Source organism: Uloborus diversus, chromosome 3 (genome assembly GCF_026930045.1).
Source record: "Uloborus diversus isolate 005 chromosome 3, Udiv.v.3.1, whole genome shotgun sequence".
NCBI lineage: Eukaryota > Metazoa > Arthropoda > Arachnida > Araneae > Uloboridae > Uloborus > Uloborus diversus.
This window is the reverse complement of record NC_072733.1, coordinates 65962747-66034835: the sequence shown is the minus strand read 5'-3', so window position 1 is coordinate 66034835 and position 72089 is coordinate 65962747. Positions and strand designations below refer to the sequence as shown.

The following is a 72089-nucleotide window of genomic DNA, read 5'->3' as shown; positions in this document are numbered from 1 at the left end:
GGAAGTGGACCGCCGATACCCGTCGTTCTCCGTAGTGTCGCCACTGATATATATATATATATATATATATATATATATATATATATATATATATATATATATATATATATATATATATTCATGAGTAAACATTCAAAATAAATTGGAAAATGCAAAAAGCAAGAACTCAGAAAGAACACCAAAATGAAAAAAGGTGAACCAGGGACCGATACTTTCTCAAGGGAAGGACCGGTCCCTAAGTTCACAAGGCGTTTTCTGTTCAGCTAGAGAGAAGGTCCCAATAACTTGCTACCTTCTGTACACTTTAGTATTTTTTCTTACATTTCTCTTTTAATGTCTTTGAATTTATAAATAAATATGTTCTTAAAATTTATCTCATGTTGTATATATATATATATATATATATATATATATATATATATATATATATATATATATATATATATATATATATATATGTATATATATATATAGAGAGAGAGAGAGAGAGAAAGATAAAATTGTATCAGCGTGTCCATGTTTAACTTAGAAGGAAAGACTTTATAATAATTGGGAGTTGGTCAGTACTTGGTCTTGGTATCACAAAGAACAATTGAAACCAGCAGTAACATTCATTGCAGTTATTTGAGCAGCAATTGAAATTCACAAGAAGATTGGTCCTACCAGGTTAAAACTACACATTTACTCTGAAAAGTGTAGGTGTAGAATGTAAGAAAATTCTTTTCAAGTAGTATTTTGTTTGATTCCAGTAACTGGCAAAAAATCATTAGTGGATGTGCTAAATAAGGCGATAAAAAACAATGAATTCAACCTCCAATTTTTTAAGTAGTTTATCGAAATTTCGTTCAATCGTGATTTCATCATCATCAGAGAACAAAACTGATAATGAAGCGTTATCAACAAGTAGTTCGTTGTTAGGCAAATGTGTAGTAAACGTACTGCAGAGGAGACTTGTCAAACTTTTTTTATTTTTTTATTACAGAAGATTTTGTTTTTTAGCGGTTCCATGCAGTTTAATAGTATAATCAAATGTTAACTGATCTATTGATTTAGAAAGCCTAATTTAAGTAGTTGATGAATTAAAAAAAAATTCGTTTGGTACCGGCATGTTTTCCAGTGATTTTATAACCTTGTAAATGTAGACTGTAGCACAATAAAGTCATGATTGGCATTACTAACACTCGGTGTCCTTATTAACACACCAAAGGATATGATGGAGGACATGAATTTGAGCAGCATATGCTGTACAGCTACAATAAAACATCGCCTCAGAGCTTCAGTAAAAAACTACTACCTTTAATATCAATAAGATGTCCTACTGTTGCTTTGATGCAGCAATATGGGCACAGGAGGACCAAAAGCAGAAATTATCGATTTAACATTGCCCCGATGGATCTTTTTCCTTTGCATTGAAGTAATATTTAAAAAAAAATAGATAGATAAATAGATAGATAGATAGAGAGATAGACAGATAGACAGACAGATAGATAGATAGATAGAGAGATAGATAGATAGAGAGAGAGATAGACAGATAGATAGATAGATAGATAATTTTGATTTTATCAGTTGTAGTTTAACATGTTTGTATATTGACAAGAAATATGTTTTTTTTAGTACTTTTGGCATAGTTATCTTTATTAGGGACTCGTGTTACTAATAGGGCCCAATTGCCTTTCTTTGTAACAACTACGGAAAAGCAGAAAGTAATCTTAAATTTTCACATGAATTTCTTTTATTTTTAAATCATGAGATAAATGTGCAAAATTTGGTGCCATTATTATCATTAATAATGGAGATACTAGGCCACAAAATCTTAGGGTGGACTTATTTGGCGCACCTACCTAAATCATAAAGGGAAAAAAAACATAACATTTAACATACACATTAAGCACACATTATTAGCTTAATGCATTTTATAACTTCGAAATGAAATTTCTTTAATTTTTATTTTGTGTGGAGATGACTGTGTGTGTTCTCACTTTCTTCTGGAATCTGGGGCCCTACAACGTAAGTAACGTTCCATTCTGGTGACGACGTTTTCTCCCTCACGAAAACCGAGAACAACCGAGAAAATAGTCGGTTCCTCCCGTTTGCTCTTACCACCATTGTATCGAGTGAGTATTTTGTCTCTGTTTCCAGCGTTCCGAGAACTACTCGTGACGCGGGAAAGAAATCTCTTCAGTCGGACTGGAGTTCTTTTTTCCTACGGCAAAAGAGGCTTGCAACTCCGTTTCCCACGGCATTTGCGGTTTCCCGTACTTATTGAGTTTTTTCAACCACAGCAACGGGGATCCGCAACTTTTAATTCCACGGCGTTTCGGGATCCGAGGAGTTATCTCATGGTCAAACAAATTGGCAAATACGTTTCTTGATATGTCATAACCAACTTTTTTTTTTTCATTTGTGTTTACGCATTTTATTAATTTTATTTTTGGCTTATTTTTTTCTTTTAAAAATATTCTTTCGAAAGAATACTTTAAAATGCAAAGTGCCTTTTTGTTTGCCTTTTGTTTATGATACAACAGCTTTCAAAATCTTTTCACGGTAAATAAGCGAATAAAATTTGACAATGGTCTAGTTTTAAGATTATTCCCCCCCCCCTAAATCGTTGATAATGACTCACCCTTACGGTTATGTTTCGTAAAATTAGAAATGCAGATTTGCGAAGCACGGTTGCTTTAGTTTGAAACTAGTGATTTTAATCTTCGTTTACACCAAAGAATTCTCTTTTGGCATGAACTTTCATGCGCCACATATTTAGGTGGAATCTGTTTAATAATTTTTTTAAAAAAAGAAAAAACCCCTAAGCAATTGTTATATTTTTCAAAAAAATAAACGATGGACTCGCTCTTGATTATCTTTGAAAAGCAAAACAAAGGGCTTTTAAGAACCATTTGACAGAATTTTTTGGTCCATAATTACCCTACTAGAAACCGTGAAAACATTATACCTATTAACGCAAAAACAAATCTATTGTTTAATGGCATTAACTCTTACGGACCAAGATTGTGGACACCTTACCCAATTTTTTAAAAGCCATTAATAATCGAAATTTGTTTAAGAAAAGGCTAAAAATTTTTATACTCAATTCTACTGCAGTCAATTTAGGATATAGTAGCATATTTGTAATATAGTATAACTGGGTTCTGTTATAAAATTAGACGTACTTTATTGCATTGCTTGTGTTTATGTGTTCTTTGTATGATTATGCATTTATTTTCTTTTAATTCTATCTTATGTTATAAACAGGCTCTAAATTAATTTCTTTTCTGAGTGGTGGGAGCTACTGGCTGGGAGCTATTCAGGCTACTGTCATAACCTTTACTCCCATCTACTCAATCAGGGATTTTCAAATAGACAGAGTGAAATATATTTAAAAGAAAAAAAATTATTTAATGCAAATTTGAAGAATAATAGATAAATAATAAAGCTGGGGAATTCAAAAACGATCGTTTTGAATTGACTACAATGCCCTTTCTCATTACTTCTAATGAAAAAACAGTGGTCCAGCAAATCAATTTTGCTAGAATAGTGTATAACTTAACATGAAAAGTGCTGTGGGTTTTAAAGTTTATTTCTTTAAATTAATTACATGGAAAGTGTTTCGCGTTGATTTTGTACTGAGGTTACAACAAAACAATGTGTAAACATACTGCGGGAAAAAAACTGAATGCAATTTGATTCGAAAAATAAAGATTGATATTTTATGAAATGTAAAATTAAAAGACATTTGGTTGGTGAAAAATTTCTAAGGATCTTGAGGTTCTATTAACCAAAGTCTACTGACCAAATGTCATACCCTTCTATTTATTAAGGCAAAATTATGTGTACAAAAATAAAGGGGGGGGGGACTGTAAAAATATTCTCAGTTATTTGAAAACGCCTACCTGTAGAGCAACGTTGCTTAACGTCGCAAAATTGAATCCAGCAACATGCATGTCAAAACTATCAAAACATGTAATTTAAAGGCCGAAACACCAATATGTAAACCAAGAAATGAGTCATTTCTCGCGATCGAAATTGTTAAAAAGTGTATCTATTTGCCCTCATCATAATTAATGTTCATTTAAAAACATCCATATTCGGGGAATGAGCCTAAGAAAAATATGTTCATACCACTCTATAACGAAAATATGTTCATAATATTTTGAAACCGAAGATATTTAATTTAAATTACTAACCGATTTAAACAATGCGTCAGTGTTTAATGAAAACCATGTTCCTATAATAATATTACTATTATTAAAAGTAACTTGGCTGTAATAATTCCTAGACTTCTCCTCTTGCAAAATTACGAGCATTAAATCCCACAATTGCAAAATTTCCATCACTACGCAAGTGTAAACAGTCACACCGCTTCTCTGGCCACCGCCATCTTGACGAGGAAGCACTTCTCACCTCCCGAGAAAGCCATCTCACCACCTGCCAGCCGGGTGAAAACGAGAATGGTCCTTCTCGGCAGCTAAAGTCGGCAGCAAGACGTTTAGGATAGCTTCATGGTAGGGAGAAATGGTGCGTCACGGAAAGTGACGTCACGCACGGCGAAAAACTGGTTTTCTGATCGGTTTCTCGTTAACGACTCCCTTCTAGATACAATCATTGTAAGGCCCCTGAACCTTGAATCCGTACTGAGAAGGATTTGTCTAAAAAAAAAACCTTTTACCTGGATTCCGTGAAAACCCAGGTTTCCCTGGAACTTAACATTGGTTCCGTAAGTGTTCGCTGTTTGCCTAATGAATGCGCCAAAATCTTGGGAAAAATTCAACTTTTATAAAGTATAGATATTTTAGATTTAAGACAGTGTGCTTGTAAAATTAAACATAAAGAAATATCTTATGGGCAAAATAAATTGTTCTTTACGTGAAAACAGTTCGTAATAAATAACAATCACAAACAAATTCTTTTTTCGTATTGTGTGATTATTTTATGAAAACTGTTGATTGTTAAATAAAAGCAATGTTCTGAACAAAAATGTTTTCATTTAGAATATTGTTGGTTTTGGTTATTATTTGCTGAATATACTTTATTTCCCAATAAAAATAATAATGAAATAAAATTAAAATAATATATAACTACCATACAATTTATTATGTTATTAGCGGTACCTGTGGGTACCTTACGGTGTTTTGCCGGTAATAGAAAATTAAAAGGTCATTTGTTTCGCCTGTATATTTACAAATAATGGATGATGCATTTCCTGCCAATTTGCTGTGTTAAATGATTCGCCCATGTTACGGTCCCAAGTTATGACAATTTTGTAAGTTACCCTTTTCCGTTGTGATAATTTGATTGGTAAAAAGTTCTTAAAATTGGAATAAAAAAAGAAGAAATCGAATTTTTGAAAAATCGCTTCGAGGTGCTCACCCCCATACTACAAACTAATTTTGTGCCAAATTTCAAGAAAATCGGCCGAACCGTGTAGACGCTATGCGCGTCACAGAGCTCCAGACAGAGATCCGGACAGAAATCCAGACAAAGAGACTTTCAGCTTTATTATTAGTAGAGATTAAGATATTTTCCTCAAGAAGGATAAGAGTTTCATTTGAGAATATAGTAAGCTCAAAAGTTTTCTTTTAAGTATAAAAAGTTGACTCTGTCAAAGTGATAATTTTCCTATTATTCTTAAAGATGTGTATAAAGAAGAATTAATTACTGTTTGTAATAAACAAATAAAAAAGGCAGAACATGTAACATTTTTTTTTAAATCTTAAGCAAAAGTTTTTAACTGAGTTATTTGCAAGTTTTGACATCATTTTATTGCCAGGAATGTAAGAAAAAAAATAAATCTTAAAATATTTAATGAGATTCCTTCGCATCCTTGAAATGTTTACTACTTTTCACATCCTACATTTTCATATTGGGTTTAGGAACGGCGACTTCAGCAGAATGAAAGCATTTCAATGCTGCGGCAAGCAAATAACAAATTCTAAATATGAGATTTCAGATATCAATCTGAAAAGTGTTGGAAGCGTCAAAAATTTATGCCAGAAACGAACGATAGATAGATAGATAGCAAAATAATGACGAGCAAAACGTTTGAAATTTTTGTTCCTCTTTCTGAAAATGTTTGAAATTTTACTAAGAAATATTCCGTTGGGTGTACCACATTATAACGTATGCCAACTAAATAATCAGTACGGTATTATTAAATCTCAAAATATCCAACTGGAAAGGATAAAATAAAAAAGGAGAATTGAATCGAAGTGAATTGATCAAAATATGTTTTTTTTTTTTTTTTAAACACTCTGAGTTGCTTAATTTCATAATGAATAAAAACTAACCCTTTGAAAAGAGCGTTAACGTAGTTTTCTGTTAGAGATAAATATACGTATTGTAAAAGTGAATGATATTCGAGTTGACATCTTCCAGAAAATGAATCAGTCAAAAGGGCCCAATCAAATACTGACATTGCATTTTTTTTTATAATTATCTGTTTTAATCCACTCATGTTCGAAAAAATCTTAAGTATAAGCGCAGAGAAAACACATATGTCCTGCATAAAAGCGAAATAAGTATAAAGGATACACGACACGGATGACAACGATTATAAGGCATACGATTGGACTCAGTGAAGTAAAAGTGGGTATTCAAATGTGTGACATTTACGGCTTCAGTAGATGTACTAGCTCGTTGATTTAAAAAAATAATTAACATAGCAGTAATGTAATTCAACATTGGTTAGTTAATCAATCATTTTACTTCGTCAAGTTATGTTTCTTCAATGGATAAATATTATTCTGAGATATTTTTATTTGTTAAATTGTTTTTTCTGACTCATTTGTACAAAGCATACGTCAAATTTTGAAGCTGTTCAAAATGAATGATTATTCATGTTTCTGAAAGTAAATATAAAAGAAAAAAATTACAATATAATTTATCATTTATTTTATAAACCTTTTAAACATAAACCAAACTTAATTGTGTATGTACTGAGTTTTGCATTAAAAATATATTCATTTAAAAACTAATCATTCGCTCTTTTTCTGTTTTGGAGTTAAAATGTTTGCACATAAATAATGCCATCAGCATCGCTTTTCACAACAACTGCATTATTGCAATATGTCAAACTGAAAATTGGTATGATTTTTTTAACTTGTTTATTGCTCAAAAGCATATCTAATAATGTAACAATATCAAAAACGTGATTAAAACAACGTCAAATCATTAAACACTAATTTAAAACACAATAGTAATTAATATCAACCAACATATTTGTATTTAGTAAATTACCGCCCATTAGCCAGGCCTAAGGCAGAAATACGTGAAATACACCGCCAGTTCAGTCATTTAAAGCCGAGGACTGCAGTTTCGTGCTTATTAGCACTCATCAGCCCGGCATAGGAAAGTGACTGAACTGGAGATGGAAAACCTCTTAAGGAAGCCAAGAGTGCGAAACAAACTGCTAGCTAATATAGAATTAGCAGACCAAGTAACCAAGTTAGTGACCGAAGCAAGTTGAACCGAACCATTGCTTCGGTCACTCGTCTGGTCTGCTAATTCTATATTAGCTACCAGTTTATTTCTCACTCTTGGCTTCCTTAAGAGGTTTTCCATCTCCAGTTCAGTCACTTTCCTATGCAGGGCTGATGAGTGCTAATTAGCACGAAACTACAGTCCTCGGCTGGAAACGACTGAACTGGCGGTGTATTTCACGTATAATTGTATTATAATTGCTTCTCGGTTGTTAAAATTCCTGATGTACTCTCTCTTGAAATATAGCTATGCCAAAGCTAATAACCACCAAAAAATACGTATTTTTTTCATCAGCTCCTTGTCACAATATAAAATTGTGCGAATCATATACATTAGACCCTCATTTTATGCGGTTTTTTAACTCGAATTTGATTATTCATGGTTTAATATTTGACTTCTTTATTTTATTTTACGTGGATGAGTTCTGATTTTATGCAGAAGCGACATTGAAATCACATAATTTTTTCTTCTGTTTCAAATTCCATCCTCCTGAAATTGCTAACAATATGCAATGAAATGTTTTTTGGCTTGCTAATAAGGGAGCTTGGATCACTGAAGATATGTTTTTTGTGATTACTTCTAAAATTTGGGCTTATAATGAATGCAGCCAGGGCATAGTTCCTAACAAATTAAATAGGAGAGCCCTACAGTCTTCAAGACTACTCTTCCTTTTTAAATATCCTGAATTCGGTCATAGCTGTAAAACTTCTCTTAAAATTTGAAATAAGTACAGGAGCTGAGCTCTCGTGAGCTCCCTTGGAAATTAAACCCCAAATGAAGCGGAAACCTATATACAACACACATTTTTATTAAAATAGTGATTAATAAAACTCCTTGCTATCACAATCGTTTACATCTAACAATGTAATGACATTTCCAATATAAGAAATTGCTGTTATATACCCGCTAGCAACAGGCGTTTGTACATATTTCCAAATAAAATTTATGAATGCAAAAAAAAAAAAAAAAACACGTTACTCTTTTTGTTTTCATATTCTTGCTAGCCTCGCGCTGTTTTCCTTATATTCCCCAAACGCAAATGATATTCATGACTCCCGTAATGCAACGAAGCAAGAACGACAGTAAAATGCATTTACGCAGCAAAAGTAAGATAAAAATCTATTGAAGATATGTGCCTACTGCTTTGCCCAGCGGAGTAAACCTAAGACATATTTAAAAATTGAACTATCTCTAGACAAAATCGAATCCCATTCGGCTCTCAACTCACGTGCCGCTGTTGACAATGCGTCCGCTTCAGGCTGGTTTTAGAGCTTTTATTTGGCCGATAAAATATGAATTCTAAATTGACGGTCGTGAAGGCTAATTTGAATATCGCTGCTGTTTAGAACGCATTTCGAGCGGGATCTATATGTATGTAGATACCAAGAGAGCGATTCGTGAAATTGGGAGCACCAAAATGGCCGAAGCAGAGCTTGTCATTTCGTTGCACATAGTTTTTGTTAAGATTGGTATCGTTTCAGCTTTTCGCAGCATTTAATATGATCTATAAGGAAGAAAACATGCGGCTTTTTTATGGCATTGGATGTGAAGAACCAACGCTATTAAGAAGAATATTTATGCGGAAAGTTCGAAGAAAAGTTAAATCAGAAACTTGCAGGAATATTTTCTTCAAGATTTTTCTTCTTACACTTTCACTTGACGGTTTTGAATATATTTCGTAATCTAAATTGAATTTTTGGACGATTATTAAAATTTTAAAGTTCGATTCGATTCGCTTTTTAAATTTAATCCGGTTCTGAATCCTGAATTACACATTCAACTAAAAGGAACTTTGCCTCTCATTGCAAAAAGAGAGTATATATATATATATGGGGGTGGGGGTATTTATATGTCTCAACTCTCCGCAGTGGTTAACATTTAGATGTTTCGTAGTGATAAAAATACTTCTTTAATATATCCAAGCTAAATATACAAGGTGACTGTAGTTACAGATCCAAACTTCATAACGCTGTAATTTAAAAACTACTGCTCAGAATTGACTTGGTATTTTACAGTTGTGAGCTATGGGAATTCGTTTGGCAAAGGAAAAAATAGTTTAAAAGTTTCCTAATGCAATGCACGCCAGGTACTCAGCTGTTGACACAATCATTGTTTTTCAGTAACACTTAGTTTTGCCTACTGGACAATCAAGTTTGCTGAAAACCTAAAAACGCATTGTTTGCTATCGTCGCCTGAGAACATTTCCCTATTAACGATCTCTTTATAAGGTTTTTCCCCTTGAGTTACCCTGACAGTGCAATTTTTCAGCACAATTCGGAATATTTTCCTCCTTCCCAAATTAAATTCTCATTTCCTTATGACTGTTCTTGTAAAATATCAACTCAATCTGACTATAGTAACTTTTAAATTAGAGCGTTTTAAAATTGGAATTGAATTATAGTCACCCTGTATATTGTTATGTTTATCAATTTTAAGTTTTAAGCACTATTAGGGAATGTGGGGAAAAGTGAAATAGCGGGACAAATAGTTATCTGCTTTTAGCTCCATCTATCTGGTAATATTTTATTTATGTAGTAGCATATGTAGTCTATCACTGTCAGGGAAAAGCACTGCTACAGATTAAAACGTATGATGATATTAGCAGTTTTCAAAAATTGATAGTCATATTATAATACTTTGCTGTAAGTCAAAAAATATTTCTTTTTATTATAAAGTGATAAAGTTCTTGCCATTAACATTTCAAATATGAATTGCGACCTTATAATATTCGACGTAGTATTTATTTAGTTAACATTAATATTGCTTGTATTTCAAAAATTTTGTACAATTAGTCACGTACATTCGAGGCAAAGTGGATGCTGCAAGGTTAAATAGTTTATTTTGTTTACTTACTCAAGAATTTACTAAATCACTTGCGGATTCCTTTATTAATTAATTCATTTACATTTCTTTATTTGGTAATTCACTCATTTATTCAGTCATTTACTTGTTTTCTTATTCATTCACTCGTTTACTCACTCATTTATTTTTCTTCGAGAATTTATTTATTTAATTATTCGTTTATATTTTCATTGTCATTCATACATTTAATGGTTCAATATTTCATTTAATGATTCATTTGATCAAACATATTTTTAAAAATCAAATAGAACCCATTTCTTTAGAAAAATATTTAATTTTTCACTTGGCCCCATTAACAAAGGCGGGAACCCCTCCCCTTTTTTGAAAGCGCAAATTTATTGCCAAAAAAAAAATGTTTCGATGCAAGTTTCACAGTAAAATTATAATGTTTTTACTTTATATACTGTAACTATCAAACCAAATTTCTTCTTCTTTTTTTTTTTTTTTTCATTTTGAAAATGCTTAGTCATCTTAACTATTTCACTTAGCCACACACCCCTACTTGATACAGATTCCAGATTAAGATTGAAAAAAATATTAATTTTTTTCATACGGAATGTGTTGTGAAGATGTGTTTAAATATTTGAGTTGTATGATGGTAATAAAATATGCGTTTAATGATACTACATATCGACGCCTCAGAGTAACAGTAGAATATTTTAGTGTTATTTCTGGGATTGCTTTAGTGTTGCTCTACGGCGACAATATATTGCATAAAAAGAGTAATTCCGCTGAAATATATATGTGTGTACACGTGATGCAATGGAAATATTTTTAAGGAAAAACCTGAAGTTAAATAGTTTAAAGTAAGATTTAGTGAAAAATATGTACTTACTACAGTGCCGTTGATCTAGATCTTTAAAGACAACGAATCATTATCGAAAAAGTATTCTATTAATTTATATTTTTACTATTCTTTTCTGGAATTAATTAAAATATGGATTATTCTTTAGAATCTGAATATTTACCATGTTCAGACAATTGAGAAGCCGATAGTTCTTCTTCATCAGCATTGTACATATTTTCGAGCTCCATGCTTATCAGCGACAATTCATCACAAATTGACGAAAAAAGATGGATCGTAAGAGAGTTATTTGAACTCAATAGTTTGTTTGCGTAAGAAGTTCAAAGGTTATGGACTTAAAGGAAAATTGTCTTAATATGTTGTACCCATATTTTTATACATGCTTCCGACATCTACGGAGAATGTCGAAATGAGTTGACTAAGAGTTAATGATTTGGGTTGTGATCAGCAACACTGGTCGGAGCTGCAAAGGTGGAGCTTACTTAGTGTTTGCTTGTTTCACACTTTCATTTGTTTTTACCTTGCCACGGTAATCACGTTGCAACCTTCTTATCCGTTAAAATTTAAAATTTTATATGTTTTTTTTTTCTTTCCGTTTTTACGTTAAGTTCATTTTCAGTATCAATTCAATTTCCAACATAACTAATGCACTTGATTAAGAATGAAAAGCAGGTTGCAGAAGCGTGCAATATGGGGTGGGGTATAATACAGTGCAAAATACGTGCTATGGGGGGGGGTCATAGGAAAAAGAAGTTAGAGGAAGTAAAATTAAAGATGAAAATTGGGTTAAGTTTGTTTATTACGCAAAGTTATATTCAAAGATCAGAGGTAAAAGCAGGTTTGTTGTCCAAAATGCCTTAAGTTAGATTGTGTAGAGCCTTTGATAATCGGAAAATGAATCTTATTTGTTTGAAGAGCATTTAGTTGAATAATGAAATGCAAACATTTGTTGTTTTTTAAGTGTCTATTAAAAAAAAAAACAGATGGAGCTTTTAGTAATTTAATTTTATTTTGCGCACTTCTGTAATAGTTGTAGTACATTATATTCTAAGTCATGCTTTATTTTGAACTACTTCACCCTTCTTAAGGCCCTGAGAAGCTAAAAGGTTTACAATTTTTTCTATGACTGTAGCTAACTGTTTATATCTAATCGAAGTCACTAGAGCATGTGTGCCAAAAAACAAAATTCATTTATTTTCCTGATCTAAATATTTTTTTTCTCTTAAACCTTACTTAAGTTCTTAAATTATTCTGATTGAAAAACATTTTAATGTATATTACTGGAAAAAAAGGTCAGGAGAAGGTTTCATATTATAGCTTCAGTCATAACCGTTTTAGCTAGAAAAGTGTGTGCATTTAATGTTTGTTTAAAAGACAAGTTTATAGGTTTAGAGACACGCTATATTATTGATAACTTTTGATTTATTTTCCGACATGCAATCATTTAACCTTTGTGCTCTTTTGATTTTAATTCTGGAATATTGGGTGAACAAAGGATGGACTTCGATAATTTCCTTTCTAAACAGACATCGAAAACGGATATGCTGCCATCTATTGATAGGAACGAGATTTACAATATGGAGCACATGCAGCAATTGAAATAAGTGCGTTTTATGACATTGTATTAAAATACAACAATCTCCCAAAAGTTCTACAGATTACAGACCAAACATAATTTTAAACGAAAGTATCAAACGGAGTGGTAAAACAATAAAACCATTTAATGAAAAAGATACTGTAGCGGATAAAAGAGGAAAAGAATTCTTTTAAAAAATGATTCTGCCCAATTTATTTTAGTCTTGTGCTTAGAATGTGCAAATTAAAAATATGTAGAGCGTCTGTTTTGAACATTTCCTATCTCTCGTTTTGAGCCCTTAAACTAATTTCTTGTGATAAACATATGATTTAAAATCTGTGCCCTTCGTAGCTTGTCCGTGGCGCAAAATGTTTGGAAGTACACTAGAACCTCGCTTATCCGTACTAAATCAGTCCAAAGGCAAACCGGATAGTTGAAAATCCAGATAATCTGGGTAGTATGGGTAATAAGCGAATCAAATAAGAAGTTTCAATAAGCATTAAATTAGCACCCCGTTTATTACGATGATAAAAAATGTTTTCGAACACCATTAAATATAATTGTTTGCAAGACATTAAACAATTTAAAAACAACTTTTCACATCATTTCCTAACAAAGAATTGGCCCGCTGTTTCAAACACGTGTGGGTTTTCAATGAAGCAGGGTTACTCAAACGTTTTAGGGTCATTCCATGTCAAGTGATTCAAAATTTACGGAATTTTTTCTCTCAGCATTTTGTATTTCTTTAAAATTTAGCTCATCGATTGTGCCCCTCGAGCTAATTAAAATTCCAAATTTCTATATTTTTATCTCTTTTTTTTTATTTATGATACTTTAATTTTTGGAAAAACTCTCTTTTTTTCATGGATACTTGAACATAAAATGGACGATAACTCATCACCAAATATAGATAGAAAAACTTTGTAAAACACATTTTAAAGCACATTAGTTGCTGTTTAATATGATATGCAACATGACTAATTTCATAAAAAAAATCATTTTTTAAATTAAATTTAAAATTTTAAATTTCTCAGAAATTGTATAATGAATTTTTTTAAAAAAATCTCAAAAATTTGTGTGTGTTTTATCTTTTTTTTGTAAAAAATTTCAAGTTGGGATCTTAATTGGATCATATTTTTTAGAATTTTTGAATAAAATTTCACATAAGAATTAATGATATTTTTCAGATTCTAGTTAGTTAAATATGGGGTTCTCTTACTAGTGAGGATCTAGTAAGTTGAAAGGAAACATGGCTATGATTGAAATGAGCTGGCATGAACTTATAGAATGGTAAGCGCCCTCACCCCCCCCCCCCCCTGCGCACCACAAATTTTAATCTTTTTTTAAACTGTTTTTAAAATGTAGAAAAATAAATAAAAATAAATAAAAAATAAATAATAAACTCATTAAAATCTGGTAAAAGTTCTTCTTTAAAGAAAGACGAAGTACATTCCGACCTTCGCCCACCCAAACATACGATTAACACTACTAGTATCACGCCTTACCCGGGGATTGAATTGGGGATTATTTATACCCCACATGTTTTTTGTTTTTTCAGACCAAGTGTTTCTTTTTCGATCCTAACTTCCCAAATTTTACTCGATTAATTCAATATCTGATATAAGCAAAGTTATGATTCATTTCATCCCTTACCCCTGCACCAGCTTCAATTTTGGAGCGAGGAAAGAAATAATTTCACCAAAATCATAGCAAAATAGTAATGTTTCCCCCGTGTTGTTTTCGTGTTTTTCCATTATTTTCACACAAAACTGAAAATAGATCAAAGTATTAGATCATATGTCGGTCCACATAACTGTCTTTCTACAACATCTGGAGTGCAGCTGTTTTTTTCTTCTCTTTATTGCAAGTTTTCTTTTTAACTTCTGTTGTAAAGGACAGTGCAGAGATATATTTGTATATATATTAAAAGCAGTTATAGATCAAACAAATTTTGCTCTTTTGAGCACAACATTTCATGTTAAGCTTAATTAAAAATTGCACCCTCCCCCACGTTCCCCCTCACCCTACCGTCCCCTTTTCCAAAGAAAAAAAACCCTGCAATTGAGTGTGGTTCTATTTGTCTGTAAAAGTTTTGCTGACTGTTAGTTTGTATGATCCCCCCATCCCCCTCAATTTTAGCCTTAGTCACTACTGATGTTTGGTAATGTCTCAGTTTGTTATTATTTTTTTCTTACGTGCCAGCTTTTTTTTTAGTTTTGAATACAGTTCTGAAAAAAAAAAAAGATAAAAAGTGGTGCAAGGGGGGGGGGGGGAATTCCAATCTACAAATTCATGTCAGCTCATTTCAAGTATAGTCATGATTAATTATTACTTACTAGACCATCACCAGGGTGCTTATTCCAAGCTCGAAATTCACCTTGCGAGATTAGTTCTGATCGTCTCACTAGATGGCGTTATAGGGAAAATCGCAGTCTCGCAGAATGAATCTCGCAAGTTCCAATTCCAATCTCCAAAAGAAGGGGAAAAAGCGACTTTTCGCGCGTTTGCTTGCGAGCGAAATCTCGACTGCCCCAAAGCAGGTGAGATTATGCGATTTTTGTGATACAATTATGGGAGTTGGTTTTTCTGAAAGGTATTGGCTCGGGGAAAGCGAATTTGGATGTTGCCAATCCCGGAAATAGTTCAGGGAGCGGGGGGGGGGGGGTAAAAATGCACGGGGGGGGAAGCTAGTGGTTTTCCATTCAATTTGTGATACAATTGCGGGAGTAAGTTTTCTGACAGGTATTTATTTGAAGGAGGATAACAAATTAGGAATTAGGATTTTGCCAACGCCGAAAATGGTGCTGGTGGCAAGGGGGGGGGTCATAACTGTACCGGGGGGGGAGTGGTTTTCTGTTCCATTTTCGTGACGCAAAAACGGGAGTTAGTTTTTTGAAAGGTATTTGCACGAGGAAATCGAATTAGGATGTGGCCAACCCTAAAAATGGTGCAGGATGCAGAGGGGGGGGGGTTATAACTGCAAACATAAAATAGGTATACATGCAACATTTCTAGCTTTACAACAAGTTTTCAAAGCTTAAAAGGCTTAAACCAACTAATAACAACATTATAATGCACAAACATCCGAATTAAATTGCAGACTCGTGTTTCTGGGATATTAAGAGCTCCTTTTTCAATGTAAAAGATGCGAGTATATGAATAAAAATGCATTCTCGGCTAAGGTTGATTATTTCCATTGATTTCATTTTCTTTTAACCAAATCTATCACTTAGGAAATAAGATGGGAGGGGGGAGGGATCGGGGGTCCCCTATTTTCAAGAGATAATGCATTTGAAAAAATGAAGGGGCTATAAATTTCCTACGCCGTCTTATTTATTTATTTATTTTTTTTTTTTTGACAGCTCGACGGCCAGCACAAATGCGTCTAGGGCAAATTATATAAAAAGCGTTCATAATTTTTATTTGTTTTCTATACATTCTCCCACTTAAAATTTAGTTATAACACAAAAGTACTAGTAATTGTTTCTGAAAATTGTATGAATTTCATGTTTACACAGAATATTACAATCCCCTGTTTTTGCGTTTTTAGGGGGGGAGGATGACACCACGAATTACTGCCCCCCCCCCCGGACGTGACCCATGCTAGGCACACCACTGACGAAGGTTTTTTTTTTTCTGCGTTATTTTGTTGTAAAATACCCTTCCCTTTTTTTCCCCTAAATTTTTTAAAATACCCACTGTTATTTCAAAAGAGGGTGTAGAGTTCTTTTCATAAGATTTCAATTGAATTCAATTTGTAAGAAAATTTATTTTTCTTCATTGAAATTTGATATTGATTAACGAATTACAAAATAGTACCGAGGCTGGTAATTCTGGGGAAGTGATTCCAAAATTTGATTTTCCATTTCGCTGACATCAAAATTAGCAATATTGTGCAAATACTGTATTTGATTATACTGTAAGCATTTGTAAATTGGCTGCTGTATAATATGATGCATTTGAAAGAAAAGAGAATACATCAAAACGCTCCTTTTCATTTCTTCTTCAATTTAGAATCTTTCCCTTTGATTGAACTTACTTTAAAGTTCTTTATCAGCTGAAGTGAAACTATGATTAAAAAAATTATTTCCTTTGCCAATATTTTTCAATATATTTACAGAAGCGAAGTTTTTATTTATTTTAAACTGCTCTTGTAACCAAGATTGCTGGTTTAACTTTTTAATCTTGAAAATAAAGATGGAATTATGTAATCATATGTACAAGTAGTTTGTTTTAAAAAATGAAATCTAGAAAAGTACTTTTTTGAAGAACAATTGAAAAGCAATACTTAGAAGAAATGGGATCTTGAAAACAGGAATAACGAAGAAATAAAATTTTTTATTTAGCATATACTTATTAAATTATAACTTTTAAAGATAAGAGAGAAAAAACTCTGAAATATGTCTTCGAAACTGAGATTGTTGTTATAATTACAACTGATAGGGGGGAAGGGAGGGTATCCCGAACAGTCTTGGTTTTTACATAACCAATCATAATATGGAAGATTATATACTCTGTTATGGTGTGCTCTCATCCCCAAAAGCTCAATTAGCCCAACAAGCCTTTTACATTTTACATGGGGTGCCCCCCCCCCAAGAGCAACGGCCCCCCAAATATCACGAAGACTCCCCTCTCCAAAAGCAAAAGCCCCCAAAATGAAAAAAACACCCCTAAAAATTTCAATGGTGCAGTTAGCGAAATGACTTAACCCCCCTCCTCCTTGGTGCGCACACCCCTGTATTTTAGTCTTTTATATATTCAATTTGAATGGCAGGTTTTTTCATGAAGACTTTCGGGTGCATCTAAACCTTTCGCACTCTGCACTTCATTAAACACGACAACAATAATAACATATATTCAATCCACGATTACGGACAATTTATATTTCTTCGTCTGCATTTATGATTGTAAAGATTTTTTTTTTAATATCATGATTATTTTTTAAGGTTATTATTATTACTATTGATTAAAGTTACTAATATCGATGGTGTTATATTGTAAATCAACATATTTTACGTTTAATTTTCAACTTATTTATGTATTGGCTCCCCCCCCCCCTCTTCTATAATTGTTTTAGACACTGTAATGTTGAAATATGCATAAAACATGACTTACCTTTTGCCATTTGAGAATGCTTTGAGCACCGGAGCCCTCGGGGTTTAACAGATGGGCAAGTTCGACCCATTTTTTCTTTTTATCCTCTTTCGTGAATTCCTATGATAATTTAGTCTTATGGACGCTTGGATTTTCTTAAAGAAAATCTACGATGATTTAAATGTGATTCTTCGTCACACAAAATGTGTACTTTGAAGCAGCCATTTGCAGGCCTTTCAGTGATTCTTCAAAGTTCGCGCCTTATCGTACACGGATGAAGCGAAACAAAAACTACGTGCGCTGAAAGAACATTGGTTGAAAGAAGTCACGTGCCTCAGCGCGCCTCTCATGCTACCCGTAACCGGCGAAAAATCCTCTCCCCCCTTCGCGTTTCTTCTCTTAAACTCGCCCGTTCGCTGACAGCTGGGAGTTGGGACCTTGGAATCGCAGATTGCGAGATATTTACGTCAGAGCCGATCACGTGACGAGAAATGTCGAAGTCGAAAGCAAAGAAGCTTGGAATGACCTCCCAGTAAGAGAACCCCATATTTAACTAACTACAATCTGAAAAATATCATAATGTCTTATGTCAAATTTTATTCAAAAATTCAAAAAAATATGGTCCAATTGAGATCCCAACTTGAAATTTCGTACAAAGATAAAACACATAAAATTTTTTGAGAATTTGTTTTTTAATTCATTATACGTTTTCTGAGAAATTTAAATTTTAAATTTAAATTTCAGTGTTTAAAAATGAAGTTTTTTATGAAAATAGTCATATTGCATATCATATTAAACAGCAACTAATATAATTTAAAATGTTTTTTAGCAAATCTCTCTATCTATATTTGGCACTGAGTTATCATCTATTTTATGTTTAACCATGAAAACAAGAAGGTTTGTTTAAAAATCAAAGTCTCATAAATGAAAAAATAAAAGCGATGAAAATCTAAAAATTTGTACCCTCAAAGGGTACAAATGATGAGTCAAATTTCAAAGAAATACAAAAAGTTGAGGGAAAAAACATTGGATCACTTGACATGGAATGACCATTTACCATTAATCATTCAAAATAACAAAATGTTTAGCCTATTTATAGTTACGTTCTCCCTATCACAAATTAAAATTATTAATGTGTACGTAAAACGTTTTAAAAACTTTTATCTGTATAAACTAGGGCCGGATAAACGAGGTTCCGCTGTATTGCAGAGTTATTAAGAGTAAAAAGCTTCTCAAATTTTACATAGCTCTTTAAATTTTACTTTATTTACAATTAAATTGATTCATTACTCTTATTACCTCAGCCCATAAAACTCATGTAAATGAGTACAATTATAATAACACCTTGTGTTCCTTCTTAATATCAATGAGTTTATCAACGTGTTGAAAAAATTGAGTAATATTTTCCACTTGAAGAAAATAGCTGAGCAACAGTTTTCATTATTTTATGCAAATGTACATATTTTATTGGTAGTATCAATAATTTTAATAATACAAGGCGGAATTCCGCAACTAACTTTTTATAGCAATTATGAGGTACCACATATTGCAACCTTTAAAACCCCATGCTTACATTTCTTACAACTAAACGAAAACTATAACGAGTGATTTTGTTTTCAATCAACTTGTCCGAGTCATTCATATTTTTTTAAAATGTTTTACAATCATTTTTTTCAACACGGCTTGATATTAGCCTTGTTTTATTTTCGTATAAATGTATAAGATTAGGTTCATCTCAAACCTGCTTATATTTCTTATAACTGAACGAAAACTATAACGGGTGATTTCGCTTGCAATCAACTTGTTCTAGTTGCTAATATTCATTTTTAATGTTTAACAATCATTTTTTTCAACACGGCTTGCAATCAGTATTGCCTATTTTCGTATGGATGCAGAAGATTGAGTTTACCTCAAACTTATTTTTTTAAGGATAACAAATTTAAGCAATTAGCAATTTAATACACTTAACGAAGTTCTTAGTGCAAATGAAAAATTGTAATCACATTTTCAAGAGAAAACAAATGCTACTTAAGTATATCTTGATATTCAATACGATTACTTACTAACTAAATCCACATTTAGACCATATGATAAATTCTTCTCTTTCTTAAAGCATCACTTTGCGTCTCAAATGAAAACCAGGACTGCATACAATATTTTAATTTTTCTACAGATATCATCTGTTAGCACATTAAATTGTTTCAAAAACATAGTGTACGAGTACTTTTAACTGATTTTATTAAATAAATAAATCTGAGTACCATGCTTTGATCCCAAATTAACACATAACATTTCTTTATGATAACTGAGTAGGTTTTTTTTTCTTAAATTATACTATTACTAAAAGACTATTGTTTCTTTTATTACAGATGGCCCCGCCTTGGTTCGAGTTAATATTTATATTAGAAGCATAAGTGAGATAGACGATGTGAGAATGGTAAGTCGACCTTTTCCCCCCATACTCTAATTGTAAACTTAATGTCCATTTTGCTTACATTTGTTCAACGCGTAACATATGTAAAAGCTACACTCATAAAATTTGCCAATGAAATAACACTTTAAACTGTCTTTGCTTTTTTGATATTATCTGTTCAGTCAGTTTTGTAAGTACTTGTAAAAGTAAACAAATTGTGAAAGCTAAAATGCACACTTAGAATTAATACAGGGTTTTTTTAACGCTGTAATGTAAAAATTTAATCGATACGTATTAAATTATATATTTGTTTTGAAAGCTGAAGATGTACCTCAAATGTATTAGAAAATTGTTGTAGAATAAAAATAAAAGGAAGAAAAATTAAGTAATTATTGAACGGCAGACAAAATTACAAATCAAAAATGTATTAGAATACATTACTTATTCTTTTCGCTGTTTTATTATTTTTATTTTCGCAGCTACATTCTTATTCATTAATTAATTTATTGCTGCATTGCACATCTTTAAGCTAAAAAAATAAGTTTTATTTCTTACCTTTATTATTTCTGTTGTGCTGTTATATATATATATATATATATATATATATATATATAGGGGCCGTTAGCTATACGGCATTTATCCAAAGTTAAAATTTTATTGCTCCCGCCCACTTATCTTGTTTCAATGGACAAAAGAACAGCCTGTGCAGATTTTCCCTTCAATCGGACAATTTTTACGGGTGCCTCAAATGCCTTAAAGTTCAGTCAGTGCTAGAAATCTAGTAAACAATTTTAAAAAATTGCATTTTTCTTCAACATTACAACAATTTCTAGGGAATAAATACATTTCATTAGGACTATTATTTTTCTATAGAATCAAAACATAGTTAAATAAACCAATGTTGAACATCATTTTTTCATAACTGAGAATTTAGTATCATTAGGGCAGTGTTTACGGTCTTCCGCAACGATGTGTAAAACAATTTTGTTTTCCTCACTTTCATCTTCTGCAAGAATATTATTGTATTTTTGAATTAGTATTGCACCTCTTTCTGCAGCATCCTTCACAAAATAAATTGTCAAGTTTTTTAATTCCTCTTATAATATACAAATTCAGAAATCGGAACTGATAGAAACTGGGTAAAGAAATATTTTGTAACGGGTATTACAAAATATTTATCAGCTTCTAGCATAATTTGAGTTGTAATTCTCTTCACCCTGGTTCAAATAATGTAAGGATAGAGCCATAATTTCATGAGCCAAATTTAAGCTAAGGTTTGAAAAAATTTGAGAGTAATTTAACTGATTTCTGGATCAATATACTGAAAATTGATCAGTTGATGCATCAATGGAAAATCCGGATAACGAGCTTTAACAGCTTTCGGGGGGGGGGGGGGAAGCAGGCTCGAACGTAGTAGACTCGAGCACAAGAAAAATACATAATGTTCTTAAAGCGCTCTTTTAGATAACTGAAACTGACCCTAAAGTAGTTAAATCTTGAGTACATAAAGAGCCTTTAACATCTACCTAGCACTCGATGATCATCAGCTGTTGTTTCTGAATAGAAAGGTGTTGTTCAAGATATCGGAGCATGGTTGAGAATATATCATCAAGTACATCCATCGTTACCAGATATATATATATTTTGTAAAATTTTGCCCTTATTCTCTGTCACTGTCCCGAAAACCTTCATTGCTTGGATTGTTTGAAGCTAGAAGCTAAATCATAAGCTGTTGATTAGACATATTAATATTCCATTTCTTTATAAGTTCTTGAAAAACAACTCATTTTTTTTTCTTTCTTTTTTTCTCTCTCCTTTCTTTGTGTTTGTTTTTTGTCATCCCCCCCCCCATGGAGCCCGGGCTTCCTTTTTCACTTAATATAATTCAGAATTTCCTATCCATCTCATTTTTGATCTCTTTCAAAGCATCTGCACTCGCAATGTCAGAGAAATGATCCGTAATTTCAAGTCTCTTATCTCAAAATGATCTTTTCTCCTCCTTTTTTAAACCTGCAATTTTTCAAAAGAAAAAAATTTTAATTGTTTCGTAAATCATAGAGTTAGGCTAATTAATTAATTCAGTGATCGTTCTTGTAATAGACATTCGTGTTTTTTTTTTTTTGCCCGAAAAAAAATTTTTTTTGAAACAATAATGCTGCACTTCTTGCTTTTTTGTCATTGTAAAAAAAGAAAGAAAAACGCTTCAAACTTGTTTTTTTATGGTATTTTCACTCCAACAATTTGACTGGAAATGTAATTGAGAAGATCAATATAAAAATATCTTCAAAACTTGCGGGAACAACTACCGGTAGGCGTTGGTGCTATGTTACAAGCCTAGTTGGATCGTCAATATAGTCAGACAAAAGTTACCAGCAGCACAAACCGCTCTTACGTGAAAATTAGTTCAAAAAGACAATGCTGTATCTGGTTCGAAAATAAGTAAACAACGCACATTTTGTAAAAATAGAGTTATCGCACAAAGTGAAAATCAATGTTAAAAGATAAAGTTATACATAGTTAGAAACTAAATAAACCATTCACATTTCATTAAAATAGAGTTACAAATAAGAGTTTGTCTAATCACTTGAAAAAAAAATACATGCTTTTATTTTGTAATATCAATAATACATTACTTTTCATAATCCTTTCATAAGTGTTTTCTCACATTCACTCAACAAAAGTAAATGGGTAGTTAAAGTTATTGAAAACACTCTATGCTAACAAAGTTAATAAAACTCAAGCTACATTATATTTCTAATGAATTTTAAATGCACTCATAAATTTATGTGTTCTTACAAAAACAACTCGGCTAAAAACTAACAGGGAAGCTTTTGAGAGATTATTGTAGAAATCATTGCAAAAACGTCATGAGTGGCAAAAAAGCTTCTTGGCAAAAAAGCTTCACCGCCTGAAAAGGAACCAGATGAAAAGCGGTAAAGCTATACAAAGTCACAGTAAAAAGCAGGATAAGAAATAAGGCCATCAAAAATCCAGATCTGCTAGAAATTTGTTTAACTTGAAAAAATATGAAAAAATCTCTTTTCGGTGAAAATTCTATAATTTCATGCTATTTGAGGCACCCTTTAAACTTTTCCAATTGAGCTAATATTTTGCACACATCATTTTTATTTCCATTGGAACAAAATAGGGGGTTGGGAGCTAATTTTTTACAAAGTTGAAATATTCGGGCCACCCTAATATATATATATATATATATATATATATATATATATATATATATATATATATATATATATATATATATATATATATATATATATATATATATATTAGGGTGATCCTTATTTATATGGGAATTTTTTTTTTTCGGAATTCAACAAGTGACGCCCCCTAGTTTTGTGACACTATAGTAAAAAGTAACGTGTGCAAAATTTGAACTCGATCGGTCAATAATAACACGTGCCCCTAGGCCGTTGAACTTTAACACTTTTGATAATTTTCTCACAAATCTTCCGAGTTTTTACTTCAGACCCAGTACATCGTTTCTCCTAGGTTTGTAAAATATTTTTACAGTGAGGTAGCACTAAAATTAATCTTTTTAATTACTTTATATCATCTAAAGATTTTATGTTGAATAAGAATGAAATAATGCTTTAGACGCTTTTCTCAGTGTATCTCGATAGTGTGTATTTTTTCCGATAGTTTCGGACGGTCTGTAAAATAAATTGCTTTGTGACTCATATTTGGTAAATTAGTGTGAAATTCTTCGATTAATATATATTGTGCTCCTCCTTCAGTTGTAATGAAAATGGCTTCCTTCATTTTGCCGTGAATCAGGATCAAATAGGAAAAAATCTTTTAGTATTTGTAACTTATCAAACAGTTTTATTGACTTGTAATTGATTCTATAGAGAGGAAGATCTTTTCTAAGAAAGTATTCCAAATCATCTACTGTTATCTAAAATTTGTGAAATAGTCATCAGGCAAGTCTTCCTTATCACAAGCATTTTTTGGACTAGTCTTTTCCTATCTTCAAAGTTAATTCCTTCATCCAATACAGATAAAGCTACCAGTTTATCCCCTAAATATCATAAGTGATTTATGAATTTTCCAATCGCTGCTTCTGCTGCATGTTTGTCGTCATTTTGTACGCTGCTAGTTTTTCAGACATATTATATTATTCAAAGGAACCTCTATTGGGTTGCTGCGAAAAACCATATCTTCATACAGCATTTAATTGTGAAACAGCTTTGTAAAACAGCATTGAAGGGCTTTCTTTTCATGTAAGGTCAATTACATATTGTTCCCTAAATGTAAAAATTTTCAAACAAAAATTCTTTTTGCCACCCATGTGGCAAGGGATAAGCTCCAAGTTGCCAAAAACATATCCCTGTAGAAGGAAATATTATTACAAGTTATGAGAATTCTCTGTAATCTTTCTCAATTCCACTTTTTACGAACAATAATATGTCATCAACTTTGTCTTTTAGAATTTAAGTGGTATGTGTACTTCATTGAAATTTTACTTATAACTTTTTAATCAAGTACACTTCAATCAGTTGTACACTTCACTTCAATCAGTTCACTTCACTTCAATCAGGACTCTTGAATCAGTTCTTAAGTACACTTCAATCTCAAGTTCAGAATGATCCAATCACTCTGAATGATGGAGATCTTTTCACAAGATTTTGAAGTGCTTAAATAATTGAATATCTGATCTAGAACTAAGAAAGGCAAGAACTTCTTTAAGGACATACTCTGCCGTACGATTTCAAGTGCATGGTGATGGCAATCCAAATGTAATATATCACCGTTCAGTTTTTGCTCTAAAAATTTTCATGCGCAATTAATACGGTTGGTGTTGCAAGTCGTTGTATCAAACATTACAGCTAGAACAGTTAGCAATAAAGAACTATCATCTAAGATATCATATACAACTGAAGAAATATCTAAGGAATTCCGAGTAGCTGCTCAATATTAGGACCTGAAGCTATCACGGTAATCCTTTCGGCGTCCTTTTTCCAGTTACATCTATATGTAGCTTTGTATCCCAGTGAATAACTACAAAATCTAAATTTAAGTTCATGAAATTTAATTTTCTCTCTCGAAGATTTTCTTTTGCTCTCTCAAGGAATGTACGATTGATCACTAGGTCATTTGGATTTCAATTTACTGCATCTACATAGGCTGTAAATAAATGAACAACATCTTTATCCCTAATATGGCATTTGTCTAACAGTGATGAAAGGCGAGCAAATATAAATAGTTGTCAAGCTTTTTTGCATTGTGGTAGACCAACTGTAGAAAACAAAAGTTCAACAGGTTAGGAGAGATACCCATTTCGGTTTCTAAATCTTGTGAATCGCAAGAATTTGATGATAATAAAGGACAATGTACTGAAATAGAAGAAAATTAATTTAAAGTATAGATTTCTACATTGTTTCGATCTGGATATTTTTTTAAAATTTATATTTTAGCTATAGAAAATACAGTATATTTTTATTTTAGGAGTAATCGAGGATTTTTCGAAATTTATATTTTAAAAATTAAAAAATGTATAAGCATTTAGGTATGTTTATAACTAAAGAACAGCGAATTTAAATATAATTGCAATTACTTATACTTATAGCATTGAAACCTTGCGACTCTATTTGCCACACCTATTACATACACCGGGAATTTCGTAAATCAACACCCCCAAAGCCTGGAGGAGGCAATTTGTTGTTGTCAAAGATCGTTCATTAATGGCCTAGGCTATTCATTAATGGCCTATAGAATCCCTTGTGTCCATCTTGATGAGAAGAAACGTTCTCCTGCCGCTTGGTTGGAACAAGCGCTGAAGAGCGGTACGCTTGACCCAAGGCCATTGGTGTACATTTATTCTCTGTAACATGTTAAATTTTATAGAATGAAAGTAAGAGAATGGTCAGTCTGGAAGTACCTTTTAAGATTCAAAATTACTTTAAATATAAAATGTTAGAATATTTTTAAATAAAAATGAGAAAATCCACAATTTTTTCTTCGAAACTCAAAAAAGGGGACCCTAGGGGCACGTGTTAATATTCATGGATTGTCTTTAAATTTTGCAAGGATCATTTATTTGTACAATGGAACAAATTGACGGGGCGTCGCGTAAAATATCTGCAACTTCAAAAATAAGGACCACCCTAATATATATATATATATATATATATATATATATATATATATATATATATATATATATATATATATATATATATATATATATATATATATATATATATATATATATATATATATATATCACCGAGCATATATTAATATTAAGTTTCACATTTAAGTATTGTGTGTCTAAAATAAATGGATAAATGGAAACCTTTGAAATCAATTTTGTGCATTGAGGACAAAAAGTGGACACACGGCACGTTTAGTATCTTTAAAAGTCACACAACTGTCCAAAGATTTTGACATTTTGTGTATGAGGTCTGACGGATTTGCCTTTTTTTTTTTCACTTTGCAAACAAAAGAGCGGCTCAAAGAAAAAGTAAATGTTTTTCACAAAATAAAGGTTAAACTTAAGCACGCTAAGAAGCTGAAAGAGTATTCAAGTATATTTCTGTAGGAATTAGTTGACGGCAATTGAAATACTTCAGTAAACTCGAAATATCTTTATTTTAATGTCTTCTTTTTGAAGTTATATGTTTCTTCTTTTTCTTTTAATGTTGACAATGTCTTCAAAATCATTTCTAGAGCTTCTACTATGTCACGAAACAAAATGTAGATTTAAAACAACATCAGATATTTCTTTAAGATATTCATTTCTAGTATTTTTATGCTTATGTGTTGAAAAATGTGTGTATTCAATCTACAATAAAACCCATTTTCTTAACCAGGGCGTGGAAATGAGTCTAGAAATTTTCGTTGAAAAAAACAAAACCAGATTGAGAATGTATAATGAACTGCAAATTATACTTTTGATGAGCATAAACTTAATTGTTGAACATAAATTGTTGGAAGTTATGATAGAGACGAGTTAGAAAAATATAAGTTAAATATTGAAAAAAATGGAGCTGCTTTAAGGAAGTTTCTCAAAATCCGAGATCGGCTCGCAATACTCTAAAGATTTAGGCATGATCATGTAACTTATAACGCATAAAATTTATTGACTTTAAAAAAAAAAAATTCTCTTGCAACTGGTGTATTATTAATCTGTAAAGCGATAAAATTGATGTCTCAGTAATTATTTTTTAATGTAATATCTCTCAAAAATGGAGTAAAAAAATAAAAAAAGGTTTTATTAACTCATACATATGGTACATGAAAATGACATCCAGGACTAGAGCTGAAAAGTGTTTATCTTTCTTTTTCAACGCAATATTTTTAAACAATCACAGGAAGTGCATCTAAGCAATCTCCATTTCAGATTGTTTGAGCAAAACATTACATTTTGGTTAAAATATTATGTTTTACCTTAAAAATGTTTTGTAACTATGTCGGATTTTTAAATACAAAGCCCAATTACCAATGATACCAATGACCACTTTACCTAATAACGCCAAAGCCTAAGAATTGAAAAAAAAAAAAAAAAATCCTTAAGCTCAAAATCTTGGGGATAACCCAAGCTCTAGCTCTCCCACTTATACAAAGTACCGCACTTAACACACAAGAGACTTCTCTCCGTGACTTTTTGATACAGAAATAAAGTTCTGCTTAGCAGGGCACCACACGAATAGTGTAACGAAAAAGAAAAAAAAATGAGTAGAAATAAAATTAACATATTCAAACATTTTTTAAACTCATAAGTTGCTTGCCCTCGTCCCTCCGTTATCGAGATATAAGGTCTTAAATTCTGCCGAATTTCTATAAAATTATGCCAAATTTTAAAACTTGGCGATAAATGGAAGTATCTCGCAAATTCAATGTCTGCATGTTGTATCACATCCACCTGCAATGCGCGTTAAAGATGTCTTCAATTTCACTAAAATTTGTTGAATTTGGCAAGTTTTCTCAAAATTTCTAAAAACCTTAAGACCAAATATTTAGAAAAACAGGGACATGAGGGCAAACAATTTTCTTTCGTGAAATTCTATGTTTCACTATGCTTTTTTTGTTACTACTTATTATTTTTTTCCCATTATTTCACTATTGTATGGTTACAGGTTAGATTTAGTCCGCTCTGAAATGAAACTGAAGTATGATTTATTTTTCTAGTTAAACATAAATGACTAGTTAAACTTAAATGAGGCATGGAGAAGCAAAGGTATGTAAGTGACAAAATTAAAAATTTGAACATAGCCAGTACAAATGGTTGGTGGACTTCTCCTCTGTGTTGGGGAAAGAGAAAGTACTAGTAGCCCTAGTAGGTGCTGATGTACAGCATGATTTAGATTTTTTTTTTTTTAATGGAAAGCCTACCAAGGATCTGAACTTTAAACGCAAATTACTCGAAACTTTAAATAATTCACATAGATCGCTTTGCTTCTCACTGCCTCAAATGATTTTACAATACAGGTTTTCAGAAATCTATATAATCCATTAATATGAAGTACACGTGACTTCCTGGTGAATAAGCAATTACAATAATGTATCTCTCTCCATAAAACTCAATTTTTGTAGACAGTATAGTTTTTTAGCTATAAGAAAAATATTTTTAACAATATAATTGTGCTTAATTTTAAATGTATTAAACTTTTCCACTTTTTAGACAAGGGAATAGAGGAGTGAATTATTTCGTATACTTTGGAATTAAAATTATTTTGGGTCTTTTCAATAAATATTTGGGGGGGTTTTTTTTGAGAGAGAGACAGCGATAAAAAAGAAGATTTTCTTTTAAGTTTTCATTATTTAAACAATATTTTAAAGTTGTAATCAGGTTCAAGCTCAAAATAAAACGATCTCCATTCTATATTTTGTTTTAAACAAACGTCAAAGAAATGTATTAGTTTCGTATTAAAACTTGAACAAGTACCAATAAACTACGTAACATTTGGTTAAACACAACACACCATTAACACAAGCAAGCTCAATGAATAAAGTTTTTTCGCACTTACGTGTAAACTTAATAGACTATTAAATTCGTTCTTTGAGGCATACATTGTAAAATAGCAGTTAAAAGGCTAATAAAGTTGGAATTCAAGAATATAAAAATATTCTACTGCTACAGAGTTGATATCAAACAATTGCAAATTCCCTTTTCCTATGACAGTAGCTTCTATGTAAAGGGGTTGCTTTCAGTATCAATAACTTTCTATGAATAGTTAATGTGTAATAATAAGGTATTAAGAGTGATTTATGGGCAGGTAATAACATCTACTCAACTTCTTTGAGTAGTTCTGTCAGAATGTATTGTTTACTATTATTGAATTACCAAGCCATCACAGTATAAACATCGAGATAAATGTGGGTATACTTAAGAGCTAACAAGATCCGTCTAATATGTTACAGCATTGGTTATCAAAGTAAATGTGCAAGAAAAATTTACTTCAAAAACAAAACTATCTGTTAGCCGAATTTTTCGCGATGCGCACAGAAAAAATAAATCCCTCCGAAGTAAACACTGTCCAATCAAATATTTGTTTTGCATTTGTAATGGCTTTTATAAGTAAAGACATTTTATAAAAGTGAAGAGATAAAAGCTGATATTCTTAATCAATGCAGTCTTTTCCCACCATCTGATTGAGAGTTCTACTTAAACAAATATTTAAAATGAATAGGGGTATATTTGTTAAACACTGAGCTTGATTTATGAAAATGCTGGATGCAAAATTGATCAGTAGCGTAAAATGTTTCAAGTTATGAAAAAGTCAATAAAAAATGCATTTAAATGTTAAAACTCATCCAAAAAATAGATTTTAAATTTAAAAGTGAATTTTGCTATTTGCAAAGTGAGGCAAGATGAAAAAATAGCTTGGGCATACTCTATAAAATGATTTATCGTGTGGCACCTGAAATTATAATTTTATGATTGCGAAATTTTTGATTTGTCAAGAACGAATTCAATTTTTGTTTTTGACTCATTAATCCTTGCCAATTCATTCGACAAATAATTTTTTTTTGGGGGGGGGGGAGGGTTGTATTTTTAATTTCGACGACTTTTTTTTTTTTTTTTGTCCATTCAAACATTAGTCGTTTGGTAACTTCTTATTTTCCCTCATTTTAAACTATTAATAGAACTCATGCACCAAACAACCCTTGTGTGGTTTTATGTATAACTTTTGCTATTACACAGTTATTTTTCCTTGATAGAATTATGTAACAACTTTTGGATGAGGGTCTCATTTTGTTTTGTCTTTTTTCTCATTTTCAGAGTTTACGACGTAAACTGTTTTTCGTTTCACCCCGTTATTATTATTATTATTATTATTATTATTTTGGATGATGACTTTTCATCCGAGAGCTCACATTTAGTTGCATTGAAAAGGGGGTTCCTTGAACCGATTTATTCTTGTTTTCCTCATATTGTTTTTTTGATATGAGCTTATTCCAGACTTCGCCTGACTTTTACTTACCATTAGTTAATTATTACACTAGTAGCACATTGTTTATAAATAAATTTGAACCTCATTCTTACTAGGAACGACAAGCCCATTGAAATCAAATAACGTGTCCTACCATTTAAAAATAAAAATGTTCCGCCATTTAAAAACAAGTATTATTTTCTGCCATTTAAAAGCAAATATTATGTCCTGCCATTTCAAGAACAAAAGATTATGTCCTGCCATTTCAAGAACAAAAGATTATGTCCTGCCATTTCAAGATAAAAGTATCATGTCCTGCCATTTAAAAACAAATATCACATCCCGCCATTTAAAAACAAATATCATGTCCCATCATTTAAAAAGAATATCATGTCCTGCAATTTAAAAACAAGTATTATGTCTTACCATTTAAAAACAAATAGTATGTCTTGCCATTTAAATACAAACAACCATTATAAAATATCTATGTTGTTAAATAGCTATTATCTACATCATAAATTGATTCATTTTAGTATATTTTGCTCTAAGACTAGTTAAAAACGTTTTTAAAGAGGTTTTTTCCTTGTTGAATACACTTTCAATACAGCTTCAATGCATCATCAGTGTAATAAATAAACCATAACAGGAGGCTCTGCAATATGTGTTTCATAGAACATTAACCGCGCTGTTTACGTTAAAGAGCGTCTTGTAAGATTCTCAACTACAATTTCCCCAGTCCTGTAAGTTACTTCGGAAAGCATCCCAAGCCTTTTATCCTGCCATAAACAGAGCCTTCGCTCACGCTATGGTCTATCCTTTATTAAAACCTCACAGGCCACGCGGCGAGAAATATAAATTCTTGATTCATTCGCAATTTCTCTTCGCTTTTAACCCGTAAGGGAAGATTCGGAAACTCTTTACATTAATTCATCGGCAGAGAAAATGTGACGTTCAATTAAGCTATTGTGGGTAACTCAATTTTTTAGCAGCAATCCTGGATAAAGGTTTAAAAAACGACTCAGCTTTCGTTACGTGATTTATGGTGGCATAGAATGTGACATGTTTTAATTTTAAACTATAGCTGCTTTAAGATTAATAATGTTAGGAGGGGCTAGCTTCAAATTATTACCGCCTGGGCTGGACAGCTAATGCTTCTTAGGTATGAAGTTGTTTGTCTACATCATTATAATGTTTCCTAGAATATAAATCTTTAGGAGAATACTGAGCATCTCGTCTTTCTTGTAATATTTATATTTTATTATCAGTTTTTTTTTCTCTTTAAAAGAGACATAGCGATAGTGCTACTTTGAATGAACTGGAAAGCTGATTTATTATATTACCTAGGGAAATAGAGTGAAAATTCTATATTAGACAGTTACTTAATTTTTTATGCTGTAAAAAATATCAATGCAGTGTGCATTAGTTTTTTCAAGACATAAAATAATACTTTACAAACTATTCCTTTCAGAGTTTAAAAACGCTACACAGTTCAGTTTTCTATGGGTGTAAGGACTCTTTTTAAATTACTACAAATACTCTTTTTTTAAGCTCAAACGCATGCACAAATTTTAAGTATTTTTCTTTCCTTGTTTTCTACTTTCTGAAAATAAAAGTTTTTCTAATTTTGAATATAATTAATTTTAATAAAAATAAATTCCGTATAAAATATAGAATACAGTTGAATTTCGTTAACTTGAAATTAATGGGACTATAGGAAATGTTCAATAAGTTACCGCCCTATAGCCAGGGCTAAGGCAGAAATACATGAAATACACCGCCAGCTCAGTCAATTTCAGCCGAGGACTGCAGTTTCGTGCTTATTAGCACTCATCAGCCCGGCAGAGGACTAACTGAGCTGGATGTGAAAAACCTCAAATGAAGCCAAGAGTGCCAAACAAACTGGTAGCTAACATAGAGTTAGCACTGACCAGACGAGTGACCGAAACAACTTGAGGTTTTCCACCTCCAGCTCTGTTAGTCCTATGCCAAGCTGATGAGTGCTAATAAGCACGAAACTGCAGTCCTTGGCTGGAATTGACTGAGCTGGCGGTGTATTTCATGTATAGGAAATGTATTTCATGTTAACCGGTTTTCATCTTATCTGATAATTTATTAAGGGTCTAGTAACACACGGGACCGAATAAGTAATTCATGTAAAAATATTTTTCCCGTTAAACGATTTTCTGTTAACGTGGCACTCCGATTCGGTGTTTTACTTTTAGGAAGAACCCTTTGAGTGTATCGTTCTCTGGAAAAAATCTTTTGACAAAGTAGCAGAAAAAATAGCACATCAAAGCTAAATCTTACTCAAATGAGAAAAAAATATTATTTTGTATTTAACTTTTAACAATAAAGTAATGAGTGATAAGATAGCTAATGTTGTTTTTTGTTAGTTTTCTAAAATATATTCAATGAAAAACAAACAAGAGCAGCAAATAATATATTTATGTACATTTATTTTACAAGTAGACAACCTTTACGGCTTCGAGCTTCAAAAAAATAAAAATAAAAAACTTTTTTGAAGCTTTGATTAAGCAAAGAATGAGCCCATGCGGAATTCCTGTTCCAGTTCCAAGACACCTAGGTTTCCACGGAACTCAAGTTGATAACCTCTGCCTTTTTAACTTACGAAATCATTTTTTTTTTAAATTCATCACTCAAAATTAAAAATATGCAAATTATCGGTGAGATTTTAATATGTTACCTGTTATTAATGTAAGAGCTACATTTAAACTTTTTTTATGTAAAAGAAAAAAAAATGCCAGTTTATAGAATACACGAATCGAGTTTCGTTTCTTATTGCTTTTAAATAAAGTTCACAGCAATGTTTTAAAAGCTTTTCAGTTCACCATTCAGACTTAGAAAATCGTCTTACTCTCACATACGTGTAATATTGTTATGGAAAGAAGTTTAAGTATTATAAGGTAAATATGCCAATAATTCGCCACTTAAGCACATTAAGTCAATTAGAATAAAATATTTCAAGAACTTTGTCATAAACTTTGTTTTGGAACTTGTATCATTATAAATACACAAAACCATCAATCGTACAAATTATTTAAAAAATAAATACAGTAATAAAGTTTCTGTGTAGGTGGTGTACTATGAGCTTATTTTTCTCCAAACAAAACTAGTGGTCCACCCAACATTGGCACATTTATCTTATTCGTTTAACTATCTTACAGAAATATTCGTAAAAAATCCCAAAATGATGTATTTTCCAGTTTATTTTCATTCGCTTTTGAATCGTAAAAGATCAACTTTTTTGCTCCATATTTTTCAAGTCTAACCATCTCGCTCGTAGTTGGTTGACGTAACAGCTTAGTGAGGAGATGTCGAAAGAGGAGGTGAAAGAACTCAATTCTCAGAATATGGGGGTGTGTCAAAAGAATGACGATTCAACGCAGTTTAAATTTTGATGAATTAGCAGCACGATGTCGTCTCAATCCTTTATTATTCCGAGATTATCCCCGGCTTCTACATACCAGTTCCTTCTCTCAGCCCCCAAAAGAGGTGGGAAGACGACTGGAAGGAAGAAAAGAAGGTCGTACTATGCGAAATATCATAATTAAAATTGGCGTGATATTTAATTTTAACGGTTGGGAACGGATGCTCAAGGTTAATTAAATTTTAATTAGGAAAGGATTTTTGTGGTATATGAACATTCTTTCAATGAAATTACTTTGAAAGAAATGTACAGTTCCAGAGCACCTTGCTTATTGTATATTATGCAGAATTAAAATCGTTTTAAACGTTTAAATGGCGAGGTTGTTTGGAATTTGAAAAGTGATATTGCTTGTATCCTCAAGTAATTTCTATTAAACCTCATAACATTAAAAATGTGACTGGGAGCATTCGGTAATATTGAGGATTTCTTGAAAGAATATAAAAAGATAAATGATAACATATTTGCGACCACGTTTAGATTACGTAATGTACTAAAGACTCATGTTATTTGTATTATAAAATGTAAAATAAAAATGCATAAATATTTTAAACAAGAATTCAAAAGTAATAATAATAATAGGAATAATAATAACAATACATACTACACAACTACTATTACTACTTCTAATAATAATACCAATAATAGTAACCAATAATAATAATAATAATACATATTACTGTTACTACTAATACTAAGAGCAAGAATATGAGAGAGTGTCACGTTTGTGATTCATTCCATCTCCGATTTTCTCCAAATAATTAATAGTTATTACTTATCTTATTAAAAACCTAAATCCAGAATTTCTTGTTCAGAAGTTCAGTTGCTCAGTTTTTATGGGCCCCTAAATGTCAACGCGCGACATCAAAAATTGAGCGGATTTATAAGACATGGAACTTCTTGTGAGTCACAATTGTTGCCGAGAACAATTTGCCTCCAAATTCTTTTTATGTATGAAGGATAGACGGTTCAAACTTTACAAAATGAATGCTAAATTTGTGGCAAGTTGTTGCCACAAGGTCGATGAAAGTAACAAAAAAGTGGAATTTTTGACGTTTTTTTTAGCATTTTTAAGGTCGAAAAACAGATTGCACCTTTCAGTTGCCACGGCGAAAGTACTGTCGCTTGAAAGATAAGTATGTGCACTTTGAAAAATTGCATAATTAACTGAGACAATTTTAATGTACTTTTAGTTACATTAGGCCGAAATAGCGAAAATGTCACATTTTACTGATATTCAAACTGTCATAACTCCTTGCGCGAACAACATATTGAAATACTTTTTTTGCCCTTATGAAGCCCTATTATTGATCTTATCAAAACAGTGAACTCCATTCAGAAGAAATGCTTAAAACTGTTTTTAAAAATAATAACTTTGCCTATTTTTGTCATCATGGATTTTTCTTTCTTCATACGGTTTGCCGGAATTTCTGCTATTCTAATAATATCGTTTGCAATATAAATTGATGTTTTATTGTTCTGTGACACATATATGATATTTTAACATTCATTTAACTTAACATAAGACATTAATAACATGTAAAGTTTGCATATTTCAGTGCAAAGTAATTTAGTCAACATTTTCAATGTTATTATATTGCAAATTCTTTTTTATTTTTTGAAATACAACATATAATTCCATCTAAGACTTCTGGCATGAATGTGTTTTTAGTACGGCACTTTAAACGAATCAGTTTTTCAAACCATTTCTGTAAAAAAAAAGAAGTTTTTTTTTTTTTTTTTTTTTTTTTTTTTTTTTAAACTCAAGGCTGTTATTTCTTCTTGAAGCTACCTATTTAAACTATTACATTTTTTAAATTTCTAATAGGAAATAAATGTAAGATAAAATAGTTTTTGTGTGTATGTGTTTTCAAATAATTCGCCCATCTAGCTCAGAAAAAAAAACTCCGACAGAAATCAATAGGAAATAAATGTAAGATAAAATAGTTTTTGTGTGTATGTGTTTTCAAATAATTCGCCCATCTAGCTCAGAAAAAAAAACTCCGACAGAAATCAGAGCCAGAAATATGTATGTCTTGCCCGAAAATTCGTAAGTTTACAGTTTTGACCTGCAGACAACTGTACTTGAAAATTTAAAACTGCCAATGAATTATCAATTCATATAGCAAGAGGCGAGTACAAAATTCCTAAACTTCTCTAAGGAATGGATAAAGCGAAAAATAAATTTGCAAAAATAATAGAGACTATTACAAATAAAAAAAGCTATCCAATTATCAACTCTTCTGAAAGTGCAACTGCATCGAATAGCTATGCAATGTTTTCAATTCAGGTTTCACAATATGGATGGGCACTAAAGCCCCCCTCCCCCCAAAAAAAAGTCACTCGGCCAAACCAAAGTCAAAAGCAATTTCTTTTTGAGCTTTTAACAAAGGGAGAGAAAAGAAAAAAATGTACAGCTCATAATATTGAAAAAATGATGAGATGTTTAACCCAGAAGAATATTTAACACAAGAACAGATTATGTCCTATTTTAGCAGAATGAAAAGGGCGGCTATATATTTTGATGCTGAAATAGATGACCGATGATGAACTTTTTATGCCACAATTGAAGAAAATTAAATTGCTGAAAAAGAAAATATCAAGGGCAAAATCCACCTTTTTGCAGATGATGAAATATAATTATTTCTCCATGCATTTTAAGACTTTGCGCCTAAATATAAAAGTGATACTAAATATAAATGTCATATGCAAATTTAAATGAATGTCAAATGTGTCACAGAACATTAAAATATCAATTTGTATTACAAACTATATTATAAAAATGCAGCAGTTTAGGCAAATAGTATGAAGAAGCAAAAAACCGTGACGACAGAAATAGGCGAAGTTATTTTTTCTATATTCTTCTATTTTCTTCTTCTTTTTTAATTTTAAAGATTGGGAAATTCTGTTCTGATATTTCGATTTATTTATAACGTGGTAAGAATATAAAATTCAAGAAACAAAAAAAAATATTTCGTTTTGATCCGAATTATGTTACTGAAGTCAATATAGATGTAAATTTTAGAAGTTGAATCAATAATGTTTTAAACTATACTTTGTCAAAAAGAAAAACTGATTTATTTTATTTTCATTTCTTATTCGAATGTTAAAAATGTACAAATAAGTAGATTTAAGAAGAAAAAACAGCCTTGAGCACAAAGTTTTCAAAAAAAAAAAAAGGAGACTTTTTTAAAAGGAATTTGTCTTGTACTGATCCGTTTGAAGTGCCGCGCTAAAAATACATTCAAGAGTCTTAGATGGAACTATATGTTTGATTTCAATAATAATAATAATAAAAATAATAATAATAATAATAGTTTTCAATATAATGACATTGAAAATGTTGACTAAATTACTTTTCACTGAAATATGTAAAATTTCAATGTTATTAATGTCTTATGTTTAGTTAAATGAATGTCAAAAATATTATATAAGTGTCACAGAACAATAAAACATCAATTTATGTTGCAAACTACATTATTACACTACCAAAAATTCAGGCAAATAGTATGAAGAAAGAAAAATCCATGACTATAAAAATATGGAAAATTATTATTTTTTTTAAAAAACATTTTTAAAGCATTTCGCCTCAATGGAGTTCATTGCTTTGGTAAGACCAATAATAGGGCATGATAAGGGCAAAAAATCATTTCAATATGTTGTTCGCGTAAGGGGTAATGACAGTTTGAATATCAGTAAAATGTGACATTTTCGCTATTTCGGCCTAATGTAACTAAAAGCACATTAAACTTGCCTCAGTTAATTATGCATTTTTTCAAAGTGCACATACGTACCTTTCAAGCGACAGTACTTTTGCCGTAGCAACTGAAAGGTGCAATCTGTTTTTCGACCTCAAAAATGGTGAAAAACATCAAAACTGCCACTTTTTTGTGACCTTCATTGACCTTGCGGCAACAACTTGCCAGAAATTTAGCATTTATTTTGTAAAGTTTGAACCGTCTATCCTTCATGCATAAGGAGAATTTGGAGGCAAATTGTTCTCGGCAACAATTGTGGCTCATAGCTAGTTCCATGTCTTATAAATCCGCTCAATTTTTGCTGCCGCGCTTTGACATTAAAGGGCCCATGAAAACTGAACAACTGAACTTCAGAACAAAAAACTCTGGATTTTGGTTTTTAATAAGATAAGTAATAACTGGTAATTTTTTGGAGAAAATCTGAGATGGAATGAATCACAAACGCGACACTCTCTCATATTCTTGCTCTTAGTATTAGTAGTAACATCCTTATATATTATTTCTGTAGCCTGTTATTGGTTTCTACGCCAGATTTTCCTAAATTCTTGATCGATTTCTTTGATTTACGCCTTATTTTAAAGCTTATGGTGTTGGCTACTGACGAAAAATAGACCCACGGTCTAAAAATTGTTTTTTTCAGCCGAAAAACCTGTTTTAAAGAACCAGAATGAGGTTTTCGGTTAAACTTATAACTTTAATTTGCGCTATGACCGACAGAGCTGAATAGCTTGATCGGCAGAGCGTTCTCTTCGTAACCAGGAGAATGCGTGTTCGGACCCACGTCCGGACAATCTGCAGCAAAAAGTTAGAGAAATATCGCGCATTACATGCACACTTAAGGAAGTGAATAACAACAATGAAGAAACAGCATAAATGAGAAGGAAACGCTCCTTGCTGATATGAAAAATTGAAGTGACATTATGCTAAATTACTTCTGAATTGCACGTTTTTTCTTTTTAAGCTTTGGCTCTGGTAAGAAAATTAAAGCATAATGTAAGCGAAAATATAAGTAACAGGTTTAAGATTTCAGACTACAATAGAATTGTTTTTTGTTCAGAAAAAAATAATAAATCGCATATTGAAATATATATTCTTCTAATGAGTTTTTGACTCTTAGTACAAATAAAAAAATTACTACCTCAATTTGATGGGTAAAATACATATGTTTTCTTTTTTTTTTTTTTTTTTTTTGCAAAAAAAAATAGCTTATCACATTTTTACTACATTCGAAAAGCTACGCATAAAAAAGAGCATACTTCAATTTATTTTGTATTTTAACCGTGCTGTTAAATGATGAACACGTGCTGCCATCTAAGTTATAATGGTTCAAGCAGCCTGCGGTAACAAATTGTAAAAATTTTCAAGAATAAAAAAATGTTTCTTCAATATCTTATCTTATATATTATTCCCTTCTCATTTTAAAACTTATCAGGCTGGCTAATGAAGAAAAATAGACTTACGGTCGAAAAATCAAGTTTTCGAAAACGCCCCTTGCTGTTTCAAAACCTTGATGCTGCCTGTAGTTCTTATGCATTTTTTAAAAGCAAAGTTCTAATGCAGTTTTCCATTTTTTATGTAGCTTTAGGCAAAGAAAAGAAAATAGCCTGTGTGTGTGTTCATATTTTTATAAAGCTTAAAAGCACTGGACTTAGTTGTTTGGTTAAATTGATAAGTTTTTTTCGGTAGAGCGTTCGGCTATAAACTATCTGATCTTCGGGCAAGTTTGGGCTGTCCGATATAATATCAAATTTATATTAGTATTACGCATTACATGTACTCATAACATACAAACGTAATAAAATAAATGCAGTGGGAATGCTGCTTGGTGTTTCGACTCCTTTATGCAGGCTACAGTTATCATTCGGATAAGTTGACTGTTAATCGAAGGGTGTTCTTCCCTTTTTTTTAAGCTTTGACTACATCCAGACCACTCAGCATAATGTAAGCATAAAAAAGTATTATATTTACCTAAAGGAAATCATTTTTGTGCAGAAAAACATTTTCATTGTATGCTGAAATGTAGATGTTTCTAATAGCAGTGTTCGATCTTTTGTACAAATGAAAAAATACTACGCCAAATTAAAACTACGAGTTTCAATCAGTAAACCTTTAATTTTTTATTCGCGCGAATACGAAATAAAGCATTAAACTTATTATCAACTTCATTAGCAAGAAATCATTTTCTACTCCTCTGCTTTCTGCTGAAAAAAAAATACATTTTGTCTACGTTCGAAAAATTACACTTAAAAAACGGACTCAGTTCAACTGGTTTTGGTTTTGAATTTTAAGTGTTCGATCAAAAAGAAACATGTGCGTGCATTTAAGCCGTAACAATAGTTAAGCCGTAGAAATAGTTCAATATTCAAAGACAAAAACACTTATTTTCAATCTAATTTATTTCTTCTCTAGAATGTTTGTTTCAATCGCTACGTGAGATCTTCGTCATTCTTTAATCAAATTCCATGCTTTGCAAATAATTTTAAATCGTATCATGCTGGTTAATGACAAAACATAGAAGCATGATCTTATTATTATTATTATTTTTTTTGGCAAAAAGCTTTTTTGCTGTTTTTTAATACGCATTCCTTCAATGAATAGCTTTCGAAAAGGAAGGCGCAATTGCTAGGTTTGTTGGGGTGTCGGGCTGTTAATCAGAATGGCGCCAATTCGAATCCGTGCCAATAAATATCTCTTTAATGTTTCTTTTTTTCCCGTCAGATGCTCACATGGGCAGGACTGTATTTGCCACAACCTGTTTTTCTACATGCACAATTATTGCTTTTTCACGAGTCATTACTCAGCCACACTTTTAATGATATTTATGTTTGAATTGAAAATATGTACGACCGAAAGGTGAACGATGATCAAATTATCACAACGTTGTATTTAACGAGGTTTTGTTACTGATGTCTTTAAATTACATGCCATCTCTTCTGCGCTTACTTTATTTTCGGTTCTTCTTCATAATGTTCTTCCTTTGAAATTCTTAAAGAGCGAAAACCCTTATGAAACGATTCGTAGCACAGTGCGGAATTCCGCACGGGTCGATTAGTTAATATGTATTATTATTGGCTACTATTATTGGTAATATTATTAGGAGTAGTAATAGTAGTTGTGTAGTATGTATTGTTATTCTTATTCCTATTATTATTATTACTTTTGAATTCTTGCTTAAAATATTTATGCATTTTTATTTTACATTTTATAATACAAATAACATGAGTCTTTAGTACATTATGTAATAATTGGTAATTTTTTGAAGAAAATCAGAGATGGCATGAATCATCTTATAATGTTAGACTTGACAATTTCTCAGATTCCTGCTCTTAATAATAATAATTCAGGAAAATATTATTAATAGCATAATATATTTTTTTTAATAATTCACGCTTGAAGTAATAGCAAATTTCTTTGCTGCCTTAATTTAAAAGTTGAAAACTTTTTTTTTATTATAAATACATTCAACAATAACTTTAAAATACTCATTGTTGAATGAACTTTAGTCAAACATAACTTTTATTTCTACAAAAATTATTTATACACTAAATTTGAATTTATAGAATCCATTCATTATGCATAACAATATGACACTTGATTTTAAAATAATATTTTAAGTGCGTTTTGGACTAAGAGGATGGTGGTTATACTATCGACTTTGTAAAAACGTATAATTTCATTTTCCTGCTTTAAGATATGATGTTTAATATAGTAGTTCAAAGTCTTAGCTAATGTTAAATGGATGTATTCATTTTTGAAAATATTGATGTATGATATAAAATGTACAACTTTAACAAATCGTCTGAACAGCTGTAAGTCGCTGCAGGTAAATTTTAAGAATAAATGACACGAAAATAAATAAAACCTTTGTCTGAGCTATTTCTTCTCCTTCAAAATACGTGTAGTACATTTTTGGTGGACTCAAATATTGAAACTGAAGCAGTTAGAAAAGTCAGGGACTATCGGCGTATTGAAACATTTGTGTAGAATATCGATTGAATTTAACAAACATAATAGCTTGCATTCAATCACTTCCGCTGCCGTTATTGATTTTCCATAACTGGAAGAAATTTTACAGAATCTGAATTGTGATAGAGTAAAAGACACGAAGATGTATTTTGTTTTATGAAGTATTTGCATTCATTTGAGGGAACAAATGTGAAAATGTGTTAGAGGTTTCTTTTTATTGATTTGTTTTGTATTTTAATTTGCCTCTTATAGTTTATTTGATCAAATTTATGAGATGAATGAATTGCGGCAGATTTCTAAATTTACTGCTTTATTTGTCAGTGCTACTATATAAAAGTAATAGGTCTTTTTTAAGACGATTAGTAATTATTTTTTGAATATTTTTTAACATTCAAATGCATCAACAAATGCAAAAACAATTTTCTGCTTTGATTACTCATTCGTTCATGCTTAAACAGTTCCATACTTTAACCGAAGGCGAGAAAAATCAATTTAGGTTGTGATAACGATTATTGCGGTACTGCCAATCTACGAGTTGGTGCTCTTTTCGAAAATACATCTGCTCGTTCAAGGCCAAGCTTATGGTTAGCAAAATCACACTAGTATAAATATCCTTACAGGAGGGTAGTATTTGTTTACTTTGCATTGGTGTGGAGTACTGTTTAGTACCCATGTGCACTTTAGTATCTATTCTATACCAATTTTCCACTTCTGTCCCAATCAAGAATGAAAATTATCCTCAGGGGCGAGATTTTAAACTTTTGTACTTTTATTTTTAAACCGAGGTTGTTTCTTCGTTTCAGTTTTCTGACGTCCATTCCCAATTTTTAAACTCAATACTATTCCTAGAAAATCCAATTTCAACTAAATCTAATGCCTGAAATAAGAAAGCATGTTTTTAAGTTGCTTTAGAGAAAGAACAACTTGTAACCCATTTTGTAACTAAAAAGTGACAACAGCTTTCGAGCTAAAAAAAAAAAAAAAAAACTTTCGCAATAACCATTTGCGAAAAATTGTATGAGAATGAAAAAATAAAAAATATATCCCACAGACTTAATACAAAACACGTTTAGATAAAAGACAAGCAGTTAAGTGTAACACCTCAATGATATACGCAACATGACGCAAAAGGCTGTCGAACTACGCCATGCTCTTTTTCTAACTTTCCGGATTTATGAAAATAGTTTTAAAAAATGGCTTTTTGGTTGCGTTGGATAATTTTAGTTTGTAACTTGTTAAACAACATTTAATTGCCAACATAAGACTATTTAATGGGCTGCAACTTTGTTATTTTCTGATCTTTTCAAACAGTTTTCCTGAACTATCCTATGCTTTTAAGTATTGAAATCGCCAACTGATTTCGCTTCAGTAAGAACAGATTTGTCTTAAACATTTAATGAATGCATGAAGTTGGCTGCGAGAAAGCACTTATTAAGGTGTCTAATGCAACGCCTAAAGACGTCAACACCGACTTTAATAGCTAGCGATGAATATTCACTGCAATTCCGTGTCAACACAGCAGCATCTCTTTCTCCAAACCCTACTCAATATTCCCCCCAATTGCTCTTTAGAGTGGAGAGACTGGGAGGATTATGCGAGGTCTGACAGCGAGAAAATTACATGCAATGAATATAGGAGTATTTGTCGAATATCGAAGAAGTCCAATTGCTTTGCTCCATTTGGAAGCTTTTGCTTCGTAGGATAGTTTCGATGGATGAGGAAATGATGAAAAAGGGGATGGGGTTTTCGTCATTTCATATGTATCCTGAAACAGCATGCCCAAGACTTTGATCATTTAGCGCTTATTAAATTTGTGTCTCGGTGAAGAGAATATACAAGACGCATATCCAGATTATTTCGCGAAACGCGCGGCTGCGATATCTGGAATTAATTCTTTATCAATTCATAGTTTGAAAGCTTCACATCGTTTTGTGACAGTAATGAGTTACATTTGCGGGTTTTCTGTCTTTGTAGTAATTATTCAGGAAAGCAATCACTGAATTAGTAATAGTCCGTATAAAGAGCTATAAGGAGAAAGATATTATCTGTTTTGTCAAAGCAATGCCAAAAATATAATTTGAAGTGGCGGTATACATATTTGCAGTAATTAAATAGTCTAAAAGCTAAGAATAAAAGCTAGGCCTAAGAGTTAGACTTAACAGTTAGGTATAAAAGCTAAGCTTAAAAGCTAAGCCTAAATGCTAGGCCTAACAGTTAAACTTAAGTGTTCGGCTTAAGTGCTAGGTCTAACTGTTAGGCTTAAGAGTTAGGCCTAAGAGGTTGGCCCAAGATTTGGGCTTACAAGCTAAACCTAAAAGCTAGGCCTAAGAATTAGGCCAAAGTGTTAAGCCTAAAGAGCTATGCCTAAGAGTTCCGCCTAACTAATAGGCGAAACCCTTAGGCTAAACTCTTATACCTAACACTTATACCTAACACTTAGGCCTAACTCTTAGGCCTAATTCTTATACCTAACACTTAAGCCTAGCTCTTAGCCCTAGCTTTTAGGCCTAGCTGTCAGGCTTAGTTCTTGAGCCTAACTCTTAGGTCTTGTGGTAACTTTAAATCACCACAATAGCTACTTCTGCTCTGATGTAGTAACTTCAGTTACCACTATAGCAAATTCATATGCTCACGCATTCACTGGTGCGTCGACTTCACCACTCGCTGTGATGAACTGTTTGCGGATGTGCTTCCCACCCGACGGGTTTTTCTTCTATCTCATCTTTAAATGGCCACATTGTTGTTGCGACCCCGTAGCATCATACAGTGTGCTGAACAGGGAAAACTCACAGTCAGAAGAAAAAAAAAACACTTCAGCCGGAGATACGCAGGGCAGGTGACAAATTAAGCCAGCAACAAAACTGCCAGCGTGGCCAATATTTTGTGAATGGATTCTCTAGAACAGGAGTTTCACCTATTAGTGTAATTGTGTTTAAGGACAGCGACTTTGCAGCAACCGAGTCAGAAGTTTGTAGTCCGGATGAGACTACCAAAATAAATATGTTACATGTTCGATGTCAGCTGTTCAAGACGCACAAGAACAATGTACCGATAAAATTATTACAAGTTCCGAGGAATCAGTGGTTAGTTCTTTTCAAGTTATGATCTTCGGTTCTATTGATAATTTTGTTAAGGTGGCGCAGATATTACTTTTATGTACATTTTATATACCTTTGTTTAGAAAATGGAAGGCAGAAGGAGGAAACCTTCTTCGGCAAATGTTCTAACATCATCGCCACAGAAAAAGGACACAGAACAAAAAAGCCGCAAAAAAAGGAGCAAAAAACCGCACAAAACAACTGGACTTGTAATATTTGCCATCGAGATGAAGTGCAAAGCATTATTTAGTGTATGAAATGCCATCATGGGTGCATCAACACTGCGCCTAGTCCAAAGCAAAGGAAATTATATTGCAAATCCTGTAAAAATACTGTACTGTTCAAATGAAAGTTATTATATCATTTACTGTTACGGTCCAATTAAGGAAGCGCATGGTTCAATATAAGCGTATATATTCCTAAATTGGACTTTTGCAACTTTGTCAAAATAATTTTTTTTTTAAATTATCCTCATATTCACAGAAAATATAAGTACCTACGGCGGTTTCTAATTAAATTTGACATCAGATACCCTATTTTTTATTTTTGTTTTCGTTCACATTTAGCGACACGGGCCTCTTGTTCTTAGGGGGTCCACTATAGGCGGTCTTCCCCTACATCTTTTTTTCTATACACTTTTTTTTCTATGCACTTATATTATATTCTATACACTTTCTACACACTAATATATCTTTCCATTTCAGGAGTACAGCGTTCAACTGACATTCCGTGAACAATGGCGGGATGAAAGGTTGCAGTTTGATGATATGGGTGGTCAAGTACGGTATTTGACCCTAACGGATCCCGAAAGAATCTGGAAACCAGATTTGTTCTTTTCTAACGAGAAAGAAGGTCATTTTCACAACATTATCATGCCCAACGTCCTTCTTCGGATATATCCAAACGGAGATGTCTTATACAGTATCCGGTAAGTAGAGAGCAGAAATAAGGCACGCTTCGCTAAAAGAGGGCATTAATATAGTAACAAAAACGGAGCCAGTTGGTTGTTTATATTCATTTTCCTGAAATAGCACAATACATCTATAAAATTGCACTTTTAAATGATTAATACACTTTATTAAATACTTTTTTCACATCAAAATCGATACAGCGTCTTTTTGTTACTGTTATTCAACTGCAATGATTATTGATAATTCGCAAAATTGGCACTAAATGATTTTTATTTGCCTAATAATTAATTTTCAGCTGTGCAGAAATTTTGTTATGGAGCTTCATTTCTTCCTGCCCTATATTCCAAACTAAGCAATGGACTACTTGTAGACATTGTTTGCGACAGTCGTGTAGCGTTGATACAAACAGAAAACAAAATGCTAACTTTGCATGGTTAATTTTACATTTTTATTGCACGTTGTTTTTAAAATGACTTAATACAGTTACTTGGCGGATTATAATATTTTTCATTTTAGTGTAAAATTTAATGTAGTTCACGGATGGACTTGTATTTTAATAGAACTTCCAATGCTATTCAAGTTGATGAGCTTAGAAAAAGGGGATAAACCCTACTAAAAAAGGACTCAGTTCCTTTCTACGCTAAACGATTGCTTTACGTACGTAAAAATATGAGAAAACCACTGCTATTTCAATTTTGTAAAAAAATGTATGTCCTCTCTGAAATATTTGATTAAATTGAACAGCTTGTTTTATTTTACCTTTGATAGTTTTAATAACTAATTAAGTTAATTAGTTATTAAAACTAATTAGCTCATTTAGTTAAAGGAATAGCTTACTAGTTAATGAAACTTGTAATCTTGTTCAATGGCTTGCTTTATTTAAAAATGGAAATGTCAAATAATTTTGAAAAATATATTAGGATTGTCAAAACGTATTGCACATACACACTTTTTCTGCGCTGTAGCCCTTATTCTCAATCAAGATACGCTGAAACACATTAAAAGTATTTCACTTTGGTAGTAATTACTAAAAACAGGATTGCCAACCTTGGAGAAAGAATTTGAGGAGCATCTGTGTTTATTTTGAGTAGCAATTTAAAATTTTGCGAAGCAGTTCGGTATTTTGTATAAAACTCAATAAAAATAACTAAAACCACTTATCTAAAATTGTTTTATAACTTTAGTTAATCATTTTAAGTACGAGTATTAAAATAGTTTTTAAATTAATGAAACAGCTTTAAACATTATTTCAATCTTTGAGTATAAGCATCTTTAATTTCCTATATTTACTTGTTTGTTGTGATAAAAAAAGCTAAATTTAAGCTTGAAAACATTCGGCCGGTAAATGCAGAGCAAAATAACTTTTTTTGCAGAGCCGCTTAGTTTCGCCATTTTTGCGAAACAACTCCGCAGAATGCGGAGCAGTTGGCAACCCTGTTAAAAAGGTAGTTACATTTAACATTACTTGATCACATTTGAGATTTTAATTTGTATTTATTAAAGAACGTCTAAACCACACAACCATCACAAAGAAAAGCACTAAAATGCTATCAATATTGTTTACTTAGTTAATTAGAGCGGAATATACTTCAATTTTGACTTTTGAGTTTGATAGATATGATTGAAATATATAAGTTTTATTACTAAGGACTATTTTTTACATAAAAAAATACTTCATGGCTAATATAGCCACATCAAACACTTAAATTTTATTAATTTTAGAAGAAATTCACCAAATTAATAACGATTAATAAATTATCTAAATATATGTTTTAAATTATATACAATATGAAGTATATTATATTGCTATCAAAAATTCAAGTCGAATTTCTCTGACTTACAATGTTTACTTTGTGTGTGATTCGTTTTATAGTAACAGGTCTATATAAGAACACTTTCTTTATTTTTCAGAATATCTTTAGTGCTCTCTTGTCCTATGGACTTAAAATTCTACCCCTTGGATAAACAAACGTGCTCCATTGTTATGGCTAGTTGTAAGTATACTAAACTGAATTTTATCCAACATATATTAATAGATATAATTTGAAGTGACTAAGTTAGCTCATATTTGCGTCAGTTTTAAAATTGTTCTGTGCTTAAACAACACTTCTTCAGGGATAGAACATGAATTCATACAACTCAATTTTTTCGTTATGTATGGTATTGATGAATGGGTAAGAGTATTGCCAAAAGCAATTTCCAAGTCTTAAATCGATTTTTTCTGTAAGTTTTTTTCCCCTTCTGTTTTTATATATCAAGTTACAACTTGACGTACTGCTTCACAATAAATTGCAATAGGTAAAAATTTAATTTCGTTTAGCTAAAATTTATTACTGAATGAAAAATAGATCGCTATTTAGGACGCAATTAAATTTGATCTTGATAGAACTAGAAAAATAATTGAGTGAATTTGTGGAGTACCCATAGGTCCACTCGTATGTCTATACATTATATGAATGACGTAAAAGAATAAATGGGTTACAGAAAATACTTGTAGATAATATATGCATGTAAATCTGTCTCTCTCTCTCTCTCCATGTATTAGTTTCTGTTAAGCGATTAAGCCTTTTTTTCCCTTAATTTTGGGTCGTATTTGGCTCTTTCTTTCGATCCAGTTAAACTGGTTATCTTAATTGCAACAAAGTAATGTATATTGTAAGGAATACAAAATTTAATTCAAATATATTACAAGGCAGTGCTAAATATGAGTTTGAAAAAAATTTTGACGAGGCGGTCACAGAATATATTTTGAAGTAAGAAATTCTAGGAACTCTGCTGTTCTAAAAATACGTATTAATGCTTCCATGACTGATCCTATGGATAGGAACTTTTTCAAATAAATATATATTTACTCCCTGGATTTTCTCATTCTAAGAGTTGTATGTCTGCTTTAAAATGCAAAATAATGATATGATATCGAAGTTAAAACGTAATTCTTTAAAATTTTGCTTCCAATCGAAATCTTCCTGTTCTGATAAAGTTATTGATGCTGTTTGAAAATATGAATGTGTTTCACGCATAAATGCAGATTCCTTTCCGGGAGAAATATTTTGCGAAAGTGATTTTGAATTCAAAATTGCATTAATATTTCTTGAGAAACAGTGTATTTTGTGTATCACCAATCTCTACTGCCCATGTGGAAGGATTTTTGAATGAAAAAGACATTTTTAAGATATACCATAGATCAGAAATGGTCTGAATGAGGCACGAAAAGACATGCCTGCTGACAATGAAGAATTTTTTATGTTACTAGCGACGAAGCATGCTTGGTTTTTTTTCCCCATGTTATGTGCACCTACTTTAAAGTTAATGAATAAATTCTTACAAAACATTACACTGTTTGTCCCCTCCCCCCCCCCGCCTTAAATTTTTATGGAGATGTATAATTTATATATAGGGGAGGGTGGCTCGAAGCGGATAGTTCGAACCAAAGCGAGTAGGCCTTCATATGTCCCCCTCCCTATTATGTGTAAGCGGTGATGCATACGTATATCGTGTTTACTTGAACCCCCCCCCCCCCGCCCCCGAATTTTTATCAGTCCCAGCGAAGCAGCATGGCGCGACCAGGCTTAAAATTAAAAAAATGATACATTTAAGTTTTGTAACTTATGATTTGCCGAAGACCAGCATTTTTTTTTCTTTTTTTGAAAATAATATGTTATTCTGACAAAATCCACCTACAAACTGCGATAGTCATTTCGTTTGTTTCTTTTTTGAATTTAAGGTTATAACTACTGAAATAAAAAATGTGCCTTTGGGCAAAGCGGGTCGGACAAAGCGGGTATAGGATTTAATCATATATTTATTTGACTCGTGTGCTGACCTAGATTTTCTAATTCAGTAGGATAAGTATAACTTTAAAAAGTTATTTTTTAGGATTGCAATTAATTAGTCTATTAATTTAATCAGTTATTTCTTTATGTTTTATAAACAAATGTACTGAATTTAAATTTGATTAGTACAACTGTTTTACATTTTTTTTACATAATGGCAGGTAGCTAGTCAACTGTTTTAATCATTTATAACTTCATATTTGATTGGCAAATGTACCTAACCATAATTAGTTAAGCTTACCTGCTTTGGGCTTCATGGGTAGGACAAACTGGGTTTTTCAAATATTTGACTTGACTTGTAAATAAATAAATATTAGGTTTGAAATAATACAAAAATTGATTTTTTATTTTGAAGTTCAAGAACCCTGCTAGGAAATAAAGTCGACATTTTTTGCGATAAAAACCCAAAAACTAAAATTTTCGAGCATTCTCCGAAAACCTACCCACTTTGGGCCACCCCTCCCATATATATATATATATATATATATATATATATATATATATATATATTATTCATTAACATTTTCATTTTAAAATATTTTAATTGCGTTACATTCTGATTTTTAAGTCCTCCCTTGCGAACTGTTTTCTCAATTAATTACTGGTCGTCCCTAAAACTCATTATTCGGAAAGCTGTAAAAGTCTTTTAAGCATATAAACAGTCACTAATTGATTTAATAAACACGGTGAATCTGAAATAATTTGTAGACATAATCTGTTCATAACTGACGCGAGAAAGGTTTAATCTCATCAAGACACGTCTGCACACAAACATTGGCGTAAACATTCCTGATTGTTAACACAGGACAGGGGAAAGATGAAAATTCAATTATATTACACCTTTAGCTGAAGAATTTCAATTAATTTGAAACCTGAGATAAAGACGTTGAAAAACTTCTTGTTTGTGTGTATATGAAGAAAGAATATTTAGTTTTGAGCTCCATTTCGGATGTTTTTTTATTAGGTAGATGTATGTTAAAAAAAAAAAGATTTTTCTTTGCAGAATGCGTGCATTTAATCAATTGCTGAGACATATAGATAATGGGAGGGAGTGGTGGGGGGGGGGGGCTCTGAACATTATTTGGAAAAACTATATGTTTCTAATTTGAAGCATAATAAGTAAAGCTTAAATAAAGCAAGATAAAATAACGTTTATCTTCATCATAAAAGACTATTTTTTTACAAAACAATTAGATATTATATAAATATGATTTCTTGTATGAAAAAATATTTCGTTTAAATCACCCGCATGCAAGGGTACCTTTAAACGAAGAAAGACAGATGGTTAGGATTTTAGCAAGAATTGCGTGTGTCCATCATGGTTATAAAATAAAAATAATACAATTAAACAACTTAATTTGCTAAAAGTACAATTTTTTCCTCTTTTAAAACTATTTTATTCGTATAATATTATAATTCGCCTCGAAGTTCAGTATTGAATCAAAACGTAGGGTTCCTCCAGAAAAGTTCAGTTTTTGACTTTTTTTTTTGGTTACAACCATACTAGTACGATTTTTCAAGTTCTAAAGTCCGTTTCACAAAACTTTTTTTTCAACCAAAACCAACTTTCCTGCTCTCTTTCCACTTTTAAGGGAAATAGAAACAAAAATTTAATGTCTATTGGAATGTCTGCGCATATGAAAATATTTGTCATCCTATAATACATTCAGAAACATGTGTATATTTTTCTTCAAGCGAATCTCCTAGGCGCGATGTGTTTCATTGAATACTTACTTACGATAGTATTGATGATAATCTCTAACTTAGTTTATGCTTATTTGTTAGTTCTGTAAAATATGTTGTGTACTTGATTCCATATAAATCGGCATTTCCCGCTCTATGACAACTTTCAGTGTTTGCCGTACGTCTACAATATTTCTGGCCATGTATGATTTTATGTAGCTTCTTAGTATCTTGTCAGTTTCCCATAAAATTAAAAGAAAAACCGACAGACACGATACTCAAAATAAAGAATTCTACTCTGCAAATAGTTTCTTTTTTATTTACTTATTTTTTTTTAAGTGTTGTTTTCATATAGACATAATAATAACACGCCTAATAGAAAACAACAGTAATTAAAAAGAAGTAGTTTTACCTATTAGTATATCTTTCGTATTAAGTAAACGAGCTCTTCAATAATTATTATTTTTCACTTTTAATCAAGATTCAGAATAAACTAATAGAATTGACATTTATTTATAATACTTTTTTTCAAAATTTATTTGTTCAATTTTGCCCCAATTTTCCTTGTTTCATACGCTAGGAAATAGAAAACTTGAGTGAATATAGGCTTCAGAATTTTACTAAAATAATGGTTAAAAAGCTAATGAGCTAAAGCTGAAATCTGTCTTTAAATATTAGAGTATAATAAGAAAACACTATTATATTAACAAATAACTAAAAACAAGCATGCGTTTTTAAGTTTAGAATAATAAAGAAAAATACGTTTCTATCTCAGACAAAAGTTTGCATGTAAAATAAATAAAACTTCAAATTTTTGCAGCTGTGTATCAATGCTAATATACTGCTATATGTATCATGAATTTATGGAAAAAAATATAAGAAAATATTTACTGTGTTCAAAGGATTCCTTCTCCCTATGACAGTACAGTTGCATTAGAATGGCATTCTAGCCCAACTAAAACTTTATTTGTTCCATTTGTATTTAAAGCAAGATTCCAAAAAGGAAAAAGAAAAAAACTGCAACCAGATTAAAAATGTCCGTCGTTAAAGTAGATCATCGAAGCGTAACCTGTCGTAGCTGTGCTCGTTTATGAAGGTTATAATTTTTAAGGGGTCGGTGTTCCTTTTTTCACTTCGTCCAAATTTTAAAAGTAAGGCCATTACTATTCTTTTCTCATTTTCACGCTCAGTCGAGGTGAAAAGCCCTAACTAACTAATCATCGTCATAATTGGAGGTAACTAACCACGGTCGAATTCATTTTCTTGACGTTCTTCTTTTGATCTAACTCGCGAGAATTAATCGTTGCTATTAGTTGGGAGGACATTTTGTTTTAGACTCTTGGAATTGCTAACAAAACTGTTGTGAAGCACTCTTTTATAACGTTATCTATGCATCAGTAAGGAAGATGAAGCGCGTAAAAATTTATGGTGCAATTATTTACATTTTAGTTTTTATTTTTCCTTTGGAAATAAAGCTCGGATTCTTGATTTCTTAGAAATTTTATAAACGTAGTCGAAATCAATACATTTGTGCAAATACTTGACTTTCTTTTGTCATGATTTTGAGGATCGCTCTTTGAATATTCTTAATGTTATTACTTGAATGCATTTTGGTATTCGCAAGATTCAAAATTAAATATTGCTAATTTAAATGAAAATTGTGTATTGTAAATTTCTTAAGATACATTGTACTACCATAAATACTAATCATGATTTTTTTTAATACAAGTTAAGTAAATACGAGACGGAAAAAAATAGATATATAAATAAGATTTTTAAACATAAGGCATCCAATTAAAATAGTACGCTATGGCATACTTAAAATGTTTACTGCTATTGTTAAATGATAATAAAATGCGTAAAGTATAAAATTAAAATAATAGGAAAAAAACAATATTTAATGCACTTTAATGACTTTAAAACTTGAAAATTCTACAAAAATAGTATTGCTTAAAATGCATTACAAAAACTGTCATTAAATAATGACAAATTTTGTAAATGTTGAAAATTAAATGATAAGGAAACAAGCAAATTAAATGTGCAAGGCTGATTTTTAAACTTTTAGCATCCTATATAATCTAGTAAGTGAATTCTATTATTTTGTAGTTAAGAAACAACATACATCTAAGTTTTATCAGAGTGATTATCGTTTATTCTAACATAAAATTTATTGACTAAAAGTTTAATAATTCATTTTTATCAATTCAAAAATGTGTGCTATTTTCTATAACAAAAGTCCCACGTTTAAGGAGTGAGTTATAGCATTCGTTGGGGGAAATCTCGATTTCGGTTAAACGGAAAATTTTTCAAAAGCGGTCGATAATGTATTGAGATTTTTGGTAACAAACATTGAAACTTTTTCCGATAGAAATTTAAGCATAGTTCAAGCACAAATTTCATTTTTGATTAATAATTACCTTTTCAGTATTAAAACTTATCAATAGTATTGAGCTACTGTCTCACGAAAGCAGTATTCCAAAATAGTTTTCAATCAATATTTCTTGTTTTGATAGAGCACAAAAGTTGAAAAAAAAAATTAAACAACATAAAGCATTTAAATATAGGTTAGGGGAGGCCAGGGATGGTTGACTAACTTTTGACTTAAGCTCGTATATCTCTGATGTTTAACTTAATATGACAAAAAAAAACGATTGCTACAGATAGAAGAACTATTCAGGTACCTAAAACACTATAACATGGATTCATCACTATAATACTTATTTAACCGATTTTATAAACCCTTGACGTTTGGTCAACCTACCCCATGTCTAGGGTAAGTTGACCATACGCATAGGGTAGGTTGACCTAGGCAGTAATTAGTGTATATAAAGAGGATTAGTATAAAATAAAACACCAAAATTTATAAAATGATTGAAACTTTTTATTTCATATAAACAAACTTAAATTTGTGATCCATTCTCCGATCACAAAGAACTTTGATAAATGTAACAATTTTTTATTCTCTTATTTTAAAGATTTTAAAAAAAACTGAAAAATAATAATAAGATTAATTCTTTGTATCCTTTTTGGTCCAACCTTCATCGTAACGTGAATTATTGTAATAAATTGCTAATCAATTTGTCTACCTACCATCATTATTAGTTTACCTACCCCAAACAAAATTTGTCAATCAGCCCCTGATGCCATTTTGAATTTTACATGCTCATCATATGCAAACTCTGTCACTAACATAGAAGCAATACCGTGATATTTTAATTTGGCATAAGAACAACATTGTTTCTAACAGATTTATAGGCACAATAACAAAAAAAGTACGAACGAAAAAACACAGCATGAGATCTCACTAACGAACCCCCTCGCGACTGCCACTGCTCACTTAGCACAAGTTCGCAGGTCGCGGGGAGGCATCGACGCTCGTGATTAGTTGATGAAAGCTATTGTTGCTTAGTCTACCTGCCCCTATAGCCAACCATCCCAGATCTCCCCTATTTATAAACGTTTTTTGAGTGTAGTATGTAAGGTTCAAAAGAAAAGAAAAAGAGCAAATTTAAAAGAAAGGCTCAATTAATGATTTCCTTTCAGTAATTAATTAATGGAACAAATTTAGTTATTTCAAAATAGTTGTCTATTTTATGCAAAATGACCGAAATTGATACTTTACAGCATAGTACTACAACATCACAATTGATAATTGATGAAATAAGTAAATACCGAATATCTGACTGTTAATTATTGAAACAATATTTTAGGACGAAAACGAAAAAAGGATAAACAGTTTAATTGCAACAAAAATTATTTTAAAAGATGTTTGCGGTATACTGACTTTTCAGGTAGTGTTTTCCAACCGTTAAAAAACATTCAATAGAAAGTATCTGGGCTTAAAGATTTCCCGTATAAATTTCGTTTTTACCATCCAATCATAGACACACATACAGGGTGTCTCAGTTATACCTTTAAGGACTTCTAAGATGGGTAGGGTGTTCCAAATGACTTGAAATCATATACAAATTCGGGGTAGGAAATGCTTTCCTAAAGCGGTGCTGTACACAGAAGCACCATAAAGAAAAGACACCCCCGGGAGTGAAAAATCTTATAAATAATACGTCTAAAAAAGCAAAAGGTACTTTATTTCAAGTAAGCAATCGAAATTTATTCAACCGGCTAAAATGCGCACCTCACATCTTCAGAGCATAGAACTCTAAACAGTCTGGAATACTCCTAGCAAATTTCAAATTTCTCGGGTCGGGAAAAGCGTTTTCTACTCTGCATTGTTGTATGATTTCGAGTCGTAAGGGTGCATTCTACACCTATTAGGAATTCTGAAACATTTAACTGAGACCTATCAGAACGTATAGGGGAAGGTCGGGTAGTATCGGACACCTAAACCATTTCAATCATAACACTTTTTGTTTTATTTGTAAAGAATTAGTTTTTACACTAAATTATGCTGTACTAAGTTACCTAACATAAAATGTAAGCTTTGGTTAAAAAACATGGAGTCGTATTTTTTAAACAAATTTTTGTCAAACTCTATTTTTAGCCAATTTTAAATTTTGGAGGGTTGTATCGGACAAAACATTAAAATGTTGAAATAAAAACAAATAGTTCAGAAATAACATTTTAATGTGCAAAAAAATGAAACGAACAAAGCAGTTGGTTACTTAGAATAATATACAAGTCTATAAATGAAAAGCTTTGATCCTATCACCCAAAGTATTTTTTGGGACAAAGTGTCTTTCACTAGCTTCTTTAATTGTCATTTTATTAAGTCCAACTCTTTCAATGGCTTCTTTCATATTTATTTCTCATACCATTTATGTCATGATTTTCCCATTTCAGCCTTTGGACAAAAAAAAACACCGTCAGTATTTTATTTTGGTGCCAGTAACTTTGTCCGATACAAACCGAAATTGGTTTGTCCGATACAACCCGACTGTAAAGCTACAGTTGTTTAACCATAACTAGGCTATTACTTAATCTAGACACTTTTATAGCTCATAATACTTAGACTAATATACTATCAGCCTAAAGATATAACAATGAAACAATATAACTTACTCTATGTGTAAATATATGGCCCCAGAAGTTGAGTTCGTGCACTGCAATTCTCTCAACAAACAAAGAACTAGCTTTGTACACCAGAACGAACGGTTGATTTGAACCAATATGGCGACTGTGGCTTTCTTCCCCAATACAGCGCACTATGTTAACCCAGTACGTGCTGCCTCTGGCGGCGGAATTAAGAAGCAGCCCTTGTCCGATACTACCCGCTGTCCGATACTAAACGACCTTACCCTATGTTACTTTGCACTGAAAACTGCCACTTGTTAGTGGTTATGATAGTCAAGTTAGCAGTCGCACGACGTCAGTCATAGGTGATTGCATTCACTTACTAAACATTCTAAAGAAACACAACACCTGTCAGAGATCACGGCATGATTGTTGAAATGTGGTGCGAAGATTTCTCGGTGACAGAAACAGGCAATTATTTGGGAAAAGAAAGGACTACTATTTCTGCAGTTATGACGGTACACACCAAATACGGTAAAGTCGTGCCATCTATGAAGTACGATAATGGACAGAAAGGAAGCTCTATGAGATGGATAAAATCGAGTTGATTCACATAGCGGTCGGTAAGAGCAAGCAATCTTTTCCCAGATAACGTTAGATATACGTAGTCATCTCCAGAATTCTATTTCTGAACGAACTGTCTGAAAGGAAATTCACGCTTCGAACAGTAATGGATGATTTCAGTACACCATTGCTGACATCACACCATGCTTTTCAGTGACGCCAATGGTATACAAGACTCCAAACTAGATTACTCAGCTGTGGCACCAGGTCATCTGATCTGAGGAATTACCCACTGCGAACCATGGAGGTAGTTCTTATGTGGTAAGAGGCGCGATATCTTTTGGTGGGGTCTTAGGCCGCTTGCTACTCTGAATGGGAAGGTTACAACTGCTCACTATGTCGATATACAAGGGGAATCAGGTACATCTTTTCGTGCAGACTTAATTTTCAAAAGAATGCCAGTTTATTATGACAGTTCCCACTTTTAAAACCGTCCAAAAATTGTTTGAAGAGCACGATGAGAAGTTGGCTGCCTTGTTCGGCCTCCTCAGTCTGCTGACGAAAGTAATTGAAAATTTTTGGAAACCCCTTGCTCGATTTCTTCCTTCATCTACATTTTTCGAATTAAAGTAAGAATGGCTTTAAATTCAATTTAATGTTGTTCATGACCTCTTATTGATCCCTCCCTTGCCACCTGCATTCTGTAATTAATTTAAAGCGTTTTCTATAAATTCAGAAAGAAATGTATTCAATCAAATAATAGCTTTCGCCACCCCCCCCCCTCCCGGATGGTGAAAAGCACTACGAGAAAGAAATGTAATTTTGTTTGTTCAGTGTCAGCTTAAAAATATATCTAACTGTTACAGCTCTTTGGAGCCATTTCTTGTCTGTCAAATAACAACCCGCTCTTTGGCAAAATAAAATTAAATCTCCATACTTTTGCTGATACTGTTTACAACAAACTGATTGTCGGTTGCAACAGCATGTTTACATGACGAAGTATGATGAATTTCGAAAAAAAAGAAAGGGGAAATATTTCTGCACTGTTACGTTTCTACTAGTTCAGAGCTATTTTAACGGAGCTTGCGAGAAATTAATCAACTTAGATTAACATTTTTAGTATTTAGAAACTGTATTCTACATATCACGGGGGGGGGGGGGGGTAAATACTTTTTCCATATACCTATAAAGTAGAGTTCAGATATGAGACTAAAGGATAAAACAGCAAAAAAAAACATAAATCCGGAAAAATTTCTTTGCGTTATTGATTTCCTTAAAGCATTTTTCCCTAAATCTTTCCGTAGCTTAAAATTGCGCTTGAAATTATTTATTAAATGCAAAAGGATTGTAATTACTAACCCTCTTTCCGATTCAACGATGATTATGATTCGATTTGCCCCATCCCTTTAGCACTAACCTCCCGAAGGCTGAGACAGGCTGTAGGCAGAGTACAGAGACTATTGGAAATCGAATTTCGGCTGCCACTAAATCCGTCGTCTTAGCGAAAAATCGAAATTGGTTAAAACCTGCGAGATCTTCAGTTGTTTCTCCACCGAAAGGGAGGGAATAGCTTTCTTATTTTTTCGTATTTTTTCCCCTTCATTTCCCCCGCAAAGCGTTTACATCTAGCTCTCTTGTGCTTTGTCCTCCTATTTGAGATCGTTATAAGGCAAATATTTCTTTTCTTGTATCATATAATTGTATTTCGGCGCAAATCTGTAAGGATTTCATCATCATTTTTTCATCGCGTAGTAAAGGATTATTCGATGCGTATATATGCAAAAAGTATACGTAAATGTGCAATTTTTTAATGTGTTTAAATAAATATTGAAAGTTAATCACACACGTATGTATATATACAGTGTTGCAGATGAAGGGGGGAGGGGTAGACGCAAACGAGCGCCTATTCCCAAAGCATTTCTTTCATTGGTGGAAAAATAATGCTTTTTAATTTAAATTGGTTTCAAACCACCTTTTTAAAAAAGGTGAGTTTAGAAAAATATATATATCTTTATATTTTTAGAGAGAGGAAGTGATTAAGTTGACATTTAAGGTAGATGCAGTCCTTATAGACGTTTAACAAAAATCGTATTATGGGTTAATAATGTAACTGAAAAAAAAAAGAGAGAGAGAGATTTTTGCGAGCCCCCCCCAACCCCCTTTTTTATTAAAATACTAATCAGAAATGGATTTCATCATCCCTAGGACTTAGGTCATTATAATGAAATTTGTATGATTCTGAAAACGAGAACAGTTGTATCACAAACGACCAAGTTGGTTATCACAATTTTAACGAAACAACGGTAGATAGTAATTGAGTCATTTAGTATCCAACTTAATATTTTCATCAAAAAAAAGTTGATACTTCTTGGTGGTATTACGATGAAGCTATTACGCATCAAGCTCAACCAAACCAAAAACTGCTTTTAAAACCCGTTTTGATTTAAAATACAACTCAATTTATAAATAGTTTTTTCTCAAGTACTTAATATTTTATAAAAAAAAAATATATTGATAATTAACGTTTCATCCATTAGACTAAGTTTAAATACAGACGCAGGCAGTATTTTTTAAAAAATATGTTCATACAAGATTTATAAATCTTTTTTTCTACGTTTCGGCATTCATTTTTTCAGAACAAATGTTATAATAAATGTACCTATGTATATTTTGCTACTTGCAGTTTAAATTTATGATGATTGTTATTAAACCTTTAAGTTAGCAGCACCTGCGTAATTTTCAAGGTTAGTAAAGTATTATTTTTCAGTCAAGTTTAAATTTTTTCAAATGAATGTTTCTGAAAATTTCACACACAAATTATACTTACTTGTTCATATTCTTTACTCACAATTATTTTCTTGATTAGCATGTCACAGGACAAATAAAATGATTTTTCGAAATTGAGGTACTTTATACCAAACTGCATAGTTCTATATAATTTTTATTTAAAGACTCTATATAATAACGATGTAAAAATAGTACACGTGTTTACAAGCACAATTAATGTTCCATAAATTATTTTTTTCTAAACTATTTTGTAGCAATTACGTGTGAGTAAAAGAATATGAAATATTAATTTCAACTTTTAAGGTAAGTTCGTTAAAGTTTATTATATGCACAGCCCATAGACCTTCGATAGTGTAGTACAGTAAAACTCTGATAAGTCGAATTAGTTTATGTTACGAGATGTAAAGAGATGAAGATACTTCAAGTGTTTAATTATAAACTACCAAATTACATTTAATCTGAACTAAATCACGAGTTATCAGAGTTCGACTGATTTTCATTATCTTTCCTTTGCTAGAAAAAAATTCGACTTAACAAAGTTTTACTGTATTTCTTTTTTATTTTAGACGGTTATACTACCGAAGATTTAGTTTTTCTTTGGAAAGAAGGTGACCCAGTACAAGTGACTAAGAATCTTCACCTTCCCCGGTTTACTTTGGAAAGGTTCTTCACCGACTATTGTACAAGTCGGACAAATACAGGTACGTTCAAAACATAACCAACAGCAAATTAAAAGTCTAAGACTCTTATCAGTTCTACTGGATACAGTCACTAGCCACTAAAGAGAAAAAGTAAAAGTAGGTTTAATTACACTTTTATGACTTTCTTGGTTCAGTAACCAACACGGAACTAAGATTTGTAGAAAAAATAAAATTAAAGGTAAGTACATTATAATATTTTCTCATAGTATTTCATATTATCTATCACAAATATCAGCAATACACTGGTAAGACATTTGTTTTCTTTCCGATTTTTTTTAATTACATATAACTTACATCAAAAAAGGAGAAAATATTAGATCACTTAAAATTCTCGGGGTTAATTAGTTCGAAGGTAGTTTAATTTGTTCTTCACCTGAATCAATTACGGTTTGACATATTATCCATATTATTTTTAAATTTCAATCACACATATAGAAGAGTAATGTCTTAGACTTTTTAATTACAAATTGCAGTTATCGACGATATGTAAACAAAGAAAGTGAAGCGTTTCATAAATACAATTCTTTGAATTAAAATAACGACTAAAAAAGTATTTTAACTAAAGAAAGTAAAACTTTTGCTGCAATAAGCAAGTATGAATTTACGCAATTTTAGTTCTTAAATCCACGAAGATATTTTCTAAAAATCAGGACTCTATAAATATAGTATTGAGACGGGTCGTTTAAAACACATTTTTTCTGAAAAGAATTTGAATGTAAGAGTACATTTCAGGGACTTAAACATTATACAGATATCAATCAATATAAATATATGTAACATTTTAGTACATTCATCACAGTTTTTTTTATAATGTTTCAAGATTCTTAAAGCTATTCACAAATAGTTGACGCAAAAATGTAAATTTTCAAACATTACTTTCCAAAGAGATATATTGAGCAGTAGAAAAGAATTCAGCTATTTTTTCTGTCAAAGTTATTTATTAAATATGAACCATTTTATTACTTAATAATCTTGCCGCACATGAGGTATAACATCTTTCGGATAGGATTTTAATATGTAGAGAAAAATCACAAAATTGAGGAATTTATGTGTATTTGCCATTGAATGAATGCGTCTAAAAAATGCAAGTGTATGTCTTCTGCAGGAGAATACAGCTGTTTGAAAGTGGATCTTCTCTTCAAACGAGAATTCAGCTACTATCTCATCCAAATCTACATTCCTTGCTGTATGTTGGTGATTGTATCCTGGGTGTCGTTCTGGCTGGACCAGAATGCTATTCCCGCACGTGTCTCTCTTGGAGTGACCACACTGCTTACCATGGCGACCCAAACGTCTGGTATCAATGCGTCCCTGCCACCTGTCTCTTACACCAAAGCCATTGACGTGTGGACAGGGGTTTGCCTGACCTTCGTGTTCGGTGCACTACTCGAGTTCGCGCTTGTCAACTACGCTTCTCGAAGCGACGCGCACAAGAAGAGTGCCAAAGAACAACAGAAGAAGCAGTGGGAGCTGGAACATGCAGCTCTGGAGGCTGACCATCTAGAAGATGGAGCGACAACTTTTGCTATGGTAACTTACCCAATCTTAACAGATTTCCCTATATTTTTACGTACCCTAATGTTATTTAAATTCCTTCCAATTATGTGGTGCACTGCAACAGTACAGTGCTATCACATATAGGGACTCCCATCACCCTCAAGGGCAAGGACACACCTCCACCTCCAAATTCCAAGACCCGCCCGCTGGTAGAGTCCACCCCCAAAAAAGATAAAACTACCCCACAAAAGAACCCCAAATAAAAAGTTTATGGCCTCCCGCCCCGACGTGAGCACCCCCTGTCATATATACTAATTAAAGTCATGAAAAACAAACAATGCCAGTGGAAATTATTAGGTTTTGAGTTAATCGCGTGCTAAGTTCAAACCTTCTAAATTATGCTGTATAGCAGCAGCTTTAAAGGACTACAAGTACCATCTATTGCCCAAAAATCAAATGAGAGTTTCATCTACCAATTTTGCTATCAATCCCTCCATCTTCCTTTTTTTGCTACTAATACAACTTTGCTTTTAGACGATTCCAATTAACACAGAAAAGATAACAAAATACTAACAGATTTACATGTTAGCATTTTGCTAAAATTATGAATGTTAATAATTATAACTTTAACTGAAGCTGTCTATTTTCACATTAATACAGTTTTTAGTACGTCTTGCCCTAAATCACAAATTCGTTACTCATACATGTATTACTTAAGGGTAACTTCTAAAAGGACCTTTGAGTTTCATCAGCACAGTAAACTAGTGAAAGTATTCGGTAATTTTAGAAGTATTATTGGCCGTACACTGCACCGTACCAACTAAACTAATTAACACTACAATAACTCCTATTTTAAAACATTAGTAATAAGGATTATCTCAATTCAGTAATATTTTACGTGGTAACCTAATTTCAAATAATATATAAATTAAAAAAAAAAGGCTTACTGAATAAACGATGGGTCAGTTGAAGTATAATTGCAATAGATACACAATCAGTTTAGAAGCTTAAGAATTTCTACGCTATTAATACTCCATCTTAAGCCCATAGCATGTGTACGACCGGCTAAATTCCCCACATGTAGTCAAACATAATTTTCAAAGAAAAATCGCTTAAAAACTGTATTGACATTTAGCTCAGCTGACCCTAAATTATTTTCATTATTATTATTTAGTTTGCTTTACTCATCATTTTGAGCATAAATAAGGAACATGGAACTTCAAGGCCGTAAGCTGCGTTTTGCCCTTTTATGTGGTGTTACAGTGACAAGCCCATTTTATCTTTTGACAGCCATTGATTCGCTCGTTTATCATAATATTGCATAGTTAAATCACCCAAATTTCGCAAAAAACTTCCATGCCAGAGCAAAATCAGTTATTCTTTCCTATAGAATTAAAAACTAGTTGTCTTAGGTTAAACTAACGTTATCAATTTGATCATTTAGTAAACTAGTGACCTAACGACACTTCTTGTTTCAGACAAGATTCAAACGTAATGCAAGTGATCAAAAGTAGTATAAAAAATGACTTTAAAAAGTTCTTGTTTTTTAAGGCTTTCAACTGATTCTGTTTTCTAATACTGGTAATTGCAAGGCATTTAATCCCATTAGTTTAAAATACATTTTAATTTGACAGTAGTACTTTTAAGGGAAAATCTTTTAAGTTTATTTTTCTCAATGGCATTTGTGTATGTGTTTGAATGATATTTCAGCACCTAAAGATTTGTTTTCTGCATTAAATATAATTTTCAAATCATTGTGATATTTAAAATCATATCATGCATTTGATAAGCATATTAGACACAATTTGGAATAAGTTTTTACACTCTTGTTTGTGAAAATTACAACACCATGAAGGAAGCATTATACTTGAATAAAATTTAATACACAGTTGAGTGGTAATGGTACAAATAAATGATTACATTTTCAAATCAAACACACAATAAAAAGAGATAGAAATTAGTATTTTGTGTGGCCACCACGCGCCGCAATAAGAGCTGCTACACGACTCAGCATGGAGTGAAACAAAGTTTGAATATCTGCCTGCGGAAGAATATTCCATATTTTTTGTATGTGCAACCAAAGTTCGTCTGTCGAAGCAACAGCACGAGGATCACGAGCGAGACGTCGCCCAACGAAATACCACACATGTTCAATCGGTGACATATCCGGGAAATATGCAGGCCAAGGAAAAAGTTGTACCTGCTACGAATCAAGGTAGGATTTGACAGTCCTGGCGACATGTGGACGGGCATTATCCTGCTGGAATACAGCCCCTGGCAATCCTTGCACAAAAGGAATAGCTTGGGGCTGTAAAACTTCGTTTATGTATCGGGTACTGTTCGAATTGCCCACAATTCGTAGCAGTTCTGATCGTCCATGGTATGCTATGGCACCCCAGACCATAACTCCGGGTGTTCGTCCACTGTGGCGTTCGATAATGCACTCCGGGATGTGCCGTTCACCGGCATAGCGCCTGACACGAATTCGGCCATCATGGTGTTACAAATTGAAGCGGGATTCGTCAGAAAAGACGACGTGCTGCCAATCAGCACGCCAGCTCCTATGCACATTGGCCCATGTAGAAGCAGGTGGCGATGGTTTTGCGTGAGAGGAATCCTGTATAAAGGAATCCTTGCGCGCAGCCCACGTTAAGGCAGACGTCTCCGGATTGATGAAGCACATAATGAAAAACCTGTAGCTGTTGACCACTGTGCTGCCAATTGTCTAGAAGAAGCTGTGCGTTCCGTCAGCACCATATGCACCAGGTGCCTGTCATCGCGAGCTGACGTCACATTTCGGGATCCATTCCCAGATTTCCGAGCTGTCCGACCCTTGTCCGTCCACTGCTTCCAAACACGCATGATTATGCTGCTGTTACGCTGCACACGAGCGGCTACTGCACGATAAGACAATCCAGGTTCACGAAGGCCGTCAATTCTGTCCCGTTCAAACTCCGAAATTTGCTCAAATTTATCTTTCTTTCGTCAAAGAGGCATAGCAAAGATTCAGTTAACGTTTACTCTGGCATATAACCACCGATAATCATACACGCCTCGCTACAGCCGTCTATTTATATTCGGTTCGATCCGCCGTTCAGAGGGCGCTGCTCAGCATACGCAGGCGCTACCGGTCTGCAATTATAATCATTTGCATATCATGCCCTACTTTACATCTTCTGCAATTTTCAGCTCATTCGCGTAAGTCCTTCGTGGTGTTGCAATTTTCAAACAGGAGTGAATTTATTCATATGTTTTTTAGAACATGTTTCAAATCATCGGTTATGAATAGTGCATGGTTTAGAAAAATCTAGCTGCAGCTGATTTACTGTATTTTTTCCATTTGGTTAGTCTGCATAAAAATGCTAATTAGTTTGGTTTTGACGTGATTTAGTGACGCAAAGGCTTTTCTTGGGTTTCAGGCAGGATTTAAAAGTAATCTAAGTGCACATTCCACATCAGTAAATACGAGTTAATTAAAAAAAAAAAAAACTTCCTTCCACATTTACCGAGTTTCGAAACATCTACAGAAACCTTTTGCTTAATCTAATTTATTAATTATTTTTAACATCAGTATGAAGAACTTTATTAACAAAACTCAGAAGAGATATTTTTTATTTATGGATTAGATTTCAGGTTTTTAACTTCATTCAAAAATTAATGTCTTATGCTTTGTACTCAATTTCAACGATATCAAGCTTCATTTCAACACATAATTAATTTATAGTAATGAATAGCTATTTTTAATCACGAAGTACTTAATCTCAAAATGATCTTTACCACAAATTTAAACAACTTTTTTTTCGCGAAAAGCGAAATATATAAGTACATAATTTAATGTGTATATTAATGTTTACTTTTAAAACCTTCGTAGATAAAAACTCAACCTTATCTAATGTGATGTCACGAATTAGAGTAATTGCTTTCTCCGTAATATGTTAAGATATTTCGGATATGTTTTGTTTATAAAACTGAATAATAGCTGTACAGGAAATATCATCAAAGTGGTACTAAACGGTTAGATATTGATTTCTGATTAAAAGCAAATTTCAAAGACACGAGTAAATCTCTGAAAATCGGGGCTTTACACACTGTACAGAAAATTATTTTTTACTGCTATAGTGTAGAGCAACAGATAAAAAATAGCACAATGTTTTAAAGAAATAATTACAAAATAACTGAAAACAAGCATAATAACTGTGTTTTATTTGAAAAACACTTAGCAACTGCTGTGTAGGCAGATGGCTATGTTGAAGTGCTTAAAACTGCCGCAGTTCTGTAGACTTAAACTTTGCATGAAACAGTTGGTACTTTATATAGCTAGGGAGTTGGAAAATCAAACAATACGTTACAGGAACAAGAGGATCGAGTTTCTCTCTGTACCCTTAGATTAGCAAGCTTTTTATTTCGTTACTGCAAGAAACCCATTTTCGAGTTTAGAAAAAGCGGGATACTACTTAATATGGATCTAAAGAACCCTTAAATATTTGTTAAGTTTATTCAGTTATGTTTCTTTCATGCCAATTGTAATTTTAGTTTTGATGCTGACTGAAAATAAGCACTTTTCTGCAGGACTTTGCAGACTTTTAGATTATCTAGATACTAGAATGAATGATATTTACGTAGTATTCCGTTGGCTACATCTGCCTAAGCAAAAACTATAAAAATGGACTACAAAATACTAAATCTTTAAAGCCATACTCTTTGGCGAGATCATAAATCTCGTCAGGAACCGTCTCCGAAAGTTTACCAAAACCGATAAATATAGTTTGGCAAAAATGTTTGACGGAATATCACGTAAGTAAATAATACTTTTTTAAAAAAAGGATCAATCTATTTTATTTGAGTGTTCTGTCAAGTTCTATTGCTTCAAAACGACTGATGTGTCTAAAGTGTTGTTGTTCCCAGAAGCCCTTGGTGCACCATCACGGTGATCTGCACGCCGAGAAGATGCGCCAGTGCGAAGTGCACATGAAAAGTCCGAAAGTGAACCTGTGCAGAAGATGGATGAACAGATTCCCTTCCCGCTCCAAGCGTATCGACGTCATCTCGCGCATTTTCTTCCCCCTCATGTTCGCCCTCTTCAATCTCGTCTACTGGACCACCTACCTCTTCAGAGAGGACAGAGATGAGTAGCGTACTTAAACAAGAAAAAACACGCATCCTCAATGCAGCTGAAAAGTCAAGACTCCAGCGAAAGAAATCTTGAATTCATGTGAAAAACCCCGACCCACAACATGAAAACGCTTTGTTCCTCCCAGTTGCCTCCCTTGCCATCTGTACGTCTTGTCATTTCAAGAATATATCTATATACACAAACACATATATATGCGTATACATTCATACCTACACGTCAGCTTGTTCAGGTCATAATTTCTTGACGAAATATAGTATGAGATTATGCATCGCATGAATAGTGCATTTCACATGCATGAATCGTTCTGTACATTTATGTACACTTTGGCATTTTGTAAACTATCGATATACGTAAAATGAACAACTTGGGTATTGCATTTTTCCGTTAAGACAAAGCGTGAGAGTTTCCACGTTTCTTAGCTTATGACTACACAGTATTATTTAAAAGTTGGACATACCGGTATTTCAATTTTACGTGTATCTGTTTGGTATTGGTTCGATGACAATGAGCTTTCCCTTTATAGAAAGGTATGCATTATTAATGTAAACTACTCGTTTGAGTAAAATTAACTTTTTTTGAGATGAAAAATGAGTTAGAGATCTCATGGGTTTTTCATATGAAGAATCAAGTGAGTAAACTTTCTATAGAAGAGTGGCAAGAATGTTCCAAATTTTAACAATCTTGACAGTTCAAGAATAAGTCCAGCTATGCTGGTTATTTGCGAAATACATTTCAGTATTGCTCAGATATCGAAGGACACGTAAAGGCGTGTTGGTAACTTTCAAAGTTTTAATTTGACTTGGGAATTCATCAGGTAGAAGGATAATCATTTTAAAAAATGCTTTTGAAGAACGAAATCATACGAATATAGTTGCCGAAAAAGTATATTTTTATACAGAAAGATATAACATATTCATAACTAATAACTTGTAACTGACAGAGGTACTTGTACTTTCTTTCGGTTATACCAATTTTTACTGTTAAATCCAAGTTGAAATAAACTGGCCATAGAACTACATAAAAGCTTAATATCTAAAAAAACAATATTGTACTCACTTGGCTAAAATCTACAAAACTTTGACAAAATGAATTATATCAAATCATTTAAAATAATTTTTTTCCCCAACTAATGTTTTAAGAAATTTTATGAAAATATTTTTACTGGAGAACAATAGAGTCCCAACCTGAGAAACTATTCCAGAGCAAACGATATTCATGTCATTTCGTTCTAGAAGGTGTATATTATGGATAGAGATATTAATGGTATCATTGATGTAGAAATTTTAAGGAAAAAAAAGGTGACTGTTGTAGACAATATCAAACTGAGTGCCAATTTTGTCATTGTCGCGCCGCGCTCCCTATCTTAATGTGTATAGTCTCTGTTTTTGGTAGTAAGTTTCGTCTTTGCCGGACGAATGCGTAGATTCGAGAATTTTAGAAACTTGTAGAAGGATTGAGTGGTTTTTGTATATTTGTCAAATCGTTCATCTGAAATTCCCTGACGTTCCTTCGTATAGAGTCGCAAAAATGAGGTTCAGCTAAAAGCAGGTGCATCTGACACCGGAATTCGTATGACTGGAGACCAGTATTATAATAAACAACCTGCAACTGAAAGTAAGAATTCTGATTAAATATTTATTCAAAGATTGATCTTTTTAATAATAAATTCAATTCTGTTACCTCGTCACCCTATAAAAATATAAAGCAAGCCATCTTGATTGAAGAACAAATTTGTTCCACTTAGCATCAAACCTATTTGTATTATAAAGGTAAAAAAACTACAGGAAAGACTTGGAATACCTCTTTGGTTTTACAGTGAAGATATTTTTAGCTTAAAAGTAAAGAATTTGAATAATATTAAAAAATAATCATACCGATTAAAGAACGAAATTTATCATTTATCAGTATCGTTAAGATCTAGATCAGAGGGGAATACATTTATAATTTTGTTTTACTTGTTCGATTTTAATGTTATTACATTTTTTAATTCTTTGCTCATACTAAATTTCAAATCTTTCTGAAAGGTCAATATAAAAAGCAAAATATATCGTATGCCTTTTTTTTTTCTTTCTAAGGGAGGGAGGGGTAACTGGAACGATCGAACCTTAAACTGAAAATGCTTATTTTGCAACTATTGCCAAGCAGTAAATGAACTATTAGAAAAACAGCTTATTTCAGAATATATTTTTTGATTTTGAAATTTGCTTACGTAAATTACCAAAAAATGACTGATTTTGTATTTATCAATTAGAATTGATATACAACTTAAATATTTCAAAAGTACGATTTCGGAAGCTATCATGCCGACCAGTATATACACTTTTTACTCTTCTAATCTTTAGAAAAAGAATCTAATCACTGGTTGTCGTAGTAATTTAAGGTTTCGTATAAAGCGCATGCAAAGTCCCAATTCACAACTTTATCAAATTCTGAGATATTATTTTTTCATTAAAACTTTTGTTCAACAACACCATAATAAGCTTATTCTTTAAGTAACACGGAAAGTTTTTCTAAACTAACTGAAATTCGAAATATTTTTAATGTTTAAATGATTTAGATTCAAAAAAAAAAAAAAAAACAATGTCTTACTTTATCGTCTCCAGTCATGAAGGCAGCCGCATCATAATTTCAGCGCTAAGCGTATCAAAGACACAAAAAGTTGTGAAACTCATCCAGCCGTAGAATGTATCTGAAATGCAGTAAACTAGCATTAGAGTCCTCATACATGCTAAACTTGTTAGTCCTGCAATAGAAGCATGTTATTAAAATAACTTGAGGCCAAGTTTTACTGTACATTTAAATACTCCTTGACGCTCTTAAAAATTGTTTTGATACTAAGAATGTCAACAAAAATTTTCGTATCACGATTCAAATGGCAATTTTAAACGTTTTCCTGTGTTTGGTGAAATCTCAGGTAAAAACGGTAGTAGTGCAACGGTAAAAAAAAAAAAAAAACAATATATATATATATATATATATATATATATATATATATATATATATATATATATATAGCAAATTTCTCACTTGAATTGATTGTTTACTTAAAGAAAATATTATGATTTCGTTAAAAAAAAGTACTGCAACTGAGATTCACTTTTTTTCTTGGCTTTGGTGACCACTGATTAAGAATAAGTTTCGTGTGAACTAAAGATTCATTATTCATAAACACTCAATAAAAATTTAAACTCTAAGTGAAATCAAATAGCTGTTTGCCAATTGATTGTCTATCTCGTAATTGTTTGTATGATTTAGTGCGTCTAGAACAAGATATTGGCTGAAAAATGCGTCCAATAAAAATCATTCCATTCATAAGGTTTTTCAAAGAGGATCAGTGTAAGTTTTATGCATTTAGTTTTATACGCACATAATTTAGGCAAAAAAGGTTAATTTTCATCATAATTGTTAATAACTTTTTTCTGTGCCAAAACTCTTAAAATACTTCATTGCGAATCATTCGAGTTAAATTTATATTAAAGTAAATGACGCATGATAAAACATTCATTATTTTTTCATTGGTGAAAGCTTCTAGTTCACCTTCAGTAAATTTAATTAATATTGATAGCAAATTTTTATTTATTGAAAATTCGAAAAAATGTAAAAATACCGGTGTTTTACTGATCACGCTTTGCCAATGTAACTTTATTTTTGAGCTCTGTGGAATTACAACTCAATTTGTTTCTTCAATGTCGAGTACATAGGTTCATTGAAGAAGACGGAATCAAACTTGAACACTAATTTAAGAAAGTAAGAAAGGTAAAAGAATGTGCAATTTAGGCTAGTCAGCTTAAAGGATAAATGAGCTTAATAATATATTTAAAATAATATTATATTAATGAGATCAGAATGACTAAGGACTGGAAGTTCGGGACTGCTAATTAAAGTTACTTTAGCTAATCTTTGTTGTAAGAAAGCGGGTACAGGAGAGAATGCTTTGTTCTTTTTCAGTGATGCACCATCATTTTAGGAGTTCATTACTTGTCAGACAAATATGGAGTATATTTTCTGCACATTTATTCCTATATGAAATCTTACTTATGCTCTCCGATACTGCAATTGCTTAGTAAACTGATGACTTTTACTGAAAGATAATGTGCTTATATTGAAATTAATTATCTTTCAAAAGTGAAATCCTTGACATGGAAGATAGGACTTTTCTGTGATTAAAAACACTCAGTTTGGGATTTTTTTAAAACTTGATGATACATTGTGTAAGCTGCAGGTGAAATTGCAAATTCCTTTAATTTGTGTTTTGTGTTAATTATATAGTTGATATTTTTACCAATCAAAATCGCAGCTCCCAAGAGTACACTAGAACAAATTTATTTCTGTATTTTTGTATTTATTGCTTTGACCTTTTTCTAATTCTTGTTTTGAGTTCTATTTTGTGTTACTATATTTAATGCACATATGGTTTAGTGAAATCTCGTTTTTTTTTTTTTTTTTCACTACTTCATATACCTGTAAAATAATTTGAAAGCATAAACCCCGGCACAAAAAGAAGTAAAATGGTAACATTTTATTAATCTGATAAAATTTTTCATGAGTTTTGAGCAAATTAGTTAAATTGGATTCCTCAGCTTTTTTTTCCGCTGTTAAATTTTGTATCAAGGTAAAAATGTTTAAAAAAAAAAGGTTTTTAGTTTATTTTCTATGTCAAGGATGTCCAAGCAACGTTCATACTTAAAATTTGACTGAATTTTCATTTACATTGCCGTTACTCAGTTTGATGCAATGATTTATTTGCATTAACATGATCAATCTGTTTCGAACTGCAACAAATGTGGAAAAGTGAGCAAAGTTCTGCAAGAAAGGTGATCCTGTCCACGTCCACTCCGGTACCGGACTGGGTTTTCTATCGACCAAAGAACTTCGGATGGAGATCACTGGAATGCAAAACTTTGCTCCGAAAGATATGTCCACGAGTGTTGCGATTAATTTGAAACATATGTATAAAAACTCCTTGCTTTTGTTGTGAGTTAAACTAGTCGTGTTTCCTAAAGTTGCATGTTCCTTTGAAGTGAAAATAAAACGCCTTCAATATTATGTAACATTCCTTTTGTATGTATAACAGGTTGTATCATGAAATGTATCGAACTATATATGTATAGTTTTAAT

General features: G+C 32.0%; 1 protein-coding gene across 1 annotated transcript; it reads left to right on the top strand.

Annotated features, from left to right (window-relative positions):
* Positions 1-13175: 13175 nt before the first annotated feature.
* Positions 13176-69941, top strand: LOC129218776 (glutamate-gated chloride channel-like). The gene is made up of 7 exons (XM_054853100.1): positions 13176-13179; positions 20180-20247; positions 45595-45818; positions 47713-47795; positions 60206-60340; positions 61446-61870; positions 66743-69941. Exons 1-7 carry the CDS (start codon positions 13176-13178, stop codon positions 66968-66970), a joined length of 1167 nt encoding a protein of 388 aa, XP_054709075.1. The 3' UTR covers positions 66971-69941.
* The last annotated feature ends 2148 nt before the right edge of the window (positions 69942-72089 follow it).

What these genes read in the sequence shown, in the direction of transcription:
- LOC129218776 (XM_054853100.1), top strand. An exon ending in AGATAGACGATGTGAGAATG is followed by an intron (nt 20,248 to 45,594) that starts GTAAGTCGACCT and finishes TTTCCATTTCAG; the next exon opens with GAGTACAGCGTTCAACTGAC. An exon ending in GAGCGACAACTTTTGCTATG is followed by an intron (nt 61,871 to 66,742) that starts GTAACTTACCCA and finishes TGTTGTTCCCAG; the next exon opens with AAGCCCTTGGTGCACCATCA.